The sequence below is a fragment of the Rhinopithecus bieti genome, unplaced genomic scaffold (assembly GCF_001698545.2).
Source record: "Rhinopithecus bieti isolate Rb0 unplaced genomic scaffold, ASM169854v2 scaffold_7673, whole genome shotgun sequence".
Taxonomy (NCBI): Eukaryota; Metazoa; Chordata; class Mammalia; order Primates; family Cercopithecidae; genus Rhinopithecus; species Rhinopithecus bieti.
Window position 1 is genome coordinate 4,245,246 of NW_016806375.1, and position 71,845 is coordinate 4,317,090.

General features: G+C 45.2%; 1 protein-coding gene across 1 annotated transcript; it reads left to right on the forward strand.

Annotated features, from left to right (window-relative positions):
* The first annotated feature begins 25,195 nt into the window (after positions 1-25,195).
* Positions 25,196-50,088, forward strand: SPARC (secreted protein acidic and cysteine rich). The gene is made up of 10 exons (XM_017875730.1): positions 25,196-25,491; positions 36,147-36,216; positions 37,696-37,758; positions 39,133-39,220; positions 40,675-40,796; positions 42,620-42,740; positions 44,956-45,089; positions 45,992-46,140; positions 48,275-48,423; positions 48,912-50,088. The coding sequence occupies exons 2-10, from the start codon at positions 36,160-36,162 to the stop codon at positions 48,938-48,940; spliced, it is 912 nt and encodes a 303-aa protein (XP_017731219.1). The 5' UTR covers positions 25,196-25,491; positions 36,147-36,159; the 3' UTR covers positions 48,941-50,088.
* The last annotated feature ends 21,757 nt before the right edge of the window (positions 50,089-71,845 follow it).

Genomic DNA, 71,845 nt, shown 5'->3' on the forward strand with positions numbered 1-71,845 from the left:
AAAATGGACAAACGGGATACCATCAAAATTAAAACACTTCTGCACAACAAAGGAAACAACCAACAGAGTGAAGAGGAAACCCACAGAATGGGGTAAAACACTTGCAAGCTACCCATCTGACAAGGGATTAATAACCAAAATATATAAGGAGCTCAAACAACCCTACAAGAAAAAATCTAACAGTATGATTTAAAAATTTGTAAAAGAGGCCGGGCGTGGTGGCTCATGCCTATAATCCCAGCACTTCCAAGGCGGGCAGATCATGAGGTCAGGAGTTTGAGACCAGCTTGATCAACATGGTGAAATCCCCATCTCTACCAAAAATACAAAAAAATTAGCCGGGTTTGGTGGCAGGTACCTTTAATCACAGCTACTCGGGAGGCTGAGGCAGGAGAATCACTTGAACATGGGAAGCGGAGGTTGTGGTGAGCCAAGATCGTGCCACTGTACTCCAGCCTGGGTGACAGGGCGAGACTCCATCTCAAAAAAACAAAAAATAAAAAAATAAAAGATCTGAATAGACATTTCTCAAAAGATGACATGCAAATGGCAAACAGGTACATGAAAAGGTGCTCAGCGTCATCAGAGAAATGCAGATCAAAACTATAATGAGATATCATCTCACCCCAGTTAAAATGACTTTCATCCAAAAGACAGACAATAGTAAATTCTGGTGAGGATGTGGAGAAAAGGGAACCCTCATATAGTGTTGAAGGAAACGTAAATTAATACAACCACTATGTAGAACAGTTTGGAGGTGCCTAAAAAAACTAAAACTAGAGCTACCATAAGATCCAGCAATCCTACTCCTAGGTATATACCCAAAAGAAAGGACATTAGTATATGGAAGAGAGATCTGCACTCCCACATTTACTGCAACACTATTCACAAAATCCAAGATTTGGAAGCAACCTAAGTGTCCATCAACAGACATGTGGATATTAAAAAATGTGGTACATATACACAATGGAGTACTATTCATCTATAACAAAGAATGAGATCCTGTCATTTGCAGCAACGCAGATGGAACTGAAGGTCATTATGTTACATGAAACAAGTGAAGCATAGGAAGACAAACTTTGCATGTTATCACTTATTTGTGGGAGCTAAAAATTAAAACAATTGAACTCACTGAGATAGAGAAAGATGGTTACCAGAAGCTGGGAAGGGTAGTGAGGAAATTAGGGGGAAGTGGAGATGGTTACTGGGTTAAAAAAAAAAAAAAAAAAGCCAGAAAGAATGAATAAAACCTAATATCTGCTAGCACAACTGGTGACTATAGTAAAAAACAGTGTCATTGTACATTTGAAAATGGCTAAAAGAGTATAATTGAATTGTTTATAACACAAAGGATAAATGTTTAAGGTGATGGATACGCCAGGTACCCTGATGTGATTATTAGGTATTGCGTACCTATATCAAAATATTTCATGTAACCCATAAATATATACACCTAATATGTACCCACAAAAGTTAACTATTAAACCTTTCCTTTCTACTGTTTTGCTATCCTGGTGATCTTTTGGATGGCAATATAAACATATATACACTTACATACATTTTAAGTAAATTTTAAAACACAAAATATTTTAGAAAGCATACAAACATAACAAAATAAATTTAAATTGATAAAATATGACTACTTTTAAAAATGGGAGTCTGTATAATTTCATTTGGAATTGGGAAACTATTATTAAAGAGTTTGATAGCTGTGATCCTCTTCAGGTCCCAGACTAATAGATGTGTTTTGTTTGGATATCACTTTATTGTTAAACATTCTGAATTTGAATGTCTGTAGACAGGGCTGCTACTCTTCAGTTTACCACAGGCTCTACCTTACCCTTTTTTTCCTTTCCCTTTTATTGATATATAATAATTTCCATATTTGTGAGGTACATGTGGGTGTTTGTTACATGCAAAGAATGTGTAATGATCAACTCAGGGTAACTGGGGTCTCATCACCTTGTGTGTTTATCATTTTTATGTGTTGGTATTATTTCAAGTCCTTTCTTCTAGTTCCTTTGAAATATACATAATATTGTTGCCAAGTATAGAAGTATAGTCACCCCAGCCTGCTATCAAACATTATAACTTGTCTCTTCCATCTAACTCTGTTTGTACCCAGAACCAACCTCAATTTATCCCCGACTCCCCGCCACCCCCAACTCTTCCCAGTCTCTGGTATCTATCTTCTCCATCCTCTTGTGTTAAACTAGGTTGCATTACCAAATCTTAATGAAGTGGCATCATTTGTCTGGGGTAAACACCTGAGGTTTGTTGTCTCAAGCCAAGGAAATTGAGTACATGGACACACACAAGAAGCAGGTTTAGGAGCTGAGATGTAATAGGCAAAAGTAAGAGAAAGGAGAATAGCTCTCCTGTGAAGGAGAGAGGTGCCCCAGTGGGACTTTAGCTGCGCGGAGTGCACCAGATTTTATAGACTGACTTAAGGAGGCAGTGCCTGATTTACATATTGCCCACAGATTAGTTGGATTCGCCAGGAAGCTGTCCACCCGACCTTAATCTTGCTTATTATACAAATGAGTTTGCCACTTGGTGAGCACCATGTTGTTTGCTCCTTACTGCATACGTGGTTGGCAAGGAAAAGGAAAGATGGAGCTGTCATTTTGAACATGCCTAGTCCCCAGATAGACCTTTCCTGCTGGCACAACTGCTGGCATTCACTCGTGCAAGCTTCTAGCTTGTCTTTGTATGTCTGCAGCTCGATTTTATAGGCTGCTCTCTGTTAGAAAAGAAAATGATTTGGGGGGCTGCTTTTCATTAAAAGGGTGAGAGGGTGAGGAGGACTTCCATACCCTCGCTATCTGCTAAAATAATTTATTCTTAACTCCTATATCATTAACATTTGCCTGATCCCTGGAGACACCTTAAATTTCTATCAAATTATACAGAGAGGAAAAAACTTGTCTAAAGCCCAACAAGTATTTGTTAACTTGAAAAAAAACCAAGGTGGCTACGTGCTCCTATAGAGAATAATCTCTAAAGTGAGAATCAAGTACAGGCTGATCATGGTGGAAGTTGAGATCAGATATTGGAGAGTCTTAGAGGTGAGCTGATAATTCTGGCTTTGACCACATGGGGAATGGGAAACCACTGAATGTTGAATTGTAAAGGATTTAGAATTGTTGGGGAGGTTCTAGGAAGTGCCTCCTTAAAACCAAAGGTAAAATAATTTGTTCTAGATGAGATTAGGAGAACTAGGGCAGGTTGAAACAAGGCAGATAAGTATGCCCTATGGTTAGCATTAATGGAGAGAAGCACTGGGTGTGTCTGCCAAGGGAATTTGGGAAAGTCTTCAAGGAAAACTATGGGTTGGATCCATTCTAGCATGTTAGCTGTGTTTTTTTTTTGTTGTTGTTGTTTGTTTGTTTTTTTAGTGGTCATTAGTATTCCAAAAAACATTCATAAGCAAGAATTTAATTGGTTTCTTGGGAGCCCCAAGCAAGCCCCAAGCATGGGCCATTCAACCCAGAGAATGACTCATAGGCCACAAGCTAAATGACCAGGGCCAAGGTTGGGTTTGCTGGGTTCTATGGGGAGGATAAAAGCAGGAGCCACAGAGAATCAGCAGGAAGGTCACACTCCAGGATGCCTGGGCAAGTCAGGAAGTTGCTTAATTGGGTTGAGTGGACAAGAGGTAATAAAATCACTGGTATTTATTGAGGCTTTTTTATGTGCCAGGCATTGTCCTAAACCTTTCATAGGAATTTCGCTTCCTGAATCTTCTCACTACTGTGTAAGTATAGGCACCATTGTGCCCATTCTAAGAAGGAGAAAACTGGGATAGAGAAGTTAAAACCATTTGTTCTTTGAACTGATTCCTGTTGATGGGATGAATTGAAAAGTATAATTGGATATTTAATGTTCTCTCTCCTCAGAGGAAATGAGGAAGTTTGGTATCTTTATTCTAGTATGCACTTTCAGTGAGATAATGAGATAAGAAAGGTAATGTGCTGGTGCCTTTTGTCCCTTGGCATCCATTGATCCTTCCTCCAGTAACAGCACCTGGGTTTCCCTCTGCAGGATCACTCCTCCCGTGCTCAGGGTCTGTGTGTGTCTCGAATGACTTTACCCCCAGCTTCAGGGATAAGAATGTCCTGCAGCCTGAACAGTTCGTGCACTGCATTCTCTGTCCCAGGGATGCAACAGCTGTTCCTCCCAGCTGTTCTAAAACACAGATGGCCTGTGGAGGAAGAGTCAGGACATTTAAATAGGCACGAGATCTGGGAGAAAACAGCTCCTCATTTTTTCCAAAATGTGCTACTAGGCCAGTATCTATTTTTCTGAATAGCTAATGTTCTCTTAGAAATGGTACATTTACTGTAATCCCAGCACTTTGGGAAGCCGAGGTGGGTGGATCACTTGAGGTCAGGAGTTCAAGACCATTCTGGCCAACGTGGTGAAACCCCATCTCTACTAAAAATACAAAAATTAGCTGGGTGTGGTGGCACACGCCTGTAGTCCTAGCTACTTGGGAGGCTGAGGCAGGAGAATAGCTTGAACCTGGGAGGCGAAGGTTGCAGTGAGCCAAGATCGCGCCACTGCACTCCAGCCCGGCAACAGAGTAAGACTTGGTCTCAAAAATAAATAAATAAATAAATAAATAAATAAATAAATAAATAGAAATGGTACATTTATAGCTAGACCATAAGCTCTGTGCACGCAGGGAGCATGTCCAGCTGCATCCCATCACCCAGCACAGTAAATGGTAGGTGTTTCATAAATGATTGTTGGATAATTGAATGAGTCAAACACTTATTCATTATTTACTGAATCACAGCTTGAGAGGGAGGGACCTAGAGGTCTTTTAGCCTAACTTCTCCCGCTTTACAGAAGAAGGAACCAGGGCGAGGTGACTCCTAGCGAGATCATAACTGAGTGAGAATTAAATTCCATGGCTCCCCTCCCCAATCCCTGGGTTGACTTTAGGATACCAGGCTTCCTAAGGTAAAATGCTTAGCATATTTTTGTTGTGAAGATTATTTCAGCATTAAATAACACTGAATCCACATAGCAAGCAAATTGTTTCCTTTTAAAGTCTTTTTCTTGTCACAGTCACAGATTGAACTCCTTGTTCTACTCTTTCCACACTTCTCACTACTGCACTTGACTAGTCGTTTTTTTTTTTTTTTTTTTTTTTTTTTTTTTGAGACAGAGTCTTGCTCTGTCGCCTAGGCTAGAGTGCAGTGGTACGATCTCGGCTCATGGCAACTTCCACCTCCCAGGTTCAAGCGATTCTCTGCCATAGCCTCCCAAGTAGCTGGGATTACAGGCGCCCACCACCACGCCCAGCTAATTTTTGTATTTTCAGTAGAGATGGGGTTTCACCATCTTGGTCAGGCTGGTCTTGAACTCCTGACCTTGTGATCCACCTTCCTCGGCCTCCCAAAGTGGTAGGATTACAGGCGTGAGCCACTGTGCCTGGCCAAGTCTTTTTTTTTAGACAAGGTCTTGCTCTGTCACCTAGGCTGGAGTGCAGTGAATGGCTCATTGCAGCCTCCAACTCCTGAGCTTAAGGGATTCTCCTACCAGAGCCTCCATAGTAGCTGGGACTACAAGTGTGCACCACCAGAGTTGGCTAATTTTATTATTTTTTTACAGAGACAGGGTCTCACTGTGTTGCCCAGGCTGCTCTTGAACTCCTGATATCAAGCAATCCTCCTGCCTTGGCCTCCCAAAGTGCTAGGATGAGAGGGGTGAGCCACCATGCCTGACCTGCACTTGCACTTGACTAGTCAAAAAAAAAAAAAGAAGTAGAAAGAATAAAGTCTTTTCAAGGCTTCTGATCATAACGAGGAGGAAGTCTTAGTTTGGAGCTAATATGTTGCTAACACCTTTCTAGCACTTGCTAATCTTTTCTAGAGTCCTCACAACTAACAGCATTAATTATTTTATTTTATTTTATTTTATTTTATTTTATTTTATTTTATTATTATATTTTGAGATGGAGTCTCTTTCTCTCGCCCAGGCTGGAGTGCGGTGAGTGTGATCTCAGCTCATTGCAGCCTCCACGTCTCAGGTTCCAGGGATTCTCCTATCTTAGCCTCCCAAGTAGCTGGGATTACAGTTGCCCACCACCACGCCCAGCTAACTTTTTGTATTTTTAGTAGAGACGGGGTTTTGCCATGTTAGCCAGGCATGTCTTAAACTCCTGACCTCAAGTGATCCGCCTGCCTCAAGCCTCCCAAAGTGCTAGGGTTACAGGCATAAGCCACCATGGCTGGCCCTAATAGCATTAATTTAATTTGATGTTGTTATATTGTTTTATGAATATTTTCAAGCACACCCCAAAGAGAATAATATAATTAAGCTTCCATGTACCATCAGCTAGCTTGAATTACTATCAACCTTCTCTCAGTTTATTTTACATACCCACCCCATCACATACTTTTCCCAGGAGTAATTCAAAACAAATCTCATATATTATATCATGATACCCATAAAAATTTCAGTATCTGTAAGCTAACAGATAAGGTCTTTCTTTTCAACATAGCCACACCTCCCTCATCTCATCTAACTAAATTAAAGGAATTCCTTAATTAGCCATCTGCGGTGGTGCACACCTGTAGTCCTAGCCATGGAAGACTGAGACAGGAGGATTGCTTGAGCCCAGGAGTTTGAGGTCAGCCTGGGCAATATTACAAGGCAAGGTTTCTAAAAGAAAAAATGGAAGAAAAAAGTAATTCCCTAATATCATTCAATACTCAGTCTGTGTTCAAATTTTCAGTTTTCTGAAAAATGCTTATTTAAATTAGTTGCTTTGAATCAGGCTACAAAGAAGCTCATGCTTTACACTTTATTTTATTTTATTTTTTAATTTGAGACAGAGTTTCACTCTTGTTGCCCAGGCTGGAGTACAATGACACGATCTCGGCTCACTGCAACCTCCGCCTCCCGGGTTCAAGGGATTCTCCTGCCTCAGCCTCCCGAGTAGCTGGGATTACAGGCACCAGCCACCACACCCAGCTAATTTTTGTATTTTTTAGTAGAGGCAGGATTTCATCATGTTGGTCAGGATGGTCTCGAACTCCTGACCTCAGGTGATCCACCCGCCTCGGCCTCCCAAAGTGCTGGGATTACAGGCTTCAGCCACCGCGCCTGGCCTACACTTTATTCTTGTGGCTCATTTAATCTATTAGAGTTCCTCCCTTCACTCCCCACCTTTTGTCATGCCATTCATTTATTGAATAAATCATGTTATTTGTCTTGCAAAATTTATCATACTTTGGTTTGGCTGATTTAATTCTGGTTTTAGACACATTTCTCTATTCCTTTGTATTTCCCATAAACTGGTAGTTATACTCAGTTTAATTTCTTTTGCCATAAGTACTTCCTAGGTCATGGTATACACATTTTATTACATCACAACGTGAAGAACAAGATTTCTCTTTGTCCCACTCTTAGTGATGTTAAGATTATTGAATTCGGATGTGTGGACGATCTGGCTATGATATGTGTCACCTCATTGACCACCAGGGTTGATTTGGCTGCTCTGGCTGGCTAGGCGGGTGTCCCCATCCTTCCTCACCACTCCATGCACATCCCCGCTGAAGCAGAGTGCTAGGTCTGAGAGGATGACCATCCCAGACAGAGCAGGACCGGTCTTCAGTCAAGGGTGTACAAAACAGCTGCACTCCTCTGCTAGAAACTCCAAACAAGCTATCAAGATTATTGAATTGGTTCAAGTACTGTTGTCCTGGCCCATGCATTACATGGTTCCTCATCAACCTCTCATTCCATAATCATTACTTTGACCCATTACTATTAGGGGCTGCAAAATACTGATCTTCAATTTCTAACAATGCTTCCTCAATGTTTTAAGGAAGAACTTCCCCTTGAGAAAGAAAAGTAGCTCAGAGCTGTCCAAAGAATGTGAGCTTTGCAAAATTTATCAGGCTCTGAGAGACATAAGTATGAGACAGTCTTGATACCCACCCCCTTTCACTCCCCTTTTCCAGGGACAATTGTTTAAAGGCATTTTTTTCTTTCTTTCCTTTACCAAAGCTTCCAGACTAGTTGATAAATTACCTAAACTGTTACCATAAGTTGTGCTATGTGACCTTCACCATTAGCTTTATGTTCCTGGAATTTGTGGTGCAAAAGAACATTGTATAGCCAATCAATAGCTTATGTTATTTTAATGTAAATTTAATTATATAAAACGCTTAATAGTTCCAAAGTTAAAGCCATATAACAAAGTAATCAGAGAACTCTGGCTTTTTATCAACAACGTTTTATCTCTCCCTAAGGTAACCGTCTCTATTAATTTTTAGTTTTACCTTTCAATTGCTTCTTTTGGGTATTTGAGTAAATGCACATGTACATGTTTCTATTTTCTCTCCCTTGCCGTCTAAACATTGCTCTGCACTTTGGTTTTATGGTTTGTTCACTTTTACTAATATGCTCTGAAGCTCATTCTATAGCATTATGTAAAAATTATTCATCCCTTTTTACATTTGGTCAGAATGTAATAGCATAATTGTATTATCACTATCAATTACTTTCTCTTTATGACAAGTATATCAGCCAGATTCCTGGCAGAAAACAGATGGCACTTTCAAAATGGGTAATCTGAGAATTTCATCAAGGGACTATTTATAAAGATGTAGGCCCTGTGAATGTAAATCACAAGGACAGTGCAGTCCTCTAGGGGCAGCTGCAGCAAGGTGCCTGAGGGGTAAGGGAGAGTGGGTACTAGAACCAGAGAAAGGGCCAAGGAACGGGAGCTCAGCCCTTGGGTTGAAGAACACAGCCAGTCTGCTGTGATCCTCTAGGGAAGGGGGTGGGGAAAGAAAGCGTCTAACTTCACTCTTGTTTCTCCCTCTTCCCAATCTCCTACTAATGCTCCCCACTAGCCAATCCCACATGGAAACAGAGGCCATGGGAGCTCATAGGCCATAAGTTCAGCACCTCTGCCCTAGAGCAGATGGGGAGGGGCAGAGAGTGGATCTGAGGGGATAAGGTGGACACACCTGGCAAATTATACTCTTTTTTCAGTATTGTGATGTAAAGTTTTCTTTAAGTTAAATTTATTTAGATTTTTTTTAAAAGTTGAAATAAAGTAAATAATTCTGTAGGTGTTATGAGGATATGGCAACAAAGGTGAAGATGGTACCGGATGACTGAAGTCTCAGAAGTCCTGCTCTGGACCACTACTCCTTGTGTTTTAGATATTGGCCTCCCCTCCCTCCTGCCTCCTCCCTGGCTGCCTTTCTTGTGGCCCTCTGAGAGCCTCTGAGAAACATTAGGGAAATGATATTTTTAATTGGAAAGCACAGGAGAGGCCCAGAAGAGTCCCTGGGTGAAGAGGCTGGCGAGCCTCTGAAATGGATCTATACACTCCTGGGCATCCCACAGCACTGGGCCCCACCCAGACCCACTCCCCTGGCTGCCCTCCCATGAGCACGAGGTGGCTTTCTTATTTTTTGGCCAGCTGAGCAGCTGAGGGAAGCTGGATGCTGCCTGTCTTTGGGGCCAAAACTCTGGGCTGGAAACTGAAAAGGACCTTAAGGGGTAGAAAGTCCCAGGCCTGGATTCAGTCCAAGCTGCACTTGGCCCTCATAAGCCAGTCATAGCCTGAGGGGCTAAGAATGATCTCAGAGAGCCAAGCGCAGTGGCTCATACCTGTAATCCCAGCACTTTGGGAGGCTGAGGCGGGTGGATCATGAGGTCAGGAGTTCAAGACCAGCCTGGTCAACATGGTGAAACCCTGTCTCCATTAAAAATACAACAACAACAGCAACAACAACAACAGCAAAGTTAGCTGAGTGTGGTGGCGCTCGCCTGTAGTCCTGGCTACTCGGGAGGCTGAGGCAGGAGAATTGCTTGAACCCAGGAGGTGGAGGTTGTGGTGAGCCAAGACCGTGCCACTGGACTCCAGCCTGGGTGACAGAGCGAGACTCCATCTCAGAGAAAAAAAAAAAAAATTGTCTTGTGTGTTTATTTATGGGCCTATTTTCTTATTGCCTTCTCCCCAGAATGTAAGTGCCATGAAAGCAGGGACCTAGTCTGTCTTTGTTACCACTGTAGCCTTTGTGCCTCACACAATGCTTACATTTGTTTCACAGTGATGATGTTTCCATTATCAAGAACTCACCATATGAATTTTATATTTGTTTTACCATGATTTTAAAAATCAGCCTTAATAGTTACAAAAATTAGAAAGTTTAAGAAAAAACGTCACAGTTAATTTTCAAGAATTTTACTTACTCCCAAAGCGCTTGGATTAACAGGTGCCAGCCAGTGTACCTGTCCTTGCTTTTCTTGATGTTTTCTCTCTCTAGTGGTTTTGCTTCTTTCACAGTCTCTCTTTGCCTTTCCCTCTATGCCTATTTTAAAAATGTAAAATGGGCTGAGCATGGTGGCTCACGCCTGTAATCCCAGCACTTTGGGGGACGAAGATGGGAGGATTGCTTGAGCCCAGGAGTTCAAGAGCAGCCTACGCAACATAGTGAGACCCCCTCCCCCGCATCTCTATAAAAGTAAAAAAATAGCTGGGCCTAGTGGCGCACACCTGTAGTCCCAGCTACACTGGAGGCTGAGGCAGGAGGATCACTTGAGCCTGGGAAGTCAAGGCTGCAGTGAGCCATGATCACACCACTGCTCTCTAGTCTGGGCGACAGAGTGAGACCCTGTATCAAAAAGATAAAAATTAAAATAAAAGTATAAAATAACACATGATCATATTCTCATAAGAAATTAAAGTGCCTGCACAGTGGCCTATAATCCCAGCACTTTGGGAGGTCGCAGCAAGAGGATCACTTGAGCCCAGGAGTCCAAGACCAGCCTGAGCAACATAGAGAGAATCTGTCTCTAATTTAAAAAAAAAAGAAAAGAAAAGAAAAAGAAAAGAAAAGAAAGAAATTCAAGATAGAAGTATAAATAAATAAATACAAAAGTCCCTCCCCTTCACCTCCACTTTCACTCCAATGTATCCCTTCGCCAGAGGCTAACATTACTTCTGGTGTTTTGTGCATGCATGGCTGACCTTGATCTCTGCTGCTAGCCTTTTTTTTCTCTCTCTCTCTCTCTGACTCTGTGCATGAATTCACTGGGTCTCAGTTCCTCTAACTTTTCTTTCTTCTGTTTGTCTGTGTATCTCTTTCTCTGGCCTCTCTCAGTGTCCCTATGTCTCTTTCCCTTTCTGTCTCTTCCTCTGCCTCTCGCTCTCTCTCTTTCTTCATCTCTGTCTCATTCTATATCTGCCTCTCTTATCAGAATATAGTTTTTAATAGTTAAAAACATGACTCTCATAAAAAATGAATAAAATGAATTAAAATGAGCACATATTAATGATTTATTTAACCCATTAATGAGGGAATAAGCAGGATGGTAAAGCTGGTTCAAAGAGAATTCAAAAAGAGATTATACAGCTACTGCATTGAAAGAATGCTGGAAAAGGACTGCTGGGTAATATACAAAACTGGTTAATGCCCTACAAGGCAATTGCACTGTCAGCTCTGGGGTTCTTTTTTTTTTTTTTAATGGACAGAAAGCTGCAAGTTAGTATGTAACTTCAAAGTCAGAGCCCTCATCAATAGTAAGTAGCAAGCCAAATCAAGATAAATCCCCTAGAGAAGATGATCCCTGGATGGACTTGTCAGACCGTGTTCCAGTCTAACATTGAGAGGACATGCAATCGTCCTTTTGCTTTGTTGCTAAGTTGCAGGTAAGTTTTCTTCACATTTGTTTCTGTGTCTCTCTCGTCTCTCTGTTTCTCTGTCTCCCACCTCTGTCTCTCTCTTTTTTTTTTTTTTTTGAGACAGTCTCACTCCATCGCCAGACTGGAGTGCAGTGGCGCAATCTTGACTCACTGTGACCTCCACCACCCAGGTTCAAGCGATTCTCCTGCCTCAGCCTCCTGAGTAGCTGGGGCTATGGGCGTGCTCCACCATGCCCAGCTAATTTTATTTTTTGTATTTTTAGTAAAGATGGGATTTCACCATGTTGGCCAGGATGGTTTCAGTCTCTTGACCTCGTGATCTGCCCACCTCCACCTCCCAAAGTGTGTGAGCCACTGCGCCCGACCATTTTGTTTTTTTTGAGATGGAGTCTCACTCTTTCACTCAGGTTGGAGTACAGTGGTGTGGTCTCGGCTCACTGAAACCTCTGGCCCTCAGGTAAAAGTGATTCTCATGCCTTAGCCTCCCAAGTAGCTGGGATTACAGGCATGTGCCACCATGCCCAGCTAAGTTTTGTATTTTTAATAGAGACGGGGTTTTGACATGTTGGCCTGGCTTGTCTCAAACTCCTGACCTCAGGTGATCCACCCACCTTGGCCTTCCCAAGTGCTAGGATTACAGGCATGAGCCACCATGCGTGGCCTCTGTCTCTCTCTTGATCATGGCAGACTCTCAGTGTCTGTCTCTCCCTTCCACTGTCTGATTCTGTCTGTCTTCATTTGTCTCCTTTCTCTGTCTTGATTTAACAAACTTATTTTAATCACCTTCCCTTAGGGGTTGATCATGAGCCAGGACCTGTACCAGGAGCTACAGGGAGAGGACAGAGCTGAATCCAACATGCGCTTGACACTCTGTTTCTTTGCAGAATTGAAAGGAAATCAAATGGAAGTTCTGAGTGCTGAGAGGAGAGGAGCTGAGGGTGTGGGGACGTGGCAGGGAAAGGGAGAGCCAGCAAGCTGCAGTGGGCTGGAGTGAGCTCCCAGCTTCGGCTGACTGGGCGGAGATGATTTCACACCACAAAAATGTCTGAATCAGGAAAATAACCTAACTTGGGATGGGGCTGGGAAGCGAGCCGTTCACTGGGAGACAGGGGAGCTGGAGAGCTCAGCGTTGGACCAGATGGGGTGGCTGGCTCTGATTTGTCCTGACCCTTGGGTCTCCCTCATTGTTCTGCGATCTTAGGAAAGAAACAATTCTTCTCCCATGGTGCAAGTGACAGGGCAGAGTCCAGCCTCCAGAGAGACAGCAAGATAGACTTAGGGATGCAACCCTGAAGGATCATGAAGTCTCTGCCAGCAAACTCAGGGATTTGAGTAAGGAATTCAGGGGAGAAAGAGAAGCAGGAGACAGAAAGAGGACAAAAACACTGAATTTAATGATCAAAAGGCCTTTAAGTTACATGGCCTAGTGAGTTTCAAGCATTTTATTAGCTGCAGAATCCTTGTTTACAACTAACATAGCAAAACAACAGCTGCCTCTAAGAGTATCTGAACCCCATCATCTTGGTTCTCATCACCCACTGCCTGGAAACTATGATTTAAACCAATAGCCTTATTTTACAAGTGAGCAAAATGGCTGGCCACAGTGTCTCATGTCTGTAATCCAAGCACTTTCAGAGGCTGGGGCAGGTGGATCACTTGAGTTCAGGAGTTTGAGACCAGTCTGGCCAACATGGTGAAACCCCGTCTCTACTACAAATACAGCAATTAACTGGGTGTGATGGCGGGTGCCTGTAATCCCAGCTACCCGGCAAGCTGAGACAGGAGAATCGCTTGAACCCGGGAGGCAGAGGTTCCAGTGAGCCAAGATCACACCGTTGCACTCCAGCCTGGGCAACCAAGTGAGAATCCATCTCAAGAAAAAAAAAAAAAATGAGCAAAGTAAGGCCCACAACGAGAAAAGGATTTGCCCGTATCATTTAATGATTGGGTGAGGAGCCCAGGTCTCTCAAATCCTTGTCCAGTGCTCATTTTGTTTATTTATTTATTTATTTCTGTTGCCCAGGCTAGAGTGCAGTGGCATGATCTCAGCTCACTGCAACCTCCACCTCCAAGGTTCAAGTAATTCTTACGCCTCAGCCTCTTGAGTAGCTGGGGTTACAGGCATGCATCACCACATCTGGCTAATTTTGTATTTTTTGTAGAGACGGGGTTTCACCATGTTGGGCAGGCTGGTCTTGAACACCTGACCTCAGGTGATCCCTCTGCCTTGGCCTCCCAAAGTGCTGGGATTACAGGTGTGAGCCACTGTGCCTGGCAGTTTTGTTTTCTGTTTTTTTTTTTTTTTTTTCTCTTTCAAATAGGGTTTCACTTTGTTGCCCAGGATAGAGTGCAGTGACAGGATCACAGCTCACTGTAGCCTTGACCTCCTTGGGCTCAAGTGATCCTGCCACCTCATCCTCTTGACTAGCTGGAATCTCAGGCACATGCCATACCAGGCTAATTTTTGTATTTTTTGTAGAGCCAGGCTTCCCTGTAAGCTGGTCTTGAAGTCCTGGGCTCAAGTAATCTGCCTGCCTTGGCCTCCCAAAGTGCTGGGATTACAGGCGTGAGCCATAGCACCTGGCCTCTGGTTTTTTCTTTTGGGGAGATGCCAGGCTAATAGATGGAGTCTCTTCCTCCAGCTTCTGGGTGGACATAGGGACTACCAGCTGCCTGCCTGCCCAGAGTGACCAGACTGAAAGCTTCCAGCAAGCAGGCTCGAGTCTTCCGTGGCTTCTGCTTGGATCTTGGAACTGTCCTCCTTCCCACAGAGCCCTGGAGAGCTTACGATGCTCTGGGTCTTTGGATAGATCACCCCTTCTCTCTAGGGTTCATTTTTTCTCACCTGGAGAGCCAGTGGGCTGAAAATAAATCAGTGCATTCCAAACTTTTTTTTTTAATTACTGAAACCCCTTTTGAAAATTAAATCTTACAAAACTATACTTTCAGGGATTATTTCTATAGTTCGTTACCACAAAAGTTTCTCTGAAACATAAATTAAAATTTTATTAAAATTAAAAAATAAAACAAAGAACAAATAAAATTTAAAAGAAATGAAATTTTAGACAAAAGCCCAATACTTCAAACAGACAAAAGCAGTTCTGCTCTGGTTGAAGCAAGGACGGACGAGGGGTCTGAAGATCTGCCTCCTTGGCCTTCCTTCTCTCCTCTTAGGGCTGCTGCGTGGAACTCCCAGAGCGCTACAGAAATGCAGTCGGAAACGGACATGGGAAATCTCGAAGAATCATGACAAGAAGCTCTTGTCTGAGGAAAGGTACAGGAGCCAGGAGTGGGGAGAGGTGACATGAAGCCACAGTGCTGGATCAGCCTCAGATGACAGTGAAGGCCGCCTTGTCTCAGGCAGTGGAGGAGAAGAGACAGGGGTGGGGGAAGAGGAGGGCTGAGCTGCTTAGTTCAGATCGCCCTTCCTCATCAGCCATCTGCCCCAGCCCAGAGACCCCAGAGAACGGAGCCTTCAGGCTGCCTCTCGGGCTGGCTGAGTCATGTAGTGTAGGCTGCCACGTCTCTGGGCTGGCGGGGCCGTAGTTATTCCTGGCCTCACAGCAGCTAAACTGAAGAAAGGTTTGGTTTGTGGGCCACGTCAAGGAACATGTAAGAGCTGCCACGTTGTCAGGGCTGGGTTATTGGGCTTTTCCCCTCCTTCAGAGAAGATTTCCAGGCGTGTGGGGTTTCAGAAGAAAATTGATGCCTGTGTGTGAGTGTTCCCTGGACCTGGACCAGCAGCGGCAATATTACAGACACGGGGGTTGGGGAAGACTGAGCCAATCTGCTGCCGAGCTCCTCCAACCCTTCCCAGAGCAGCAGGGAGCCCTGCACCCTCAAAGTCATGGATACAGAGCCCTGGAAAAGGCTGAAGGGCTATGAAACCAATAATACAAATCTTTAACCTTTGGAGAGTGATTGGCCACATCAACAGCTGAATGTGTTTTCTCAGTGTGGTTTAATAAAAAGAGCAATAGGTCAAAGAGTTAGTTAGCTTGAGTCAAGTCCCAGCTCTGCTATTTATTGGCCGGGAGACCCAGGCCAAGTCACTTTACCTTTCTGAACCTTAGTTTCTTCTTCAAACGAGGGTGTTGGAGCAAATAAACATTCCCCAAAGAGTTTGTTAGGAAACAAAGTTCTGTGGAATGCCTTAAACACTCATGAAAAAGAGGACTCTGTGATAGCTTTCACAGAGTTCAACAGGTTTCTTTTCAGCAGGCATTTTCAGAGCTTTTAAGGTTTCAAGGTGCCTCAGGAATATCCACAAGGAAGGTAGAGAGTGCTGCATTTCGCAAACGCACTTCAACCCAGGGTCCCCCTATCTTTCTGGAGTATATTATAGGACTAATATTTTGTAAAACACACTTTGGAAAATGTTAAATTAGATAATCTACTTATAAGATAGCTGACATTTATGAAGTGCTTTGGACATGCAGCAGTGGGCCAAATGCATTACATATATGATCTCATTTAATCCTCACAAGCACCTCACAAGAACTTTACACTTGAGGAAGCTGAGGCTAGAGGTTAATAACATGCCTCAAGTCTTCCAGAGTTGAATAACTTTGACCCAGGGCCCAAACCCAGAGATCTGACTCAAAAACTAGGCCTCCTAAGCATCCTGTTATATTTACTGACTCCCTAAAATCGATATTCACTTGAATCTTACACTGACTTTGTACCCAGGAGGGTGAAATGTTTTAATCATGCTCATTTTACAGATAAGAACACTCAGGTTTGGAAAGGAAAAGATAACTGCTTAAAGTCAGAGTATAAGCAGGGCCTCAGGACACAGGTCCTACTAAGGGAAGAACCCAAATCAGAATTCAAATGAGTGCTTCTTTCTCCTTGGGTGATGCGATGGTTTGAACATGTACCCCTAAAAGCATGTGTTGAAAACTTAATCCTCAATGCAACAGTGTTGGGAAGTGGGGCCTATCGGGAGATGCTTAGTTCATGAGGGCTCTGCCCTTACAAGTTGATTAACATCAATTAGGGTTTGAGGTTGCAAGTTCTATCTCTTGCTCTCTTTCTCGCTCTCTCTTTGCCCTTCCCCCATGGCATGATACAGCATGAAGACCTTTGCCAGATGCTAACTCCTCAATCTTGGACTTCCCAGCTCCAGAATCATGAGCCATTAAATTTCTGTTTATTATAAATCAGCCAGTTCCAGGTATTCTGTTATAACAACACGAAAACAGACTAAGACCAGTGGGTTTGTGTCAACATGAGAAGGTGCAGCCAACACATTGTTAGCATTTGTCACCTCAGTGGAGAGGGAGCCTCTGTGAGAAGGGGGTGCCTTGGCAAACTCTTACCAGGACCCTGGGTAGAGGCAGTGGGTGCAGTGGAAAGAGTCTTGACTGAGTGTTAAGAGTTTGGGAGCTTTCATTTCACCCCCACAATGGCCAACTATGTCACTTTGGGCAAGTCTGTCTGTCTGCCCAAGCCCAAAATGGGCTTAGTGAATCCTGACTTTTCTACTTTGTAGACTAAATACGCCACTCAATAAGATGAGGGTGATAAAAGTTCTTTGTGGGCTGGACTCGGTGGCTCATGCCTATAATCCCAGCACTTTGGGAGGCTAAGGCAGGCAGATCACTAGGTCAGGAGTTTGAGACCAGCCTGGCCTACATGGTGAAACCCTGTCTCTACTAAAAAATACAAAAAATTAGCTGGGCATGGTGACACACGCCTGTAATCCTAGCTACTCAGGAGGCTGAGGCAGGAGAATTGTTTGAACCCAGGAGGCGGAGGATGCAGTGAGCCAAGATTGTGCGACTATACTCCAGCCTGGGCGACAGAGTGAGACTCCGTCTCAAAAAAAAAAAAAAAAAGTCCTTTGTGAGCTACAAAGCACTAAAGGAGAAACCTTCAACTGCTCAGTGGGTGTGTTGTAAGTGGGGAGGGTGCTGAGATTAAATTTCATCTTCCTCTGTTTGGCCTTGGCCTGGTTGGTGGGTGCTCTGCTTGGGGGACCCAGGGCCAGATGACAATGGGTTCTTTGTGCCCTTCAGACAATGGGAAGGCCTGCCTGGGAAAAGATACAGTAACAAGGCAACAGGCTGAGTCAGCCTCCAATGTGCTTGAACCTTCTTAGCTTGGTAGCCTTGACATTCAGCCAGCCACACAAAGAGTACATTTGAGAGTTCTGATACATAATCCTCATCCCAAAGAGGTCAGCCTGCCCAGTCCCTTCCTCTGGAGATTTGGATCAGGCCAGAGTTGGCTTCAGCCTGGGAGACAGAGGCCCCAGGCCTAGCTGTCCACGCTGTAACCTTGGGCTCTTTAAACCTCGATGTTCCCAGCCACACATCTGGGATTGAATAGGACTAAAGGGCCCTATCAGTTCTAAGCTTTGAAAAAATAGGAGAGATCCAATCTGAGCTCAAAGGATGAATGGGTTTGTGTTTGGGGCCAGTGGGGGAAGGAAGGCAGCCATGGCCAGAAGGGCAGAATGGTCAGTGGAGTGCATGGGGAAGCCATGGAGAGAGAGCTCTGGAGTGGAGCTACCTGTGTGCATTCCTGGCTTTTCCACCATGGGACCTTGACCAAGTGATTTAGTTCTCAGAACTTTTCTTTATTCATCCTTAAAATGGGAATGGTAATTGTACCCACCTATGGTAGACAAAATAATGTCCCTTCCAAAGATGGACATGCCCTAATCCTCAGAACCCATAAATAGGCTATCTTACATGGCAAAGAGGGCTTTGCAGATTGATTTAAGGATTTAAAGTTGGGAAGATTATCTTAGATTATTTAGGTGGGCCCAATGTAATGACAAGGGTTCTTCAAAGATGAAGGCTAGAGGGTCAAAGTCAGGATAAGATGTCAAGGCAGAAGCAGAGTTGGAGTGATGTGCTTAGAAGACAGAGTGAGGGTTCACAAGCCAAGGAATGAAGGTGGCCTCGAGCAGCTGAAAAAGGTAAGAAAACAGGCAGGACACGGTGGCTCACGCCTGTAATCCCAGCACTTTGGGAGGCCAAGGCGGGCAGATCACTTGAGGTCAGGAGCTTGAGACTAGCCTGACCAAAATGGAGAAACCCCGTCTCTACTGAAAATACAAAATTAGCCAGATGTGGTGGCGCATGCCTATAATCTCAGCTACTCGTGAGGCTGAGGTAGGAGAATCGCTTGAACCTGGGAGGTGGAGATGGCAGTGAGGCAAGATCACACCATTGCACTCCAGCCTGGGCAACAAGAGTGAAACTCTGCCTCAAAAAACAAAACAAAACAACAACAAAAAGGTAAGAAAACAGATTCTTTCATTAACAGATTAATCCTTCCTCTGGAAGGAACACAGCCCAATGACACCTTGATTTTAGGACTTCTGACCTCCAGAACTATAAGATAATAAGTGTGTGTTGTTTTTAAGTCACCAAGTTTGTGGTAATTTACTATAGTAATGATAGAAAACAAATATTCTGCATAAGTGTTGTGTTAAATGAGATAATGGACATAAAGAGTTTGGCCCACCGTCTGCTCTGTAATATTGAATATGATTGTCTCTCTTCTCAGTTTAGTAACAATTGCTCCAATGAAACCTGGTCCCTCATGGGCTCTCAAGTTCTCCTATGTAAGTTTTGTTGAGTTTTTTAACCTGAAAGGCCCACTCAGGAGTTATGACCTGGAGATCTGAACTGCTGAGATCCCGATGCTGTTTTTAATGCATGGCCTTAGGAGATGTTTCTTGGCCCTGCTTTTATTTGTTTAACTTTATGCTTGGTTGCTTTCCTTCTTGCCAGAAGCCAAATCCACAGAGCCTTCCTGATCTATTTCCAGAGTTCAGACCTCTTGCTCCCTGTCCAGGTATTCCTGTTCCTGTATCAGAATAGTTTACCTGGCCTCAGTCCAGCTCCCAGAAATGGTTCATCAGGTGGTCCATAGGCTGGTCTCAGAGCTAGTGACAGAGTCTCTGGAGTCAGTGAGCAGAAAGACAAGAAGATTCATGGTGTGGTTAAGAATCTGGTTTTTAGTCAGGGGTCAGGAGACCTGCTTTCGAGCCCCAGCCTCCCTGAGTGATAGAGGCTTCAGTTTCTCCGTATCTACACTATAGGTTCTAATCCCTACCCTAACTCTTTCACAGGACTGAGATAGTGGACAAGAAAGTACGTTGAAATGGCTAAACAGGTGTAAAAAGGGTAGGAATGAATAAGAGGAAAATGGAGGAGAAAAGGACAAGGAAGAACAGGAGGAGAAGGGAAATCTCCCCCAATAGGTAATTCTAGGCACACTTGCAGTTACTTGAAAAAGCCAAGCTCTCCTCACATCAGGGTTTTGGTGCTTTTTCTCCCCTCTCCTGGAGTACTCTTCTCCCAGCCCTTCCCATTGACTCATGCTTCAACATCTTTCTCATCTTGCCTCCTCCAAGAGGCCTATGCTAATGACCCTACCTAAGTCATCCTCCACTGCTTTTCCATTTCATCTTCCTTATTTCTTCCATGAAACTGATCACAACCTGAAATGAGCTCACGGCCTGCCTCCACCTATCGGAATGTAAAGTGCACGAGGGCAGAGGCTTGTCTGTCCTGTTTATTGCTGTATGCCCAGCGCCTGATGCAAAGCGCAACAAAGATTGAATGAATGAATGAGGTAGCTGATGTACTGGGGGTGTAGGGAGCCTGGATGGCAGGCACATGTGGACATTTCCCAGGCAGTCCCTTGAGTTCTAAGGCTGTGGTTGGGGTGCTAGGTCAGGAGGGCAGGATCAGGGTAAAGTGAGAAGTGCCTAGAAAAGCACAGCTGGAGAGTGGTTGGAGGGGGCAGTGGGCAGGCAGCAGGGACCCCAATATACTGACTGTTTGCTTTACAAGATGAAAAGCTGATTCAGCCTAATGTTGGATCAGCAACATACTTGACTCAGGAGAGGGTTGTGTGGTCTGAAGTCCACATATGTCAGAGCTGGAGAGGAACTGAGGGGGAAGTAGTGTGCAGTAGTCAAGCACTTGGGCTCTGGTGTCCCTTAAACCTGGATTTGAATCTCTGATTTACCATATACTTGGTGCATAAGCTTGGGCAAATTATTGATATGAACTTCATTTTCCACATTTATAAAATGGGAATAATAACAGTTCCAGATTTATAAGGGTTAAATCAGACAATATATACAAAGAGTTTAGCTGGTGCTTGGCACATAGTAGGTGTTTAATAAATGCTGGCTCTTATTACTACTATTCTGCTGTCCAACCTATTTTATAAATGAAAAGGTGTAGGGTCAGTTACAGTGGCTCATGCTTGTAACACTAACACATTGGGAGGACAAGGCAGGAGGATTGCTTGAGGCCAGGAGTTCAAGACCAGCCTGGGCAACCTGGCAAGATCTTACCTCTATTAACACAATTAAAAAGAAAGAAAGAAAAAGTGTAGTTCAGAGAGGGGTAGGGATGAGCCCAAAGTCACTCAGTGACTCAATAGCAGAGTGGGGACTCACACCCAGGTCTATCACACCTGGCTGGGTTGTGCTTCTCTCCCTTCCTATATACACTTCCTATAAAGCCCTTGGCAGATGGCAGGAAGACCAGCCTTAGTCCTAGTGGTCTTCCTTTCTAGGTCAGAGTCATCCTTGCTTCAGAGGCTCCTGCTATCCCAGGATGCTTTTTTTTTTTTTTTTTTTTTAATTTTATTTCTTTACTTTTCGAGATGGAGTTTCACTCTTGTTGCCCAGGCTGGACTGCAATGGTGTGATCTCAGCTCACTGCAACCTCTGCCTCCTGAGTTTAAGCAGTTCTCCTGCCTCAGCTTCCCAAGTAGCTGGGATTACAGGCATGAGCCACCACTCCTGGCTAATTTTGTATTTTTAGTAGAGACAGGGTTTCAGTATGTTGGTCAGGCTGGTTGCCGAACTCCTGACCTCAGGTGATCCACCCACCTCCGCCTCCCAAAGTGTTGGGATTACAGGCGTGAGCCACCACACCCAGCCATATGCTCTTATCCCTAGATATAACACCTACCAAGTTTTCCTTTTGGGAGTGATTCTGGCTCAGGGTGTCCCCATAAAGACCTGGAAGTGGCCCTCAGGAGGGATCTCTGTCCCAGAGCTTCAGCCCAGCCCCAACCAGACTTCCAATTCCTGAACCGAAAGCCACATGGGAACACAAGCCAAAAACTGGGAAGACTTCCACTGGCTCATCCTCATCAGAATCATCATTTTAGTTTATGAATAAAAACACAAAGCTTCCGCTAATTTTAGTCCCTATAATGCCTGGGAGCTATAGCAACCAATCCTATAAAAATATACATCAGTCCAGATGGCAAAACAGATCTGGAGAGTCCACCAGCACCCTGTATTCAGCAGTCAAATGCCCTTGGCTTTTGAACCAGGGTGCTCTCACCTGGTTCAAAATAAATAAAAATATTTATATTTTTATATAAATATTAATAATTATAATATAAATAGATATTAATAGTAATATGATCGATAATATATTATATATTAATATAATATATATTAATATAATTATCATATTATAATAATATATATATATATATAATTTATAAATAATATATATATAATAATATAATTATATAAACTTATTATATATAATACAATATTATAGTATGATTATATAATAAATAATAATATACAATATATATATAATGTATATTAATAAATATATATAATATATATTATATATATAATATATGAAATATATAAAATTATTTATTTATTTATTTAATAGAGGCAGAGTCTTTGGCTCTGTCTCCCAGGCTGGAGTGCAGTGGCGCCATCTCGGCTCACTGCAACCTCTGCCTTTTGGGTTCAAGCTATTGTCCTGCCTCAGCCTCCCGTGTAGCTGGGATTACAGGCACGTGCCATGATGTCCAACTAATTTCTTTTGTATTTCTAGTAGAGATGGGGTTTTGCCATGTTGGCCAGGCTGGTCTCGAACTCGTGACCTCAGGTGATTTACCTGCCTCAGCCTCCCAAAGTGCTGGAATTACAGGAGTGAGCCATCATGCCCGGCCTTATTATTATTATTATTATTATTATTATTATTATTATTATTATTACAGACTGCATCTTACTCTGTCACCAAGGCTAGTCTCAGGCTTCTGGCCTTAAGCAATCCTCCTGCTTCAGCCTCAGAGTAGCTGGGACTCCAGGAACATACTACTGCACCTGGCCCTTGGGGGTCATCTGGAGCAGATTCCTTCTTGGGTGTTTGTGGATTTTTCTGCAGAGAAAGTTCATGGCTTCCTTCAGGTTCTCAAAAGGACCAAACACCCTAACTTTTATATTCCACTTTAGTGGTTTGAGGGTCTCTTGGGTGTGGGGCACTGTTCCAGGCTGGAACCCTAGTAAAAGACAACCCCCTCTTTTTTCAGATGGGCAAGTGGAAGTTCATTTATTTGTTGAATAAAATATTGCAAACCAGCTTTGTGTGGGGCACTGGTCAACATGCTTGGCACAAAGCAGTGAATAGACATGTGAAGTCCCTGCTCTCACCAAGCTTCTGTCTAGTGGGGGAAACAAATGGTTTCTGAGAATGACAGGTGATGGGGAGGAAATAAAACAGTGTAAGGCGACGAACTGTGCCTGTGAGAGAGGCAAGTAGATTGAGTGGCCAGGGAGGGCCTCTCTAAGGAGGTGACATTAGAATAGGCACAGGAAAATCAGGTGGAAGAGTGTTTCTGGCAGAGGTATGAGCAAGTGCAAAGATTCTGGGCATGGTGGCTCACACTTGTAATCCCAACACTTTGAGAGGCCAAGGTGGGCGGATCACTTGTGATCAGGAGTTCGAGACCAGTCTGGCCAACATGGTGAAACCCTGTCTCTACTAAAAATACAAAAATTAGCCTGGTGTGGTGGTGCATTTCTGTAATCCCAGTTTCTTGAGAGGCTGAGGCAGCAGAATCACTTGAACCCAGGAGGTGGAGATTGCAGTGAGTTGAGATTGCGCCACTGCACTCCAGACTGGGCAAGAGAGTGAGAGTCTGTCTTAAAAAAAAAAAAAAAAAAAATCCTGGGGTGGGAGAAGCTTTGGGGTAGTTGAGGGACTGGAAGGAAGTTGGTGTGACCAGAGCAGCATGGGCACAGAGGACAGTGGTAGGAGGAGAGAATAGTAAGAGAGACAGGGTCCACAGCACATGGAAGTGTATCATGAGAGTGTTCTCTGCCTTCTCCCTTTCCATGGTATTCAAACCTAACCCATGCTTCAAGATCCACCTCTTTCAGGAATCCACCAATCTGAAGCCCTGGAATAAGCCTTAGAGTCTGTATCACTTGTGTAAGTGGGTGTGTACGTAAGGCACAACCTTTCAGCAAGATCCAAAGCTCCTTGAGTAGTGAGTTATCTCAATTGGTTGATTGTTTACAGTCAGTTACAGATTTAATTCCTTGTTGTACTCATTTTCCCTTCTCAGTTCTGCACTTAACTAGTCTAAAAAAATTAAAAAACAACTTAAGAAACCACAAAGCTAAGCTGGGTGCGGTGGCTCACAGCTGTAATCCTAGCACTTTGGGAGGCCAAGGCATTTGGATTGCCTGAGCTCAGGAGTTCGAGACCAGCCTGGGCAACATGATGAAACCCCATTGCTACTAAAAATACAATAAATTAGCTGGGTGTGGTGGCATGTGCACCTGTAATCTCAGCTACTCTGGAGGCTGAGGCACGAGGATTGCTTGAACCCGGGAGGCAGAAGTTGCAGTGAGCCAAGATCATGCCACCGCACTTCAGCCTGGGCGACAGAGTTAAGACTCTGTCTCAAAAAAACAAAACAAAACCAGAAACCACCAAACTTTTTGAGGACAAGGCCAGGTATGAATTCACATACCTCCCAGAGTGTTAGGCACAAAGTCAACAAGCTGTGCCTGTTAGGCACAAACAGGCACAGCCAAGACCTGTTTCACTGAGCAGTTCATATACAACAGGAGTGACCCAAGTTGAAACGTAGAATCAGCCCACTCATACCACTTTTTGCCAGGTGATCACAGGCAAGTTACTTAGCCTCTGTGTTTCCTTATTATTAAAATGGTCATAATTACAATGTCTAAGATAAGGGGTTGCTGGGAAGATTATTAAGTCCTCAGTAAACCTTGGCTATTGTTACTCCTATGATTATCATCAATATCATCAGTTACCTTATCTGTTCAATATTGGTGGCACAGGCCCACCAGTTAGATGTCTAATCCCTTACATGCCTATCAGTGGTACAAGTGGAGTTTGAGTGGGATTTTTTTTTTAAGACCAGTTCCAAATCATCAAGGATGATACCACTAGTAGCAGCTTGTCTTGTCTGTACAGTGGCAAGTCCTGGCCTTGCCTTTGTGGCAAATACAAACCCCTTGAATTGCTTCGCCCTTCTCAGCATTGCCTAATATTAGGGAGTACTCCTGTAAAGCTCACTGTTTAGAAGATCAAGACACTTGCGCCTGGTTCTGCCCCTGGGGGCCATTGGGTAATTCCTTGCACTCTCCAGGCCTCACTTGCCCTCTGAACAAGAAAGAGGCTGTTCTGGGTGATCCCTCCAGGCCTGTCCAGCCCTGGCACTCTGTGAGTCCGTTTAGGCAGGAGCCCCGGAACAGATGAGGCAGGCAGGGTTGGGGCGTTTGGTCAGGACAGCCCACCGCAAAAAGAGGAGGAAAGAAATGAAAGACAGAGACAGCTTTGGCTGTGGGAGAAGGAGGAGGTCGGGGGAAGGAGGAGACAGGAGGAGGAGGGACCGCGGGGTGGAGGGGAGATAGACCCAGCCCAGAGCTCTGAGTGGTTTCCTGTTGCCTGTCTCTAAACCCCTCCACATTCCTGCAGACCTTCAGACTGCCCAGAGAGTGCGCTCTGCCTGCCGCCTGCCTGCCTGCCACTGAGGTATGTGTGACCCCCGCCCAGCCTTTCCCTTCTATAGTTGCACCAACCCCGACACCCTAGTTCACGCCGTCAGCTCGTGTGCAAGGGAGGGAAGCTCTGCTGAGGATGCACCTCTCCTCCCGGCTCCATCACGGCTCCCCTTAAGAGCATGGTCCTCGGTCCTGTCTGCCCGTTGCTTTTCAGGAGGTAGACTCACTGTGTAACTTTGTCTTCCCTTATAGGTTTACAGAAAATAATCTCACTATGTCTTCGGGGGAGTATTTCTCACTCTCTGTTTCTCCCTGTGTCTGCCTCTCTGGTTTCGGAGGCTGCCTGCCTGTCCTCTTTGCTCCCTTTGCAAATGTGGCAGCTTCCTCCTTTCCTGGGAATCTGATCCCATCGCAGCTGCCACAGGGACCTGGCCAGCAACCAGCGTCTGTCCTCCTGTTCCTTATTCCAGGAGAAGAAACCTCCTAGACTTGGATGTTGGTCAGGGGCTCTGTTTTCCAAAAGGGACTTTGCACGAACAATCATTTGATCTCCGAAAGGCAAAGGGGGAGGCTTCACTATTAATCCCCACCTCTGGGAAGCCTTCTGTTTTCCTCTGATTCTCCTCACTCCCAAACACCACCTTCCGACCCCCCACATACACAAACTCCAGTGCCATTCTGCCAATTCTGCTAGGTGTTGCCCCTGTCCTGAGTTCCCTGGGATGGTAAACACAGGCAGTAGCCCTTAGTTTATCTAGATCTGAAGAACCCAGACATCAGATATCCTCAAGCAAGACGTGGGTGTAATGGGAGGTGGAGTGTGCTGGGGGAGATGTTCTCAGAAGGGGAAAGGGGGAAGGGAAGAGGGAGAGATTTCCAGGGTCCCCTTCCGTACTCCACCCAAGACTGGTGTCCAGCCTGTCAGGGTGTCAGGGCTTCGTCAGACAAACCCACTACCTTTCTTCACTGCCACTGGCTCCACGAACTGGCTGTCATGTGGACTTCCTTAGGGAAAGGGACTCCAAGGACTCCAAGGGCAAGGGGGCACTGGGTTGAGTTATGTGTTCCAGGAATCCCAGTCTGCCCAAAAGGGAACAGAGAGGCATGCATTTTCCTCAGGAAAGGACAGCATTTTTTTCATTAGAGAAAATGTTTTCGCTAATAATGCTTTAGAGTTAAATTTCTGTATGCCCCACGTGCTGGTGGTTTAGTGAGAAGCAAAGCAGAAGTAGGACACAAGCTTCAGGCATGCATTTTATGTGTGACCTTAGGTAAGTGTGTCCCCTGGATTTAGCTTCCCCATCTGTAAAGAAAGAAGGCTGAAACTGAAGGCTCTTTGAGGTGCTTTGTGTCCTCTAAAATATTCAAAGGAAGATTTCTTAACCAGGGTCTATGGAGTGGTCTTTGAATGGGCCTCAAGCCATCTGTAAGCCCCTAAAAATTGTATGCACTGTGTGTGTGTGTGTGTGTGTGTGTGTGTGTGTGTGTGTGTGTGTGTGTGAAAGAGAGAGAGAGGAGAGAGAGAGAGAGAATGAATATGGGTGCTCACAACTTTCAGCTTTAAGATATTCTCAAATGGATTAGAGGGCATGACATGGGGATGGAGTGAGGACTGGTAACAAACGTGTGTATTTGCTGGAGGGTGAAGCCTTTTGAAAAGGGAGTGGTTGAGGAAAGAGAGAGTTAACTCGCAGCTATCAGCTGCCACATCGACAAAGCCTAGAGCAAAGAGGGGGAGGGAGGGGAAGAAGGGGGTTGCCTGGAGAAGAAATCAACTTTTGAAACTTTCTCCAAGTCCCACCCACCAGAAGGCTCTTCTCGCCTGACTCACTCTCCGAGGAATGCGAGTTGCCACGGTAACCTTTTTTTCAGGGTCTCTGCCTGCTGGCTGGGAGGGGACACTCAGAACATCAGTCTGAACGTACCCCACCCCCAAATTCAAGGACTGCAGCAAATTTTAGGCCCTGCCCTTGTGATCTCTCAGGATTCCGGGGAAGCCTTGGGCCGTGATAATCTCCTTGCAAGGGTGTTTGAAGACTTGGGTTTTAGCTCTGGCTGTGCCCTGAAGGTACCATTTGGCCTTGAACTAATACTTCTTTCTGGGCCCCATTCCCTCTACAGTTAAAGAACAGTAACAGCAGCCACCTCTAGAGGGTAGATAGTGTGTGGAAGAAATGGGATAATGCTCAGGGAAGCACAAATTGTGGCGTTCCCTCATAATGCAAAGGGTTTCAGAACTGATGGATTAATGGCATCCAAAGACCTGGTGAAATCATTCTCAGCTTTTTTTTTTTCTTTTTTTTTCCTGGCAGCTCCATTATCTTGGGATTCATGTAGAACTTCCCTTTACTAGAAGTGCTGACAGGAAAAAGTTTAAAATCATAATATTGTTTACCTTCATTTTGATTTGGGGACCTTCTTGTGTATTTCCCAAGACTGTTGTGCCCTCTATGTAGGAAAAGCACTGGCCAAGGGTGCAAAAAAAAAGAAAAAAAAAGAAGTGTGTTCTGACTCACAGTGCCTGACATCGGGAAAGACACTTCCTCTCTTGAGGCTGCAGTGTCCCAATCTGTTAAATAGAGGTTCTAAGCTAGATGATCTTCCAGGCACCCTTCTAACTCTGAAGTCCTGTAAACCTAAATCCCAGATACAGCATTTACTTGAAGGAATAGTTGGCCTACATTTCTAACACCCCCTTACTGCACCCCTAGTTGAAAAGAAAACAAGAAAGGATGGGCTAGGGGATCTTGGGTTACATAACCATCATGCTGTATTCCTTATCCATCTGTAGAGATTTGTCAACCAATAGTGTGACTGGGGTTTGCTATTCATGAGAACAGCTTTCCTTGCTGAAAACAAGCTATAAATAAGAAAGAATGGTGAAGGAAAGGAAAGGGCTGAGGATGTGAGGTAAACAGTAGAATATTTGGCTTTCAAAGTCATTTAGGTAGGTAGATAAATATGCAGAGATAAACAGGGACAGGTACAAACCCATAGGGCTGAAGAGCATAAACATTGATTTCATCAACAGGCACCCACTGGCTCAGCTAAAAATAAGTGCCTCATTACAGGAGCAGACACAGAAAGTCATTCACTCACACACTTCTTCCTGGATGACTGACTTATAAACAAGTTCCTATCTTGAATACCTTAACGAATGTGAAAATTCTGATCCTCGCCTATTACAGGCTGAAACACACAGATGCTCAGTCAGGCTCTATGTAACTTACACAGACATGCCATCAGGTGTACAAACACACACCGCAACTTGTAGTCACACATGGATGGATGGATGTGCACAGTCAAACATAATATGGATCATGACAATGAGACAGAAGTGTAACCTACATGCATCACCTACATATATCACTGTGTCTCAGAGAGAGAAAAACTGAGGCCCAGGAAGAGAAAATAATTCACTGGAGATCACATAGCAAGCTGGAGTCTGAGCCAGACTTCCAGGTGTTTGGACCATTTAGATGTTCACCTTGCCTTCCCCCAATCCCCATTTGTTCAGTTTGGAAACATAGTCATGCACACAAGTCCCATAGATACTAAGTGGTGAGCAGTACTTTGTCTCTCCCCTTGGCTGGCCTGCAGTGCCTATTCCAGCCCACATGGCTTTGTCATTAGGCCCAAAGGCCCTGTGCGATGTGCCTGTAGGCGGCTGACCCCTTGCTTCTAGCTGGCTCCCTCCCAAACGTCAGTCTCAAAGGAAAGAAGAGAAAACCGGCCTTGAGCTTTCAGCAACCCTGAGGACCTTGTTTCTACAGCACAGAACCTGATGCTTCCCTCTCTCCTTCCCTCCCTCCCTCCCAACCCCAATCCTGAACCCAGGGACAGCTGGACTCTGCAAGGCCAGGGCCAGCAAGTAGTGACTTGACAGAATTATTTAGAAAAACAGCCTCTCCTCAGCTGGCAGCTTAGACAGGAAATCATCTCTGCTCTCACCCATCAAGCTAAGAGGTTGTTGTCTGCAAGGAAAACATGAACATAGACAACAATTGTTTTCAGAGCTGGTTTCTTTCAGAAACTTGGTATTAACTTCTCTCATTTGGGGATCCCCCTGGGTCATCTTGTGTTAGTCATGGCATTAGGATTTCAGACCTATCAGATTAAAAAAGCAAAGCAAAGTAAACATCTGGATGTTTTTGACAATCTGGAAGTTTGGCTCAGACACCAGCTTGCCATGTGACCTCCAGTGAGGTATTTTCCTTCTCTAAGCCTCAATTTCTCTATCTCTACAATAAGGGACATCACATAGAGGTTTCATGTGGCCTGACAACATCACTAATCCATCGGTAGTGGCTGTCAGAAGAACTGTGTTCAGGATTCTGATGCCTCTCTAGGCTTTAGGGGAAGAGGTCAGGCGATTGATTAGTAATGTCTGCCACATGTGCAGGAGAGGTAGGTGGAGGCCACGTGTTTGCCACATGTGCCACATATTTGCTATCTTTGGGATCTCAGAGGCCTTTCCAGATGCAACAGCCTGGACACTTTGACGTTATTTCTCCCCCTTTCATTTGTGGTCACCATGATGCAACAGCGGTCCCCTAGAGGGAGCCAAGGAGGAAGCCCGAAGATCCACCCCAGCCTCTGCTAGCCACAGTGAAACGTGGCATCTCAGATGTCTTTATGGAATCTCAGGCTGATTCTGGCCCCAAACTCTGGAGCATCTCTGAGCTGCCCCAGAAGCTCTCCAGTCCTAAATTTTAGCTACCACACGTTAAAAGTTTCCTTTAGCTTCTTCTCTTCCAACAGGAAATAGAAGTGGAAGCAGGGAGTCAAGGGGCAAGTGGAGAGAGGTAATGCTCTAAAAAGCTTTTGCCTAAATTGTTCCAGAAAATCAGAGCTGAAAAGAACCTAAGGGACCACCTTGCCCAAGGGTTCCACACTGTGTTCCTAGGAGAAACTACAGATGTTCCAAGGTATCTTAGGGAATGTCCCTGTATGTAGGACTCCTAGTCCTCAGTTCCACTCCATTTTTAGCTGCTTTTCTTTTTTGTAGATTTTTTTGAGAGGGAGTTTCACTCTTGTTGCCGAGGCCGGAGTACAGTGGCCAATGGCGCAATCTTGGCTCACTGGAACTTCCGCCTCCCGGGTTCAAGTGATTCTCCTGCTTCAGCCTCCCAAATAGCTGGGATTACAGGTGCCCGCCACCACGCCCAGCTAAGTTTTTTGTATTTTTAGTAGAGATGGGGTTTCATCATGTTGGCCAGGCTAGTCTCGAACTCCTGACCTCAGGTGATCCACCCGCCTCGGCCTCCCAAAGTGCTGGGATTACAGGCGTGAGCCACCGCACCCAGCCTGCTCTTGTTTTTTAATTTCACACTTATTGATTAAATAGATAATAGTCATTCATATGTTTCAACACATGCTAAAAGATTTCAGCTGTTTGAAATATCGGACTCTGAAGAAGATTTCATTGAAATAAAGGATTTTCTGGCTTACATAATTTTGAGCACTGACCTTAAACAGACAAACTGGGAGTGTTAGTTCTGGAGGGTAGAGGAGACTCCCCTAAGTTCGCACAGTGAGCTGGGAGACATGCTGACTTGCTCTCAGCTCTCCTGACTTCCACGTCATGAGGCCACCTCTGAGCTGCTATGTCTGTTCCCGGGGGTATGAGCTGGAGCGCCATTGTAGCTGCATGTGGCCACCTCTCTGGCCTGCCTGGCTCGGTCCCCACGTCAGCAGAGCCCAAGCTCCTTCTGAGTCCCAACTCCCTGGAGGGCCTGGCTCCTGGCTTCCTTTATTATCCTCTAGACTTGTTTTCCTCACTTTGGGCTTGTTTACCAGCAACATGTGTTTTTGAAGCCCTTGTTTCCAAGCCAAATAGTGAGAGTGAGATGCTTGGCTGGTATCAGCTGCCCGAGTAAGAGGCCAGCCCTGGGCCTGGTCTTCGTCACTGTATCCTCTGGAGGCTGGACTTACGTAGACCAACAGGGGCAATATGTCCTTTGTTCCACCCAAACACCCCTTTCTCCCTGGGCTTATAAAGCACTGGAATTTTGCAGTGAATTCTTTCGGGGGATGGAGATTCTGGGATCCTCGGACTTTAAGATGTTCTTCCCAACGACTACATTGCTTACCTCTTTATTTGGATTCTCTTGTGCAAATCACCCATGAGCCTTTCAAGACTGGTATGTTGTTGTTTCCATTTTACACATTGGGGAACAAATTGAGGCCCCAAGAGGTAGAGTTGATTTCTAAAGGTCATACAATTGCTAAGTAGCAGAGCCAGGATTTGAACCTATATATTCTGACTCTAGAGCCCATGAGCTTACCTTTATGCTGTACTGCCTCATAGTTTATTACCACTCTGTCTACCATGGTAGCCACTAGCCACTTTATATTTAAGTTGATTAAAATAGATGGGCATGGTGGCTCATGCCTGTAATCCCACCTCTTTGGGAGGCTGAGGCGGGCAGATCGCTTGAGGTCAGGAGTTTGAGATCAGCCTGGGCAACATAGTGAAACCCCATCTCTATCAAAAAAATAGAAAAATTAGCTGGGTATAGTCACATGTGCCTCTGGTCTCAGCTACTCGGGAGGTTGAAGTGGGAGAATCGCTTGAGCCTGGGAGGCAGAGCTTGCAATGAGCTGAAACTGCACCAACTGCACTCCAGTCTGGGTGACAGAGGGACACCCTGTCTCAAAAAAACACAAAAAACAAAAAAGATGTTTTCCACTATTCTCTATTGCAGTATTTCAACAAGGTCTGGGTTAAGTAAGATTTTTAGGACTGGCCTCAGTCCTTTTGTATAAAATTTTAAAATAAAAAAATTGGTTAAAATGAAATACAATTTAAAACTCAGTTCTTCATTTGCACTGGCAACATTTCAAGCATTCAATAACCACTTGTAACCAGTAGCTATCATAGTGGACCATGTAGATATAGAATGTGTTCATCATCTTGGGAAGTCCTGTTGGGTTGCATTACTCCATAAGTTCTTTCCACTGAAATAAGATTTAAAGATGGCAACTCAGTTTCTTTGCTTCACATTCTAAGAGTATCATTCTGAGACCCACAGTGCATGATTCTATGATTCTGAGGTATCCCCCCTATTCTAACGTTCGGTGGCTTTTTAGCATCCAAGGAGGCCCTTTATGTTTTGAGGGACAAACCTGGGGGCTGGCTGTACTTTTCCATCCTCAGAGTCTTTCCAGAGAGAGAAGTGACCTCAGCTTCAGGTCCTGCTGGCAGCCAAGGATGGATTTTCAGCAGTCTCCAGAGCAAATAAAGGCAAAAGGAAGGGACTCAATGTACGGAACAGGAGGCAGTGAGTGGCGGCTGGGAGGGGGCTAAGACTGTCTGCATTTGATGGCCACCAAGCCAAGGGAAATATGCCTCCTCTTCCTCCCCTGGCCCTGGGCATTTTCCTTCCCAGGAACTCAGGCCAGTTCAAGACCCAACTGAGCCCCATTCAGGTGACCACCTGGGAGTGAGTAACTGCCAAGGGAAATAGTGTGCAGAGGTAGAGACATGCCAGCGGTGGGGTAGGGTTGTATGGGTCCTCATCCTAGTCCTGCCACTCACTCACTGCTACCGGCTGTTGGCAGGTTTCTCCTTTCCTCTAGGCCTTGGTCTTCTCATCTGTACTGTTGGGCAGAAAGATGTAGCTTGAGTCCCTAGTCGGATGCTGGATTATGAAAACACCCTGAAAATGATAAACGTATGCATCATCACAGACTAAAGAAATACAAAGGAGGGTGTTTTCATTTAATATTGGTCATTTATATGAAGGAAATTTAAATTTTCACCAGGCACACTACACCTAGGTTTGATTGGCAAAGGATCACAGCTGGTAAGTTCTGAATACTGGGGTTTGACACTGTGTTCTGACCTTGCTGGGGTGACTGTTATACTCCATTAGCTTTGCAGGATGGACGCAGGCCTCTTTGGTCAGTGGTGGTTTAGAGAGCCTCAGAGAGGTATCCCGTGGGAAGCAGGGAGTATGGCTGTGCATCTGGAATAGTTCAGCCACTTCCCTTCCCTCCCATCTCATCATCTGGGGGAAAAGCGCTCTGGGACTGGTGGTGTAGCACTGCGTACTGGGCAGGACCCAAATTTTGTGTTTGTTTTTACAGTTTTCTTCCAAAACTTTGAGGGAGTATTCCAAGATTTTGCATTCTGTTCTTAACAGTCTCTCTGTATTGCTCCCCCACTCCCACTTGTCTGAGCATAATTCCTGTTAGGCTCACCCCAACTCCATGAGTGAGAACGCTTGCCTATTTGGAGAGGGCCTGAATGTTGCATGACTTTGGACAAGTGCTTCCTCCCTCTCAACCTCAGACTCCCCATTAGGACAGTGGGACTAAGAACCCTTCCATGACTGACTGCCTCCTTCCCAGCATTGTCAGAAGGCTCTAGGAGATAGTGTTACGTGACAGTGCTTTAGAAACTATGAAGCAGCACTGTAAGACTTAGAGTTATTTTTCTTTTCTGGCTGCAACAGCAGGGATGAGGGTGGCAAGGGAGGGTGAGTGTGCAGCTGGAAAAGGAATTCAGGAAGATGGGGAGGCAGGATAGATGGAAGAACTGCCCAGTGAAACCTTCCCCAGGTCACAGGGAAGCATGGTTACACTGCTCATATGCAGGACACAGACTCAGGGAAAGGTCTGTCTTCCTGTCTTTCTAATCTGAAGCTTACTACATTTCCAGTCCTAGCTGGGCTATTTCTTCAATAACATGACTTCCCTGTCATTGTAGCTCAGACAGGGTGCCTTTTTTTTGTTTTGTTTTAGCTGCCATTTCACTTTGATCCTTTGACTTCAAACTATCTCAGAAAGTCCTTCCTTGATGTTTTCTTTTCTGTTCCATTTGTCCCAAGCCACATGCAGGAGTTATTTATCTTGTGTCTTCCAAAAGGGGAAGCAAGAAGGGAGATTTTTCCACTTAAGCCTGGGGAACAAGTGAACAACTGTGTGAGGGGAGGAACATTCCACAAACTGCCTCCAAAGGGAAGACTAGACTCCTCTGAAAGTTGGGGTCATTGTGAAGCAATACCAAACCCCCAGATCCTTTAAATTTCTGTTAGTTTTATTTCATTCACTCCATGCAATAGGGGGTGAGGTTTTGTGTCTCTTTAAGTCCAAGAAAGGACCATTATGAAGTCGGCTCTTCCTCTGCCTGTTTCTGCTTCCCAAATGCTATAGTACAAGTGAAGCCAAATGATCCCAGAGGAGATGATATGTGTCAAGATCAGAATGTTCTTGGGGTGTTTTAAGAGCCTTTTAAGGACCGAGGCTGCCACTTCAAAGTTCACGTATTTTACCCCTTTCAGTTGATAGATGGGGGAACCAAGGTCTAGAGAGACCAAAAGACTTAACCAGTACATCAAGATACTATTGTGGTAGAACAAGAACCCCTGGCATTTAATTTCAAGCTCAGTGTTCTTCTCCACGATGCCAGGTTACCTCCCACCACCATTTGGTCAGTTGAAAAGTCTTGGAAGAATTAAGGGATGATGAGCCTGACAGGGAGGTTTTGGGAGAAAAAAGAGGGATGACATGGCCATTGCTGCTCCTGACTGGAAGACTATTTGTGGGTAGAGAGAGCAGGTTTGTTCTTTGTGGCTGCAGGGGAGGCAGGGTAGACAGATCAGAAGGTTTGAGGGAGGCAGATTTAGATCAGTAAAAGAAAGAACTTTCTAAAGTCACTTGAGAATGAAAAGCCATTTAGTTAGCTCAAGAAATGAAGTGTCTCCACCACAGAGCCTCTGTTAGGAATGGCATTTTGGTTTTGAATCCTCAGAGGAGATGCTGCTCCAACATCTCTTATAGCCATGAGAGTATTAGAGTCTAGAGCTTGCCATTTAGAGAATGAGGCCTTAACAGTTACCAGAACGGGGGTATTTTCAAGATCTGAACACATCCCCTCTGCAACACATGGAAGCATCTGGATGGTTTCCTTACAGGACTAAAGAACTGCTGTCCCTTCTGGGTAGAATGGAGAAAAATGTGGCCACCCTCAAGTTTCCATGGGTTACATTCCAAGGCTATTGTTCTTTGTTTTAGAATGTGGATCTCATTATCTCAAACTGGCAAGAACTTGCTGCCTATTAACTTCTCCCATTGCAGAGGGAGTAGGAAGGAGGGGGAGGAGGCGACAGAGGAGGAGGAGGAGAGATTGGGTTTAGGGAAAAAAATAATTTTAGAATATCAGGGATTGAAGGGACCTTGAAGATGGTCTGGTTTGGCATTGCCCAAACTTAGCTAATTAGCCCATCACCTTAGTTGAATCACTTTTTAAAAACTTTAATAAATGTATTATGAAAGCAGATTTTATATCATTACCATAAATGGAAAACTCTGTGTACCTTTGTCATAAATAGAAGGAAACTGTAAAAACAAACACATTAAAAAAAACAAAAACAACAACTTTATTCAGTTCCAGCTGGATATAATTTCCTGTGGAAGCTCTGAGCTGGAGGCCTGTTCTCTCTGTTAAAAAAGGAGATAGATGAATATAAAGGAGGTGTTCAAGATATCTTAGCACCAAACTGAGAGTTTCTTCTCATATAAGCAGAATTGAAAGAATATTAAATGGAACCAACTTCCTCTCATGTTTTTCACTATCATTTAACTTGTACCATCTAACATTATCTTGCACATATCAGGAATTCAGAAATCTCCATAAGGAAGTCTCACCCTCACTGAACTCTCAATCTCTCCTCCCCACAGGGTTCCCGGCACCATGAGGGCCTGGATCTTCTTTCTCCTTTGCCTGGCTGGGAGGGCCTTGGCAGCCCCTGTAAGTACCTAAATATCATATCTCCTTATTTTCATTCCTACCACTAGCTCCAGGGGTTCTGAGCCTGCCAGCCCTGGATGCTGAAAGGGAACAGGGACTTCCCCATTTCAAGTTAGTTGTCTTTTTTTTTTTAAGATTTGTTTTTCTTAAGTTAGTAAGTTCAGGAGAAAAACTGGGATGGGTGATGTTTCAGAGAAGAGAGAGTTCCATGTAATGTTAGATAAACTTCTTAGTAGTCAGAGCCTCCCAGCAATGAACTAGGATTGCTTTAGAAGGAAATGACCTCTTTGTCATATGAGGAATTCAAGCAGGCAGGAGACGGGATGTGGGGGATTGCTGGTAGGGGTGGTGTTAGAAGAGATTCAAGCTATAGAGAGAGGAACGTGTTGGCTTCTGAAACAGTGAGGGTTGTTTGATTGTAAGCAACAGTTCAATCTAACTAAATTGGTGGAGGAGGGGAAGATACAGAGGTAGATTATAATATTAAAGGCCTTGGGGAGGACTGGAAAAGGGCAAATCTAGGCTTTGGGAGTTAAGAACTAATGGACAGTCTCTGAGATGTTGCTATCTGAATGAATCAACTCCAGCAATTTTCACATCTTGAGAGAATGTGCCAAGAAGATTTTTAAAAATTCAAAAAATGAGAGCCAATCTGGCTGAGCTTGGGTCCTGAGGCAACTTCTTGGCCAGGGGAGGGTGGGGCCCCTTGATTGACTGACAACTTCTCCAAGTATTGCATGCAAAGGACAGGAGTAGTTATCCACAGCCCATCTGGAAGCCTTCACCAGGAGAGGAGGAAGAAACAGGACAGGCAAAAAGTGCAATTTCTTTCAACCTGTGATCCCCTCATCCTCTCTTCACTAAGAAGTGGTAGTGATGGCAGACCCTGGCAATCTTGATCAGGCTGGTAGATGGAGGCAAAAGTTTCTCAAAGTTGGCTTTAAGTTTTGAAGCAGCCCCAGCCACCTAGGGGCCTCAAAGTTGTGTGTTTTCTTGCTTTCTCCTACTCCAAGTTGAAATGGCAAGAAACATTGCCTAATAATAATAATAATAATAATAATAATAATAATAATATCAGACTGTGAGGAAGATGATGACATCTGTTAAAATTCACAGTGTCATCCCCTCTGGATGTCAATTTTCCTATCTGTAAAGTGAGGGAATTGGTCTGAATCAGTGATTTTCAGACTTTATAAGAATCAAAGCAGCAGAAATACTTTTCCAAGCTAAATCTTAGGTAGACACCTTGGATGTAAAATACATAAAATGAGAGCTGCTTGAGTGTTCCACGGTGCTAACATGACTGGCTCCTTCTTTGTCCTGTCCCTCACCCATGGCAGTCTGTGAGACACAACTTTGGGGATCTCCAGTGAGCTGCTCTCCAAGCTCCCCTAGCCTGTATCTCAGGCCACAGGCACTTTGGAGGTGCAGCTGGCCTTATTCCTGACCCCTCTGAACCCTACTTTCTCTTTCCAACAGCAGCAAGAAGCCCTGCCTGATGAGACAGAGGTGGTGGAAGAAACTGTGGCAGAGGTGACCGAGGTATGTGGGCAGTGACTACAGCCCCTTAGCCCCTCTCTACCTGTATCTGTGCCCTGAGAAATTAGGGCAGGTGCTGTGGGTCTCAATGCTAGAGTGGGGCATTCATCTCCGTGTACACACATAGCATAGATGCAAACCCTAAGTATCCTCCACATCCTGAAACACTCCTGAATGCTTCCCAAACCTTCAACGGAACCCTACGTTTGGGGGCCAGGACCTTAAACTTTTTGTTTTTTAAGCTGTAGAACAACTGTTCTTCCATGTTTACCCACAGTTTCCCCAAACATAAAACAGGAGGCCGGGTGCGGTGGCTCACACCTATAATCTCAGCACTTTGGGAGGCTGAGGCAGGCGAATCACAAGGTCAAGAGTTCGAGACCAGCCTGGCAAACATGGTGAAACCCCATCTCTACTAAAAATACAAAAAAGTAGCTGGGCGTGGTGGCGGGCGCCTGTAATCCCAGCTACTCAGGAGGCTGAGGTAGGAGAATCGCTTGAACCCGCGAGGCGGAGGTTGCAGTAAGCCAAGATCTCGCCACTGTACTGTAGCCTGGGCGACAGCGCAAGACTCAGTCTCAAAAAATATATAAAAAAAATAAAAACCACACATACACACACACACAGAGTAAAGGGGAGATGCTTGGGTGTGACTGGCAGGGGTGGAGGCTTGACACCCTCTTGTGAACATAAGTCTCAGTCAATTTAGAAAGTTTATTTTGCCAAGGTTAAGGATGAGCCCATGACACAGCCCCAGGAAGTTCTGAGACATGTGCCCAAGGTGGTCGGGAGTACGGTTTGCTTCTATACATTTTAGGGAGACATGAGACATCAATCAATATGTCTAAGTTGTACATTGGTTCAGTTCGCTAAGGCAAGACAACTTGAGAAGTAAGGGCTTCCAGGTTAGAAGAAGAAAAGAGACAAATGGTTGCATTCTTTTGAGTCTTTGATCAGCCTTCCCCTGAATACACAATTTAATCTGGCTCAGTGAATTTGCATTTTTACATAAACAATAGGGGAGAGGAAGCAATCAGATAAGCATTTGTCTCAGGTGAGCCTCAGAGGGATGACTGCATAGAATAGGAGGCGGGTTTGTCCTATGCAGTTCCCAACTTGACTTTTCCCCTTAGCTTAGTGATTTTGGGGTCCAAGATATATTTTCCTTTCACGCTTTCTTTCCCTAACACCCCTGGTGGCCTCTAAGGCAGCTCAACAGAATCCCAGGCATACTGCAAAACACAACAGGCCTATAGATTAAATCTGGATTCCCAACCCTGCATTTGTGCTTTCTGTGACCTGGAACCCTTCAGCTACCCTTATGCGTCTGGGATGGGAGTGGGGACCATTTTACCCATTCTTCTCTCTCAATTCCAGGTATCTGTGGGAGCTAATCCTGTCCAGGTGGAAGTAGGAGAATTTGATGACGGTGCAGAGGAAACTGAAGAGGAGGTGGTGGCTGAAAGTACGTCCCTTCCCTGTGACTTGGCACATCCAAGCTGCCCTTGGCTGCCTGGGTCTGGGGCATGAGGACAGCCTACATGAGGCTCCTTCCAGCAAAAATGCAGGGTGGGGTCCTCAGTGGGCTATGGAGGAAACACGGCTTTGACTTAATGACTGGGAAACTGTGACACTCAGTCCCCTGGGATCCCGTTAAGATCGGTTTCCAGGCCATGCATGTGTGTGGTAGGAAGGAGAGTTCTCCAGCTGAAAATGGCCTTCTCCCCTCATAGCTCTTTGCCCTGAGTCCAAAGCTGAGTTTCCCAGTCCCACGGAGGTTGCTGATCACATCTGGTTGCCAAAATCCCCCATTGCTTCTGTCTCAGCCCGTGCCCCACAGAGGAATAGATCTGAGAGAAGAGATCAGGAACTTGCACACTCATAAGCTCATTCTATTTCACACAACCCAAGGAAATGAGGTCCTGAGGAAATGCAACCTGACATAAACCATACCATGCTATCCATGTGTTAGTGCCCTGGGAGAGAAATGACCTAGGGGCTCTGGCTGCAGCCCTAGGTGCAAGGCATTTGTACCCAAGGGGTTAAGAGCATGGACTTTGGAAGCAGTCCAACCAAGCTTTGAACCTAGGTTTCTCCACAGCAGCTTGCTTAGCATCTCGGAGCCTCATAAACATATAGGGCTGATGAAGACATCTCATATAGGGCTGATGAAGACAGCAGAACCTCCTCCCAGGGCTGTCAGAAGGTTTACAGACAAGCTGAGTAGGCATCCACTAAAGGATTATTAAAACACCCAAAATAAAGCATCGCTAGGTAAAGGCCACATTATTAAGCTCTCATCCTGAGGGGATAGTTAATGATATTCGATCTAGCTGGGCACACGGTTTCTGTTGGAACAGAGGGAAGTCTACTGAGTCATGTTCCTTCCCGCCTCCACGCCCACCTCATCCGGTGTTTACCAGGCTCTATTGTCTAGCATGGACCTTGGGGCTTTTCTCCCTTTTCGTTTATAGCTGCTTAAGTCTGTTTTGTTGGGCCTCACCGCTCCCTGGCTCAGTGTCAACAGCTGACTTTCTAAGCCATTCTAGAAAGCCTATTCTGGAATCCAGAAATGCCTCACTGCGATTGTTCAGTGGAGACCCAGGAACACAATGGTTGCTTCAATCTTCAGGAAGGCCATATGGCATCTAGTGTTTTTGGGTCCCAGACTGAGCCTCCAGCCGCTCAAAAGTGCCTGACCTCTATCTCGAGCTAAACCTCTAATCCCCAGCTGAACCAACTGCTCCCCTAAATGCTGACTGCAAGGCTCAGTGTAAGAGCAGGCAGGACTCAGGGCTGCCCAAAGTCCAGAGTGGGGGCCACTGCCAAGGACTGTCAGCCCTGAGATCTGTCCAGGTAGGATGGGGGTAGATGTGCTAGTCCAGGTGATGCTGATTCCCTTGTTTTTCTGCCCTACAGACCCCTGCCAGAACCACCACTGCAAACACGGCAAGGTGTGCGAGCTGGATGAGAACAATACCCCCATGTGTGTGTGCCAGGACCCCACCAGCTGCCCGGCCCCCATTGGCGAGTTTGAGAAGGTGAGGGCTGAGAGACAGGGGCGGGGGTAGGGATTGGGCACTTCGGAATACAGGATGTCTGCTCAGGAAACTGTTGGCTTGGTGGTTCTATGGGGGCAGCGCCAGTCTCAGAAGTCCCCTTACTAGACCTAGTCCCAGCAGGAAAGAGGGGATGAGTCAGAGTGCTCTGCCTGGCACTGGATCTTTCCAGCAACCAGCAAGACTTTAATAGCACCAACAGATTCCAAGTCCTATGCCAGACTCTTAGAGCTAAGAGTATAAGAGCATCAGCAAAGAATCAGGTCCAAATATATGGGTTCTGGGGCCAAACCGAAGGTTGACTTCAAACCTCATCTCCATCACTTGTTAGCTGTGAGATTTCAGCTAAGTTGCCGGACCTTTTCAGGTCTCAGTTTTCTCACGTCCAAAGAGAGGATAAAAATAGTCCTTAATTCATAGAACTGTTGTGGAGATGTGTCAGAAAATGCTTGGTACATAACGAGTATCCAATAAATGCTACTTATTTTTAAATTATTTCTCAAATATGTCCCTTCTCTCCAGTAGGACCCATCCCTCCATCCATCCATCCATCCATCCATCCATCCATCCATCCATCCCTCCGTCCAAGTAAATATTTTTTGAGTGCCTACTCCTGCCCACCATCATGCTGGTGGCAGTCTATCTCATGGCAGCAAATCTGGGGCCAGCATTGTTCCTACAGCCTCCATCTGGCTTCTCCATCTTCAGTTTCTCCAGGGACTACATAGCCTCTGGGTTCCACATTTTAATATCATTGTTAACATTTTCCTCCTCACCCTCCCCACTCCCAATGCCCAGTCACCAGTGCCCATCAGTTCTCCCTCTGCAGTGAAATATAAGCTATACTGAGTAAGTACAGTCAGGATGTTCAACACAGGCTCCCCTCCTCCTAACACAGCTACTTACGGCCACTGCCCTCGTCCAGCCCTCAACATCTCTGCTTGGCCACTCCTATGTTCAAAGATTGACTAGGACTCCAATGGCTCAGCATACAGTTGTACTCACAGCTAAGGTTTAGTACAACAACATATTCAGGATATACAGCTGGGTCATAAGGGAAAAAGACACAGGCAGAGTCAGGAGGAATCTGAGTGAAGACTGACTTACTCCCATGAGGGGTCATCAGAGTGCATTCTTACCCCAGCTACAAAGATGCAGCCACATGTGAGTGATGTTTCTGTCCAGGGAAGCTCATTAGAGAGCACCCAAAGTTTTAATTGGAGGCTGGTCACATAGGTACCCTTTGCCTAGCATGCACCAGAATTTCACTCTTCCAGAAGGAAAGCAGATGTTCAGCATGAATCAGATTGTTTGTACAAACAGTCCAGGCATAGTGAGCCACTCTTATCAGTTAGGGAAATATTTACAGCAGTGCAGGGAACTGTTTCCCAGCTAAGTTCCCAGACACCAGCCACAGGCTGACCTTACAAGCAGGCCTTTCTAAGGATAACAGTTCCAGGCCTGCTATGTTAACTCTTCTTTGAACACTCTTGTTTCTCTCCCATTCCCGTCTTTAACTTTCTTCAAATATCTTCCAGGATTTTTTTTCTCCTGTGTCTTAGACCTGACTCAGTCATGCCTCTGCTCAAAGACCATCGATGGCTCTCAGCCTGGGCTGAACATTGACCTGGGAACCCAAAGAGTGGATTTGTGTCCCAGCCCTACCACAACTCACTGTATGACCTCGGGCTAATGACATTCCTTACTTAACCCTCGCTGTCCCCATCTCTGAAATGGGCAAGGATAGTGGTATCAGCTAAGGGCTTTGGGAATGAAGGAGGGGGTGCTCTGTGCTTTGCCAACAGGTGTGCAGCAATGACAACAAGACCTTCGACTCTTCCTGCCACTTCTTTGCCACAAAGTGCACCCTGGAGGGCACCAAGAAAGGCCACAAGCTCCACCTGGACTACATCGGGCCTTGCAAATGTGAGTGTCCTTGGGCCATTCCAGACTCCCGTCTTGGGGAGAGAGCTCTGAGCTGGCACTGATGCTGGCTCTGCCACCCCCATGCTCGGCGATCTTGGGCAAATCTCTTTCCCTTTCTGAGTCTCAGCATCCCCATTTATAAAATGAGGTAATCATCTATGAGTCGGCTCCTCCCAACTCTGAGGTCAGGGTACTTTCTGGGGAAGGACTGAGCGACTATGGAAGGTCAGCATCAGGGAGGGTTTCTGGAGTCTCTCACTAGCATCTGAGACAACCACATTTCATTTCTCTAACGAGGAAGAAGTTCTTCTCTAAGACTAACTTGCATCTTGCTTCAACACTGTAAAGCAAAAATGATGTTTGACCTGGGCCTACAAAATATTTTGAAAATATCTAAATTTGAATGCTTTAAAATAAGGGTTATGCCTGTCAGTTTGCTTTGGGCTCTGTTACTCGGTACTGTCATATCATCACCTTTTACTCCATTACATTCCTATCTGCCCTCTGAAGAGAGAGGATAAGCACCCTCTTCCAGAAACCTGGGAGCCCATTGTCTGGGGAAGGATGCCAGGGTACGGTCTGATCTTTGGTTAGTGACCCCAGCTACAGACTCAGTGGGGCCAAGTCCCTTGTTCAGCATCCTCCCTGTCTTGGGAGACCTCCAAGACCACACCTGCTCCCACTCCAAGGCAACATCCACACTGTGGGTCTTGTATATTCTGGCCCAATGGCAATGAGGACAGCCACTCACCTCCCTCAGGTGCACAGGGTGCAGAAAAGTATGTAGGGGAAACAAAGTTCTCCTCGTGGGGCCCCGGCTATGAAATTGAGAAGGTACAGAGTAGAGAAGCAGGGTTGGGGAAGAAGCGTGGGTAGGAAGTCCCTGGGCAGTGAGACTAGAGTGCCTGTCTTAAGGAGCCTTTACAAAGTGACTTTGCTTTCCCTGAGGCATGTTGCCCACTCACTCCGACTCCTAAGGTTTTTATCACCAGATGTTCTCTCCCAGCCCCCAGCTAATAATGAAGGTGGCCTTACAGAGGGGACTTTCCATGGTCCAGTGATGAGGGAAGAGCAGACACTAAGCCCCCAGGCGACCACACTGCCCTGGCTGCTGGATGGGGCTCTGACAATGTGGCCTTGAGCAAGTCCCTTCTCTCCATGCTGACCTCTAACAAGTCCAGTACAAAGTGTGAACTTGGGTCAGGCGCAGTGGCTCATGCCTGTAATCCCAGCACTTTGGGAGGCCGAGGCGGGCAGATCACGAGGTCAGGAGATCGAGACCATCCTGGCTAACATGGTGAAACCCTGTCTCTACTAAAAATACAAAAAAATTAGCTGGGCATGATGGCGGACACCTGTAGTCCCAGCTACTCGGGAGGCTGAGACAGGAGAATGGCGTGAACCCGGGAGGCGGAGCTTACAGTGAGCTGAGATCACGCCGCTGCATTCTAACCTGGGCAACAGAGTCAGACTCCGTCTCAAAAAAAAAAAATTAGCTGAGTATGGTGGCACATGCGTGTAGTCCCAGCTACTCAGGAGACTGAGGAGGGAGGATTGGTGGAGCCCAGGAGGCCGAGGCTGCAGTGAGCTGTGATTGTGCCACTGCACTCCAGCCTGGGCAACAGAGTGAGACGCTGTCTCAAAAAAAAAGAAAAGAAAAGAAAAATAAAAGTGTGGACTTGGATGAAATCTTCGGGTCTGCATTTGTGATTCTAAGTTCCAAAGACCAGGTTGGAATCATTTCTAAGAAGATTCTGGTGGTTACACATTCCTGATTCCTCTACTCCCTACTCCCTGCCAAGCTGGGCCTGTGGATATGTGATCCCTCAGCCTCCCAGCTTCAAACACCTGCCAATGGTTGACATGAACAACATAAGCTGTCTCAGCTAGAATCACACCCAAAGCCCAGCACCCAGTAAGGTGCAGGAGCCATCAGGAGCCATCCGTTTCCCTGATCTGAGGAGATCAGGCTGAGAAAGCAGCAGCCAGGCCTTTGCACAATGCATTTTTAGAGCATTCTTCCCATACATAATCTCCTCTGCTCTTTGTCCTGTGAAGAAACTGTGGCCCAGAAAGGTTGAGCCACGGTGCCAAGGCCACCAATGCAGGTGGTGTGTGTGGGGGCCCTGGGGTGGGGAGCAGGCCCAGGCAGCTGGTTGGCTCTTGGCAGGGAGAATCAGGGTCTGCACTGACCACCCCTATGTTTGGAACCTAGACATCCCCCCTTGCCTGGACTCTGAGCTGACCGAATTCCCCCTGCGCATGCGGGACTGGCTCAAGAACGTCCTGGTCACCCTGTATGAGAGGGATGAAGACAACAACCTTCTGACTGAGAAGCAGAAGCTGCGGGTAAGTGGTCTCTCTGGCCCTGCTGGCCCTGTGCTGGCGAAGATCCAGTCCCATTCCTAGAACTGGGCCCCCAACTGCAGGGTGGCATCCTGCTCTGAAGCGTGCATTCACCCCTGAACACCAGGACACATACTTCTCCTCCCAGAGACCTGCTCCCTTTGCTTAACTTAGCATTAAACAAAAGAGACACAAACAGCCCTGTTCCTTTTTCCTTTGGAGGCTGTGGATCTTAAACTTTAAAGAGCATATTACGTACCGCAGGATGCTGATAAAATGCAGATTCCTTGGTCCCACCTCAGGCCACTGAAACAGTGTCTCTAAAAAGCAAGGCCTAAGAAGCTGCATTCTAAGTACTCCCTAGGTGATTTATGTTTATTTTATTTTTTTGAGGCGAAGTCTCACTCTGTTGCGAGGCTGGAGTGCAGTGGTGCGATCTCGGCTCACTGTAACCTCCACCTCCCGGGTTCAAGCGATTCTCCTGCCTCAGCCTCTCAAGTAGCTGGGACTACAGGCATGCCACCACGCCCGGCTAATTTTTGTATTTTTAGTAGAGACAGAGTTTCACTATGTTGGCCAGGCTGGTCTCAAAACTCCTGACCTCAGGTGATCTGCCTGCCTCAGCCTCCCAAAGTGCTGGGATTACAGGCGTGAGCCAGTGTGCCCGGACTTCTCCAGGTGATTTTGATGTGGGTAGCTATACAGCGAATTCTTTGAGATCATCCCAGGCTTCTGGTTTTGTGAATGAGATGCTGGTACCCATCTATGATACCTCCTTCCCCTCATTGTGAGCTTTGGTCTAGCTAGTCTCTGCCTGCTCTGGCCTTCTGGCAGGGGTGGGAGGGCCCGACTGGTCCAGACAATCTCCGTGGACCTCTTGTCACACACGGTCTCTACTCCCTCAGGTGAAGAAGATCCATGAGAATGAGAAGCGCCTGGAGGCAGGAGACCATCCCGTGGAGCTGCTGGCCCGGGACTTTGAGAAGAACTACAACATGTACATCTTTCCTGTGCACTGGCAGTTCGGCCAGCTGGACCAGCACCCCATTGATGGGTAAGACCCCAGACCCTAGAGTGGACAGAGCCATGGCTGAAGGCTGGCAGGTGCACTAGCTAGGGCCAGAAAGCCTCTCAGCAGCCTATGCTGCTCCCAGCCCCGGCATCCACAGTTTGCCTGGGGATTGGAGCAGAAGGATGAGGCGTCTGGAGAAAAGATGGGGACTTGGGAGAAAGAAGCCAATAAGACACTCTCATGCCGAGGTGCAAGTCAGTAGGAGCTTAAAATAGCTCCATAATCCTGCAAGTACTAGGCGTGGATATCTGGATGATGAAGGAGTGTGAGTTAGGAAGGAGTACCAGGCTCCAAGGGGTGGCAGGGGACAAGGTGGGGTCAGCCATATACTCCCTGTCCTTCAGCAGAACATCCAGGGGCAGTGCAGCCACCTGGTACTGTCTAAGCCCTGTCCTAAGGCCCAGCCCCAACAGGGCGCAACTGACCCTGGAAGTTATCCAAAAAATTCCTTCTATTTTGCAAGCCCCCAGTTTGAGGACTCTTGTGCCTTGTCCAAATGAGTTATGAGGCACTGTGCAACTGCACTGCAGAAAAAGCAGGCAGCTGGTCAGTTAGCAAATGCTTACTGAGTGTGCATTTTGTGCCCTGCACTATTCTAGGCAGGGGACTGAACAGCAATCAGAGCTGGCATGGTCCTTTCCCTTATGGACTCATACTCTGTTCATAACCCTGTCACTACCTTCTGAACTTTTCTTGTGGTGATGAAGTGAGAGCCCCTGCTCAGCCTCAGATAGAGCAAGCCACACCTGCACCTTCCCAGAGTTGTTTTCACTTTGTCCTTGGGTTGTGGAAGCAGAGCATCACACACAGGAGAAAGGAAGGGTGCCCTACTCACATACCCAGGAACCTCCTCTCTAGGATTTTCACCCCTTGCTCTTTATCCAGCCCGTGTGCCTGAAGTCCGCCAACCCTGCCAGTGATCCCGAGGGCTGGGGTCTCCTGAGCTCTGGGAATCTCCCGGCCACTTCTCTCCCAGGCTCTTGCCATGGCTGGGATCCAACTGAGTCACTCACTATGGCAGGGAGGGGAAAAGTCAAGGGGGAACATCTGGAGCTCAGGCAAAGCAACTGGATCCCACTGCAACAGAGGGCCTGGAGGGAGGCTTCCAGATGGGGTGCAAGGACTGCACATCTGGGAAACGGCTCCAGCCTGGGCAAGGGGACCCACTTCTTCCTCCTCCCATCCCAGGGCTGTAGGTGACCTTGCCTGCATCCCTGCCCCTCCCTGGGCCTCGGTTTTCCACCAGTACAATGAAGGGGAGGAGAAGGTTCCTATCAGTTCAAACATTGTGTGATTTCTTTGGTGAGCTGGGTGGGGCTGGGAGGTCTAGAGGTTAAGAAGACAACTAGAGTCACGTTGTTCCCTGGAGATCCTTGGCAGGGAGAGTGTTTTAGGGAGAAGTAGTTGGGAGCTCTGGGGAACAAAGAAAAAAATTATAAACATGCTCTGGAGCCTAAGGCCAGCAGGGAGAATAGGGAGGGAGGACAGTGGGAGAGACATCCAAAGGACCTCCCTCTCAGACATTACGGGATACACAAGTAAAGCTCTATGAACATGGTTAGAGCTCCCATTAACCCTCACTGCCAATCCCAGTCCCTTTCCACATTCCTTCCCAGATGGCAGCACTGTCACCAGATCGGTGTGTCTTTTTAGACCCTTTACTAGGCATTTATAGTTACATAAATGTGTGTCCATAGACAATATACAGGGTTGTGTCATGCCAGATTTTGATCTACCCATAGCAGAAGTGCTGAATTTTGATTTTAAGTTTCTGTGCCCCCAGTTCTCAGCCAATTGGGAAACAATCAAACACACCAAAAAGACCTTGTTTTTGAGCCCATGAAACCGTAGTGCTGGAAGGGCTGTTAGTAATTACGGCTAACTCCTCCTCTTTGCTGGAAGGAGAAACTGAGGTTCCGAATGGGGCACTGCTGTTCTCTGAGTCTCAGAGCAGTCAGTGGCAGAGCTAAGGGTACACCTGGGATTCTGGCTTTTTGTCCTGCTTTAAATATCCTTTCCTCCACGCTCTGGGGCAGGCTAACTCCCCGGTTGCCTCCCTAGGCTGGGTGTGGAGCTTTTCCATGCCTCAGGCCCTCTCCTGCCTTCTTCCCTGCAGGTACCTCTCCCACACTGAGCTGGCCCCACTGCGCGCTCCCCTCATCCCCATGGAGCACTGCACCACCCGCTTTTTCGAGACCTGTGACCTGGACAATGACAAGTATATCGCCCTGGATGAGTGGGCCGGCTGCTTCGGCATCAAGCAGAGTGAGTGTCTGAACAAAGGAGCAAGGGGCATGGGCAGAAGCACTGCTCCCAGGGTTCTGGGTTGTCATCCTCACACTCTCTGCTCTCTTGGTCTGTCTGTTGTCTGTCCTCTCTGCCTGTCTCTGCTCTGTCTGCCTATTTGACTCCGGTTTGTTGGGCATCTTCCTGATCCTTCTCTGTCCATCCGACTGTCTCTCTCTCTTTTCCTTCCTCCAGCGTTAGCACTCACCCTGTGCTAAACACTATTTTGGGAACTGGCAGGCACACAGAGAGGAAACAGGAAGTGTAACTTGGCAGCGTGTGTAAGAGACAGGGAAAGGCCAGAGACAGGGAGAGCAATGTTCCTCCATCACTGACTTCCTGGGTGACCTTGGACGGCCACCTAGACCCCTGTCCCTGGGGATGGGTGGGAGTCCACCAACTCCTTGGGAAGTGCGTCATCATCGACACAGCCTTATTTTTAACCCTGCTCTTTTCTTGCTTTGCAGAGGATATCGACAAGGATCTTGTGATCTAAATCCACTGCTTCCGCAGTACCGGATTCTCTCTCTGTAACCCTCCCCTTCCTGTTTCCCCCAATGTTTAAAATGTTTGGATGGTTTGTTGTTCTGCCTGGGGACAAGGTGCTAACATAGATTTAAGTGAATACTTTAACGGTGCTAAAAATGAAAATTCTAACCCAAGACATGACATTCTTAGCTGTAACTTAACTATTAAGGCCTTTTCCACACTCATTAATAGTCCCATTTTTCTCTTGCCATTTGTAGCTTTGCCCATTGTCTTATTGGCATGTGGGTGGACATGGATCTGCTGGGCTCTGCCTTAAACACACATTGCAGCTTCAACTTTTCTCTCTAGTATTGTGTTTGAAACTAATACTCACCGAGTCAGACTTTGTGTTCATTTCATTTCAGGGTACTGGCTGCCTGTGGGCTTCCCCAGGTGGCCTGGAGGTGGGCAAAGGGAAGTAACAGACACACGATGTTGTCAAGGATGGTTTTGGGACTAGAGGCTCAGTGGTGGGAGAGGTCCCTGCAGAACCCACCAACCAGAACGTGGTTTGCCTGAGGCTGTCACTGAGAGAAAGATTCTGGGGCTGTGTTATGAAAATACAGACATTCTCACATAAGCCCAGTTCATCACCATTTCCTCCTTTACCTTTCAGTGCAGTTTCTTTTCACACTAGGCTTTGGTTCAAACTTTTGGGAGCATGGACTGTCAGTTCTCTGGGAAGTGGTCAGCGCATCCTGCAGGGCTTATCCTCCTCTGTCTTTTGGAGAATCAGGGCTCTTCTCAGGGGCTCCGGGGACTGCCAGGCTGTTTCAGCCAGGAAGGCCAAAATCAAGAGTGAGATGTAGAAAGCTGTAAAATAGAAAAAGTGGAGTTGGTGAATTGGTTGTTCTTTTCCCGCATTTGGATGACTGTCATAAGGTTTTTAGCATGTTCCTCCTTTTCTTCATTCTCCCTTTTTTTCTTCTATTAATCAAGAGAAACTTCAAAGTTAATGGGATGGTCGGATCTCACAGGCTGAGAACTCGTTCACCTCCAAGCATTTCATGAAAAAGCTGCTTCTTATTAATCATACAAACTCTCACCATGGTGTGAAGAGTTTCACGAATCTTTCAAAATAAAAAGTAATGACTTAGAAACTGCCTTCCTGGGTGATTTGCATGTGTCTTAGTCTTAGTCACCTTATTATCCTGACACACAAACACATGAGCATACATGTCTACACACGACTACAAAAATACAAATCTTTGCAAACACATTATTATGCTTTTGCACACACACACCTGTACACACACACCGGCATGTTTACACACAGGGAGTGTATGGTTCCTGTAAGCACTAACTTAGCTGTTTTCATTTAATGACCTGTGGTTTAACCCTTTTTATCACTACCACCATTATCAGCACCATACTGAGCAGCTATGTCCTTTTATTAATCATGGTCGTTCATTCATTCATTCATTCATTCGCAAAATATTTATGATGTACCTACGGTGTACCAGGTCCCATGCCAAGCACTGGAGACACAGTTATGGCAAAGTAGACAAAACATTTGTTCTTTTGGAGCTTAGAGTCCAGAGGAATACATTAAATAATGACACAACCAAATATAAATTGCAAGATGTCACAGGTGCAATAAAGGGAGAGTAGGAGAGACCATGAGTGTGTGTAACAGGAGGACACAGCATTATTCTAGTGCTGTACTATTCCGTACGGCAGCCACTACCCACGTATAACTTTTTAAGATTTAAATTTAAATTAATTAACATTCAAAATGCAGCTCCCCAATCACACCAGCAACATTTCAAGTGCTTGAGAGCCGTGCATGATCAGTGGTTACCCAATTGAGCAGGTCAGATGTAGAATATTTTCATCATCACAGAAAGTTCTATTGGACAGTGCTCTTCTAGATCATCATTAAGACTACAGAGCACTTTTCAAAGCTCATGCATGTTCATATTTTGTGTCATGTGTCATATTTTGAGCTGGTGTTTTGAGACTCCCCTTAGAGAAACAGACCCAAAAAATGTTCTCAATTGCAATGGGCCACATACCTAGATCTCCAGATGTCATTTCCCCTCTCTTAAGTTATGTTAAGATTACTAAAATAATAAAAGCTCCTAAAAAATCAAACTGTATTCTGGTATTCTCTTCTACACAATGGGAGGGAGAGCAGTAGGAGAGATTTGTCCATTTGGTCCTGGCCATTTGAGGAATGCAAGCCCAGCACTAGTCTCATAATCTCTAGGAATCTGTGGAGAGATGGATTAAAGTAAATTTCAGCATTGGCTCATTCAGTCATTTGGCAACATTCATCAGGTACCTGCAATGTGTTAGGGGGTCTTATGAGTAGGCAGCGTGCATGATCCTTGCTCCCCTGGAGCTTTCTAACATTCTAGCAGGCAGACCATACATAAGCTTGCAATACTGTTTCTGATAAAAACATGTGCTGTAAAGGAAATAAATGGAAAATGACTTGGACCGACTGCTCCTTCAGGTAGGTGGGAGATGTAACATTTGCCCTATGAACTGAATGATGCAGTCTGTCCTCTTGGTCAGCCCGGGACAGATCATACATGGAATACACGTTACTATCACAGTAGCTCTGCCAACAACTTACTGACATTCAGGGAGCTTGGGTGACTTGGTCACGTGATGAGGCACTGAAAAAGGGAGAGAACTGGAACGCAGAGCTTCCTCCCTCATATCTGATGTTTCCCTATAGGGAGTGCCACAGTTTTCAAAAAAATGTCAGCATCAAAGAGCCATGCTGTATGAATCAGCTCAGGGTCCTGGGAGGACAGGGTAGGGCTGCATGCCCTGCTGGCTTCAGCAAAATTAATTAGCTGAGTTAACAGGGACCCTCAGAATCCAGAACCCTTAAGGGCAGAGCTTCTATAACTTCCTTCTATCAGTCCTTCTCTCCACTTCAAATCAATTTTTTTAAAAAACAAAAATTTTAATATCTAAAATAAATTGTATTATTACCTTAGATGAAAAATTAGTATCATTTACCAAAGAGATAAACCTTAAAGATAAATATGGTAAAAAATACACATATAATGAAAAAACAATGTTATGCAGTTATAAATGTGCCTCATGCTTCTTAAATAATGCTCCGTTTCTTGTTAAAAGAAGAAATCTTAGAGATGTTCTCCTTGATAGAAAGACCAAAGGAGAATTGAACTGTAAGCAAATCAATGTTAATGCCAAATTCGTAACTCTCCTAAAATCGTCTCCTAAACTGAAGTGGTGAGCATCCCTTCCTTCAGGCACTGACTCTTCATGGGAAGGTGTGGATCCTTTGGAGATAATCCTGGTCCCCTGTACCATTCATTGAGGAGGAGTTAGCCAGGCTTTTGATGCAATTGGAGGCACCCAAGTCAAAGGGGTCAGAGAATGGAAGCAGCCCTCCCTCCCACTCCTGCTGCAGAACTGGATGGAGTCTCATTTAGTCCAGTGATCCAACACTCTGAACTTACTTCCGCATCGGTAAAAATCCTGACGATAATGATCCTTGCCTCACAGGTTGTTGTGTCCTAGCATAGAAAAAGCCAATAAATAATCATTATAGTCACCATAATAATTATCATCATCATCGTTAACTACCACTCCCAACTTAAATGTGAGGGATCTGCTCTTTCCTCACTGCCTAGACTGATCCTTTATCCATGAGTCGTAATATTTCTTTCTTCCAGACCACACTCCCTCTGTGAAGGGACTCAGGGACTGTCTCAGTCCTGTTAGGCTGTACTGGGCTGGCTGGGGTCTGCATTGGTTTTGGCTACAGGACTGCAAGGGTTAAACACTTCCAACTGGAAACAGAAAAACAAAGGTACTCTAGGGATGCAAAGGAGTCCTGGACAGGGTGATAGGAATCTAATTTTCAGGACAGATGTGTGAACCTGGACAAGTGCCTACCCCTCTTGGGGTTCAGTCTTCTCTTCTAAATATTGGCAGGTGGGGCGCTGGGTGAGATGGTCCTATCTTCAGAGACTCTGATCTTCCCTTCTCTCCTTCTGAATAGGCTGTCCTAGGGATGGGCAAACCTGGACTCTCCCAGCTCTTACAACCTGGTTTCCAGGTGGTCCCCCAGAGCCAGCAGGACCTGGTTGCCTCCTGGCTGAGCCATTAGCTGGTGAGGCGGCTGAGGAGGGTTAGGGCGCCCCCTGCTGGGGCTGAGAAGAAAAGCTCCTAGGCCTATGCAATGCATCTTAACATCCAAACTATTAGAACCCACAGAGGACATCTAGTCCAACCCTCTCATTTCCCAGATGGGGAAACAGTTTCAGAGGTTCAGAGACGCAGAGGATACTCCCTCAAGTAGGATTGCCAGATAAAACAAAAGACTCCTAGTTAAATTTGAATTTCAAATAAACAACAAATCATTTTTTAGTACACATATGTCCCATGCAACACTTAGGACATACTTCTACTAAAAAATTGTTTGTTGGAAATCTGAAATTTGAATTTAAGCAGGCATTCTATTTCTTTGCTAGATCTGCCAACCGTACCTCCAAGTCCACCCACTGAGTTAATGTCTGAGCTCGGACTGCATCCTGGACATAGGTCAGGGCTTCTCCATCATGCCTGACCAATGTCTTTTGGTTGCAGCTCTGCCCAGTACTCAGCAGGGGCATAGGAAAGGCTTGTTGAATCCTTCTGGGAGACAGCAAATGGAAGGACATCTGAATCCTCACTTTGATGATCACCAGGAGTGTTTCAGACAGGAGGCGGGTCCTCCTCTGCCCCAACCTCTACTACCCTTAAAAACCCACCAGCAAGGTTTTAATGATGGAGATTCCTAACATCCCTGCCCAGTCTGGTTTACTAGGTTAGGGAGGGGCCTGGACATCTGTATTTTTAGAAAATTCCCCAGGGGATTCTCATGCATAGCAAAGACCCCTTGGATGAGCTATAAGGAAGAACTACTTGGATGGGATACATTGAAAATGGCACATATCAGTAATTGTCAATATTCACTATGTCTGAAAACCACTAGCCAGGCACAGTGGCTCATGCCTGTAATCCCTGAATTTTGGGAGGCGGAGGCAGATGGATCACCTGAGGTCAGGAGTTTGAGACCAGCCTGGCCAACATGGTGAAACTCCATCTCTACTAAAAATACAAAAAATTAGCTGGGGTGTGGTGGCACGTGTCTGTAATCCCAGCTACTCAGGAGGCTGAGGCAGGAGAATCTTTTGAATCCAGGAGGTGGAGGTTGTAGTGAGCCAAGATCACGCCACTGCACTCCAGCCTGGGCAACAAGAACAAAATTCCGTCTCAAAAAAAAAAAAAAAAAAAAAAAAAAATCCCTGTGGGTAAGGGAAGGGGAGTGAGGAAGGAATGTAAAATCTGCAAAACTGCATATTCCCAGCTCTACTTCCAGGAATTCCGATTCAGTAGGTCCAGACTGGGACCTTTTGGTAAGCACACATATGTATTTGTAATGTGTTCTGTTTCTTAATAAATGAAAATAAAACAGAAGCAAAAATGGACAAATGGTAAGGCTTTTAGAAACAGATATTAAGTACATGAATAATCAGTATTCTATTCACTATAATTCAAATATTTCACTAAAAATACTTTTAAAACTTAGGTAGATTTTAGGGGATTGTAATTCAGATGGTCAGAAAGCCATACTTTAAGAAATACTGGCTTGGAGGTAAGAGAGTGAAGAGAGTCACCCACTTCTAAACACATATTTGGTGCCCCCCATTCCCAAGAGCTGGGAGAGTTGAGGAAGGTTCTGGGAGGAGATGGGCATGACCTGGTCTTGAAGAGTGGGTGAGATTCAGAGAAGTACAGGAAATTATGACCACCAGGAAGCAAGCAATCTGTGCAACCAGGAACGTAAGTGCCAGGAGACTCAGGTTATGTCTTGGTCACAGCTGGTGCCCTGTGAATGACCTCTGGAGTCTGCTATCACTATACCCTCAGTCAGTACACTGCAGGCAGAGTGGCCTCCTTTCTGTTCCTGAAACAGGCCAAAGTCTGTCCTGCCTCCAGGCCTTTGCACTCGCTGTCCCCTCTGGAACTGCACTCTTTTCCCAGCTTTAGTCCTGCCTTTTCTGCACCCTCAGCTTCTCAGTTCAGATGCCTCCTTCTCAGAAAGGCTTTGCTGTCTCTCCCTCTCACTCCCATCTCTCCTTCATATCAATGACCACAAGCTGTAATTATTTTCTTGTTTATTTGCTTTTGTTGTCTGACCACCTTTCACCCCCTCCCACTCTGCCCCACCAAAGTACAAAACGTAAGTTCCATGATTACAGAGACCTGGTCTCTTCTGCTCATTGCTGTGTCTCCAGGTCTGAGCACTTGAAACATACTAAATGCTCAGCAAGATGTGTTAAGAAAATGAATTAACAAATGAGAGGTTGGGAAGGCCACAGTAGAAAAAGCCCTGGAACCTAGGAACAGGACAGATAGACACTGAAGTCTGAGAAACCGAAAAGCTTTCAGAAGAACCCTGATGGGGCACAAGAATGGGCATCCGTTTTCTGAATCCGAGAGCACATGGATTTCTTAGAAGTCTGTTTTCATTAGATCAGAGGTCCCAGAGTTACTAGACTCCATACCTCCTTTTAATAATAAATGGAGATATAGATAATGCAATAGACCTCAAGTCATAGAGCCATTCATTGTGATCCTTAATTCAAGACTCACTGTCTTTGGTCAGTCTTTGCATGACTCTCTTTTGCTTTTATCTATCAGTCGATCAATCTATCTATCTACTATTTATCTATCAATCATCTATTTACCTATCATCTATATCTATCATCTATCGTCTATTTATCATCTATATATCAATCTATCATCTAGCCATTATCCATCTATCTGTCTATCTATCTATCTATCTATCTATCTATCTATCTATCTTTCTATCATCTATCAAATAATATATTGAACACCCATGAGCCTGCCTCCCCACCTGAGAACTGGAACAGTGGCGACACCTGTGTTCATTCTCTATCCTGTCTCTCTCTGTGTCTACCAGGTGAACTGACCACTCTCCTGAATTTTGTGTTTATCCTTCCCTTATGGTTTTCTTTTGTTTTGATGGAGTTTTGTTCTTACTGCCCAAGCTGGAGTGCAATGGCACAATCTCGGCTCACCGCAACCTCTACCTCCTGGGTTCAGGAGATTCTCTTGCCTCAGCCTCCCAAGTAGCTGGGATTACAGGCAAGTGCCACCACACCCAGCTAATTTTATATTTTTAGTCGAGATGGGGTTTCTTCATGTTGGTCAGGCTGGGTCTTGAACTCCTGACCTCAGGTGATCCAGCTGCCTCGGCCTCCCAAAGTGCTGGGATTACAGGTATGAGCCACTGCGCCTGGCCTATCCTTCCCTTATGTTTAAAAATTAATGTCATTCCCACATCATCTAGTGATTAGGAAAAAATAATAAATAAATAAATATCACAGAAACATAAGCAAAAACACACCCATACACACACTCATATATATCTAAGCAATATGGTGTATCATTTTAGATAATTTTAAATTTTATAACAAGTGCTTTGTCTTTACATTGATAAAATAATTATAAATAATGTCCTGAGCCCTGCCCTTTTCATTCAACGTTGCATTATGAGTTCAGGCTTATCCATATTGCTGTATATAGCATATTGCATTCATCTGCACTGCTGTATAAGGTTTTGTTCTGTTTGTACCACAATTTATTTATTCTCCTATTTATGAGTGGTTGGGTTTCCTTCTATCATGAATAACTGCTACACATGCATTATGAGTTTCTCTGGGGCCTATCTTGTAAATATATAGCTAGGAGTGGAAGGAATCGTGGGGTTATAGGAATGCAGTCAGGGTCTAATCAGAAAAAACAGAAACCACTCTATGGATTTTCAGATACTTTTAATTTTGAAGTACTAACAGAGTCACAAGAAGTTGCAAAAATAGTACAGAAAAGTACATGTACCTTTCCCCCATTTTCTCCCAATAATAACATCTTAGATAGCTATAATACAGTATCAAAACCAGGTCACAATCCACAGACCTTATTCAGATTTCACCAGGGTTACATGCATTTGTTTGAGTATGTACATAGTTCTATGCACACATAAAACTTTATTACATGTAGATTTGTATAACCACTACCACAATCAAGATACAGAATTGTCCCATCACCACAAAGATCCCTCTGGCTGCCCCTTTTTAGGTACACTGATTTCCTTCTCCAACCCCACCCCGTCTTTAACCCTTGGCAACCACTAATCTGTTCTTCACCTCAATAATTTTGTCATTTCTAGAAGGTTATATAAGTGGAATTATACAGTATGTAACCATGTGAGACTGGCTTTTTTAGTTGGTAAAATTCTCTTGTGGTTCCACAAAGTTGTGGTCCTTCTCCAACCCCACCCCTGTCTTTAACCCTTGGCAACCACTAATCTGTTCTTCACCTCAATAATTTTGTCATTTCTAGAAGGTTATATAAGTGGAATCATATAGTATGTAACCATGTGAGACTGGCTTTTTTAGTTGGTAAAACTCTCTTGTGGTCCCACAAAATTGTGGTCCTTCTCCAACCCCACCCCTGTCTTTAACCCTTGGCAACCACTAATCTGCTCTTCACTTCAATAATTTTGTCATTTCTAGAAGGTTATATAAGTGGAATCATATAGTATGTAACCATGTGGGACTGGCTTTTTCAGTTGGTAAAATTCTCTTGTGGTCCAACAAAGTTGTTGCATGTATCAATAGTTTTTTCCTATTTATTGCTGAGTAGTATGGTAATCAATAGCTGAGAAGCCTCACAGGAGGGAGTGAGGCAACCCATAAATTAATAATAGCAGGAAGCTGTTACTACCCCTCCCTAGAACTAGAGAAATAAAGGGTTAGTGTCACCAGAACCCAGGGCCAGGGTCACCTGGTACAAGTTAGAATCATGACTGGCTTTCCTGTGGGAACTGGACCCATGGGAGAGCTGTGGCCACCACAGGGGATGCTACCTGAGAGGAGTGGGGGAGGGTGCTGGTTGAGAAACACCTTGGCTTCTCCCTTCCTTCCACCTTCCATTCTCTCTCTTTTATTGACTGAGCCCAACTGGAAGCAAGATGACATGGCTGCCAAGATCCTGCTGGAAAACTGAGCACATAAGGGCATAGCAAAGAGTGGATCTGAGGGCAAACAGACCAAGGACCTGCACAGCAGCCTATGTGAGTGTTTGATTTTACAAGATAATGCCACACTGTTTTTCTAAGTGAGTGTCCTAATGTATACCCTTGTAAGCAATTTGTAAGAGATCCCGTGGATCCGTATGTTTTACAATACTTGGATTGTCTAGCTATTAAAATTTTGCCATTTTAGTGGACATAAAAGCTTATCTTATTGGGTCTTGATTTACATTTCACATGAGGCTGAACATCTCCATATGTTTGCTGGCCATGCGCATTTCTTCTTTTATAAAATGCCTTTTCATTTGTCTATTTCTTTCTGCTTTATTCTTCTTTCTTGTTGATTTGCAAGACTTCTTTATATATTCTTGGTAATAAACCTTTGCCAGTTGTAAATGTTGCAAATATCTCCTCCAGGCATGCAGATTGTTTTTCCACTTTAAATGAATACAAATATTTCCTACTACTCTGCAATAAAATTCATAGACAGGATAAGTTAAATTTAACAAATCAATATGACACCTTAACTGTAAAATAAAAGGAGAAATGCAAGTAGTTATCATAAAACATAACTTTGGCTGGGCGCGGTGGCTCACACCTATGATCCCAGAACCTTGGGAGGCTGAGGCAGGCGGATCACCCGAGGTCAGGGGTTTGAGACAAACCTGGCCAACATGGGGAAACCTCATCTCTACTAAAAATAAAAAAAATTAGCCGGGCGTGACAGCAGGGGCCTGTAATCCCAGCTACTCAGGATGCTGAGGGAGGAGAATTGCTTGAAACCAGGAGGCAGAGGTTGCAGTGAGCCACAGTTGTGCCACTGCACTCCAGCCTGGGTGACAGAGCAAGACTCTGTCCAAAAATAAAAATAAATAAATAAATAAAAATAAAACAAAACTTTTCAGTACGTAAATGTTGAGGCATGCTCTCTTTAGAAGATATAATGAAACTGTCAGATGTGTATGCCTACTTACAAGAATAAAGTTTAGATTTAAGAGAATAGATAGAGCAGAAGTCATTCCCATCTAGGAAGTACAGAGAAAAAAAGAACAGAGGTATGGATTAAAGAACAGAATGACTTATTCATGTATACTAACAGAGGAAGGATAATAAGGTTAACTGAGAAGGGAATGGCACAACAAAAGAAATTGCAAAGTGTGGAATAAGAGATGAGGAGAGGTGTGAGTCTTGCAAATGAGTTGGGCCTTGTGTATAAGTGTAGGGTCAAAATCTTGAGCTTTAGTGACACTTGAGGACATGCAGCCACTCATACTGTTGTGGAGGCCCATAGCAACTCCCCACATGTCCAAGATACACTTGGCCTCTGATTCTTAAAAAGACTTGGACACCATATCTTTTAGGAGGTGATGGGGACCACAAGATGATTGAGGAAAAAGAAAAGAAAATTACACTATAAGGGGCATAGCAAATTTATGTGGTAGATATCTGGGGACAGTATCAGTCAGGCAGAAAAAAACCAGGCAACCAAAAGATACATAAATAAGTTAAGAACATAATTTTTCACAATATAGCTTTCTTATTATTGTGCTACCCAAAATTTAAAAACATAAAACATGGCAATAATATATATTTTAAACAGCCTTTATAAATGAAATAAAATGTCTGTATTTCATATATCTTTGTGCTAATTTAGTAATATTTAGTTCTCCATCTCTTAAAGGTAGTCTCAGAGCTCCTTGGTTACATATTTGCAAAGAGTTATGGCTACAAATGCAGATGGACACAAGGGGGTTGAAAAGGTGATTCCCACACAAGTGGAACTGGTGACATGATTTTGTGAGATGGTGAACAACTCTTGTCTCTGGACCAAGCTAAGTTCAAGCATCCCTTGATTTACAGGGTCTTTGCAATTCGATATATCTTAAATGCAAAACAACAACAAAAACAAGCCAGGTGTGGTGGCGCCGGCCTGTAGTCCCAGGTGCATGGGAGGCTGAGGTGGGTGGATCTCTTGGGCCCAGGAGTTGGAGGCTGCTGTGAGCTATTATCATGCCACTGCACTCCAGCCTGGGCAAGAGAGACCATCTCTGTTGCACAGCAAAGCAACACAAAACGGCACAAACCCAAATCACTTTGTTAATGTTTGTAAAGGGGAGTTAGTTCCAAGCTCAGGTCGTCTGTTTATTGGAAAGCCATGCAGGAGGTGAGACAATTCATCACTGTGCACAACTGTCTCATCCACTGCAGGATGTCGAGCTCTCCAGCCCCTGCCCCACCGACGGCCGGTTAGAACACTTTATTGGAAGCCTACCGAGCGCTACCGGCAGAGACCAGCAGGGGGAAGCCTGGCTCAGGGAATGAAAACTCCTGGGCCCCATACTTCCCAGCCTGGAGGAACAGCAGCCCGAGCTAAAAGGTTCTCAGGACATTGAAGGAGTGAGCTTCATTTCACCACCCACGCCCACGCCACCACTATGCAGGTGGGGAAACTGAGTCTCAGAAAAGAGAAGCAATTTGTCATTTGCTCAATATCTACTTTTAGTGGCACAGCCAGAAAAGAAGTCCAATAGGCAGAAGCCCAAAAACCTAGAATGTCATCCTCCCTGTGCACTGACAGTTTCATACCCCCAGTTCTCAGCCACTGGACAGACGAACAGGAGGCAGAACCCTCTCTGCCCTGAGTCTGGCTGTTGAGCTTAGAAGAGAAGGCAGTGTGCAAAAGTCAAAAGAGACAAGTCAGGAGACCTGGTCTGGTTCCAGTCCCAAAGTAATTGGATGATTACACGATCCCAGCCAAGCAACTTCCATCTCAATTTTCTTTTTGCAATGAAAGTAATACACATGTGATAAAAATCTACCAAACAAAAACTTCAAACTGCATACGGGTGTAAAATGAAGTAAATTAACTATGAATATTTCTTGCATATCTTTCTGGAAATATATATATATTAAACTATAAAAATAAAATAATACATAAGCATATACATATACTTTTTGTTGCATCAGTGGGATAACACAACACATTTTATGTGCTTTTATTTATTTGTTTATTTTGTTTTTTTGAGACATGGTCTCACTCTTTCACCCAGGCTGGAGTGCAGTGGTACAAACACGGGCTTACTGAATCCTTGACTTCCTGGGCTCAGGTGATCCTCGTAGCTCAGCCTCCTAAGTAGCTAAGACTACAGGTGTGTGCCATGCCCAACTAGTTTTTTTTTTTTTTTTTTTTTGTAGCGATGGGATCTCACTGTGTTGCCCACTCTGGTCTTGAACTCCTAGGCTCAAACAATCCACCCACCTTGGCCCCACAAAATCCTGGGATTACAGGAGTGAGCTACCTTGCCCAGCCATGCTTTGTTTTTAATTTTAAATATCACTCATAGGCCGGGCATGGTGGCTCACGCATGTAATCCCAGCATGTTGGGAGGCCTAGGTGGTCAGGCCTCCCACTTGAGGTCAGGAGTTGACGACTAGCCTGGCCAGTATGGTGAAACCCCTATCTCCACTAAAAATACAAAAAATAGGCTGGGCATGGTGGCTCACGCCTGTAATCCTAGCACTTTGGGAGGCCAAGTGGGGATGGATCACCTGAGTCCAGGAGTTGGAGACCAGCCTGGCCAACATGGTGAAACCCCGTCTCTACTAAAAATACAAAAAATTAGCTGAGCGTGGTGGCAGGTGCCTGTAATCCCAGCTACTTGGGAGGCTGAGGCAGAAGAATTGCTTGAACCAGGGAGGGGGAGATTGCAGTGAGCTGAGATGGTGCCATTGCACTCCAGCCTGGGCAACAAGAGCAAAACTCCATCTCACACACACACACACAAATACAAAAATTAGCTGGGCCTGGTGGCAGGCACCTGTAATCCCAACCACTTTGGGAGGCTGAGGCAGGAGAATCACTTGAACCTGGGAGGCAGAGGTTGCAGTGAGCCAAGATCACGCCACTGCACTCCAGCCTGGGCGATAGAGTGAGACTCCATCTCAATCAATCAATCAGTCAATCAATGTCACTCATAATTTTTCCATAGTAATGAGATATATTTTCTCCTTCCTTCCAGTGGCTGCGTGGTATTTTGTAATACCAATGTAGCAGTTTAATGCCGCACTTACTGATAAGCACACCCTGTACTGTCTCTTGAGGTGTCTTGCACTGACAAAGCACACTACAGAGGACAACCTGGTACATACATCTCTGTACACATGTACAAGGATTTCTGTGGGATAAAGTTCCAGAAGTGGAATTGCTGGGCCAAATAATGTATGTGTGTCTAAAACATTGACAAATATTGCCAAAATTTCCTTCAAAATGTGTCACTTTTAACTTCCTCTGGCATAGGAGAAGGCCATCTCGTCTCCTGGTCAGCACTGGAAAGTACTCATCCTCGGCGCCTTGGTCTTTTCATCCATGAAATAAGAGGCTTCGCTGGGCGCAGTGGCTCAGGTCTGTTATTCCAGAACTTTGGGAGGCTGAGGTGGGAGGATTGCTTGAACCCAGGAGTTTGAGACCAACCTGAGCAACATAGTGAGACACTGTCCCTACAAAAAATTTTAAAAAATTAACTGAGCATGGTGGCGTGCACCTGAAGTCCCAGCTATGTGGGAGGCTGAGCTGAGAGGATTTCTTGAGCCTCACAGGAGGAGGCTGCAGTGAGCCAAGATTGTGCCACTGCAGTCCAGCTTGGGCAACAGAGTGAAACCCTGTCTTAATAAATAAATAAATAAATAAGAAATAAGAGTGTTAGATTGGATGATACTGAAACTTCTTTGCATCTGTAACGTTACATCTGCAACTCTTTCCTCTAAGTTGTCCAGCTTGAGGAGTAGAATTGGGGCCATGAACTGAAGTAGCTCATTTCTTCTCTTCTCCACTTTCTTCCCTTCCACATTCTTCTTTCTCCCTGTTTAGTCCTAGGAGAGTGGAAAAGGCATAAGGCCACCCTCCTCAGGCCAGGAAACCTGGTTCTAGAGGCAACCCTGGGTCCGAACTGATGTGGGAACCCACCTAAGTCTTTCCTTCCCATCCCATCCGTTTTCCCACCTGGTTTAGCAACTGCCTTCCCTCCTAAGGCTCCAACTTCAGAAGATGTTGAGATAACATCTTATGAAGTCTTTTGCCAAAAGCATGCCTTTTTCTGCCCCTGGAAGGGATTAGTTTCACTTGTTCTGAAGAAGAGTCTCTGCAGGTACTTGTTACCCCTGCCAAGAAACCTGAGAGGCCCCAAATTCCTCAGCGCCTGGATCCCAGATTTGCTTAATCTGATGCTGCTTGCTTCCAAGGGGCGCTGAGATGGTGGAGTTACAAGCTGCTTAAAGGCTTACAGAGTGTCAGCTTGAAGGGAGGAGAGAGTGAGCGAGCGTCTGCCTCTACTTGGCTTGGCCTCTCAAATGAAAGAGCTTGGGAGAAGGGAGTGTTTACAGAGATCAATAAAAACACCCTGGAGGGGCCAGCGCTCCCCTTGGGCTTTTCCAAGATGATTTAGGATTAACATCATCAAAGCCCCTAGGGAAGACTCTTTCCACCCCAAAGTCTCTTAACACTGGATTCTCAGATCCTGAAAGCACACAGGGCTTGGGAAGAACTATAGGGACTGCTCCACCTTGCACAGCTCTGGAGGTCTTCATTTATATTGATTACAAAGTGAATGGTGCACCAAAGAGGCACAAAGTGGGCCAGGTCCAGGTGGCTCACACCTGTAATCCCAGCACTTTGGGAGGCTGAGGCAGGCGGATCACCTGAGGTCAGGAGTTTGAGACCAGCCAACATGGAGAAACCCTGTCTCTACTGAAAATACAAAAATTAGCTGGGCGTGGTGGCACATGCTTGTAATCCTAGCTACTTGGGAGCCTGAGGCAGGAGAATTGCTTGAACCTGGGGGCGGAGGTTGCAGTGAGCTGAGATCACACCACTTCCCACGAGCCTGGGTGAAAGAAAAAAACCCCCCCAAAAAAGAGGTACAAAGTGGTGCTGGTGATAATGCTACAGCAGCTAGCATGATCATTTTAAAATGTAAAATTAACAAAACCAAAACAAAAACCACCAATGACTTTTTGTTACACTCAAAACAAAATCCCTAAAGATTCAACCCTATTTTTCTCTCCAATCTCATATCCTGCAGTAACTAAGTTCCAGACACATTGACCTTATTTCTGGTCTTCAAATGTACCCAGTGGCCTAGCTGGTTCCTGCCTCAGGGCCTTTGAGCAAGCTACCTTTAGCTCTTCCCAAGGCTGGCTGCTTCTTGTTAGGAAGTGTTCTCCTAAAACACCACTTTCTCAGGGAGGGAGCCTCTAACCATTCAGTCTAGAATGGTCAGTCGATGTCTCCAAGGTTTCTCTGTAAAATGGCAGTGGTAATCCTCATCTTACCTTCCTCCCTGGGCTCTTTCTATTCATTCCCACCTTACAGTTTAAGTTCCATCTGCAAGGAACTTGTGCACTTCCATTTTCTCTTTTTTGTTTTTTTGAGACGGAGTCTCATTCATGTGGTGGTCCAGGCTGGAGCGCAGTGATGCCATCTCGACTCACTGCAACCACTGCCTTCCAGGTTTAAGTCATTCTCCTACCTCAGCTTCTCGAGTAGCTGGGATTACAGGCGCCCCCCACCACACCCAGCTAATTTTTGTATTTTTAGTAGAGACAGGATTTCAATGTGTTGGCCAAGCTGGTCTCAAACTCCTGACCTCAAGTGATCCGCCCGCTTTGGCCTCCCAAAGTGGTGGGATTACAGGCCTGAGCCACCGCCCCAGGCCATTGTGCACCTTTTGAATACATTGTTCGTTTCCCTAGCACATTATTTCCAAACCACTTACTTCACTCATGCTTATATCCACAGAACCAGCACCATGCCTGGCACTTCAGAGATGCTCAAAAATATTTGTTGGACACTGAATCAAGTCAGGGCAGTCTGGATATCCTGCAAATTGTAAAGTGCCCTACCTCAATGAAAGCCACCCCAAATAGCAGAGAAACTGAGGGTGAGTCAGGAGGAAACTCATGTCTCCTAGCTTCATGGGTAGTTCTTTAAAAACAGAGAACTGCCTCATAAATTGTGAGCCCAGCAGCAATAACTCAATGAAACCCCTTCACACAAGAAAACTGAGGTTCTCCCAAAAGGGAAGATGACACGGCACATGAGTCGTTGAGTTGATTAAGAAGTCAGTTCTCACTCCTGCTAGGCCAGTGCATCCCAGTGTCTGCCGAACAGAAAATGAATAGAGGACCAGGCACTTAACGCCTATAATCCCAGCACTTTAGGAGTCCAGGGCGGGCAGATCGCTTGAGCCTAGGAGTTTGAGACCAGCCTGGGCAACCTAGTGAGATTCCATCTCTAAAAAAAAAAAGATTAGCCAAGCTTGGTGGCACATGCCTATTGTCCCAGCTACTCTGGAGGCAGAGGTGGGAGGATTGTTTGAGCCAGGGAGACAGAGGTTGCAGTGAGCTGTGATGGTGCCACTGCATTCCAGCCTAAGCGAAGAGGGAAATCCTGACCAAAAAAGAGAAAAAGAAAATAAAATCTTACGTACCTTGGGTGACAATGTATAGAAAAACGTAAGATTTACGTAAGAGCAGAGGAGATAATCTACTTCCATCTGTCCCTCAGAAGTTGCCACATGCCTGGAATTTCCAGCCATTATCCTTTCATGAATCCTGGGTGTGCTGTCCACGGAGGACTCCTATGAAAAAGAACTTTAGCAACATCTCATCCCTTAGAAGAGGTTGTTTCTCCAATAAGCCATCTGAAAAAGTAAAGAATGGGGTCCTGAAGGGGAAGGGCGTTTCGGGCGATGGTGGTGTTTGTTAGAAAGAGGGAAGTTTAGGGGTCTGGGCTCATGGGTGGGACAGTGGGAGGGAGGTGCAACAGCCATGGCAACCTCTGCCAATCTCATTTTGCCCCAGGCCAGCCTCAAACTTGAACCACAGAGAACTGTTCAAATGCCAACTAACAAACACAAGCAGCAACAGAGAGCCGTGTGTGCTGGGGATAACCAGTCCCACGGGTTTGGGTGTAGCGGTGGTTTGGGTGTAGCGGAAAGCAATGCTTGGGTTTGGGAACAGATGGCTTTTAGGAAGCTGAGGAGGAGAGAGAGGGCCACCCCCTACCTCCCTGTGCCACCCGGCCCACAACTCCTGCAGCCGGGGTTCATTAGCCACAGGAATACTTGGCATCAGAGGCACCTCCTGGGGGGCTAGACCACACAATGTGAGCCCCCGTCCTTTCATCTTGCCTGCCTGAAGGGTGGGGTCGGGTGGACCCAGGGGGCTGCCTCTAGTGCTTGGACAGCTGGGATGGGCAGAAAATGAGCAAGTTCAGCAAGACTCTGATATTCTAGCTAACACACAGAGAGCTGTCCACACCCTGTTCCTGCAGTCAGCAACTGAAAATACCTACAAGAAACCCAATGCAACAAATAATGTCACCAGTAGAATAGGACCAGATATTCCCTGGTTCTGTTGGCAAGGTTGGTTCCATTCATCCTCTGCTGCTTCAGGGATGGAAATGAAGCCCAGGAACTGTTGCCTGAGCTTAGTTTGAAGGGTGCTGAATAGGCCTCCAAAGTGCATGTAATTTTGCCTTCCTCTCTCCTTATTCAAAGCCTATCTGCTTCTAAAGGCTCCGCTAAAGTCCTTTCCGGTCCACAGCAACTTTCTCCCGTCTGAGCCCCAGTGGCTGTTTTCCTCACCTGCATGTTACATAGGCTACTCTGTGTCACCACTGATTACGACATGTCTCCCCAACTCATCCTCAAGCTCCTTGAAGTCGGGGGAATCATGGTGCCTCTTTTATACCTGAGCACAGTGCTGAGCACACAGTAGGAGGCCCTGATCCAAGTCTGGAGCTGGATGGAAACTAAGTCCCTTCTTGTTACAGATGAAGAATCCAAGACCCAGAGGGCATCAGGTGCTTGCACAAGGGAGAGCTCAGCAGGGCTGGAGGTATTTGTTGAACAAAGATTGGAGGATAATGGCATTCCAGCTTGGTATGTCCACACTGGCAGGCATGGACGCAGGAATCTCAACTGATGAGTCTGTTACGTCCTTAAACGTTCAGATAATTTGCTTTTTAAGAAATCAGCTGGCAGGGTGCCGTGGCTCATGCCAGTCATCCCAGCACTTTGGGAGGTTGAGGCGGGTGGATCACCTGAGTTTGGGAGGTTGAGACCAGCCTGACCAACATGGAGAAAACTGTCTCTACTAAAAATACGAAATTAGCTGGGCGTGGTGGTGCATGCCTGTAATCCCAGCTACTCGGGAGGCTGAGGCAGGAGAATCGCTTGAACCCAGGAAGCAGAGGTTGTGGTGAGCCGAGATGGCACCATTGCACTCCAGCCTGGGCAACAACAGTGAAACTCCGTCTCAAAAATAAAAATAAAAAAGCAATCAAATCAAATCCTGTTTTAGCTATTGGGGATATTGTGGTTAAAGTAATTATATAGCACATCTTTTCTTAAAAGTGAATGATCAGTCAGGATTCTCTGGTTGTGAGCATCAGAAATTGACTTCAAGTCATTTAGCAGAAAAAATAATTACTAAAAGGATGTGGGGTTGCTTGCAAAATGGAAGAAAGAATTGGATCTTCCTTCCAAGAACTGGAAGGAAGGCAGGATCTGAAAGAGATATTTGTACACTCATGTTCATAGGATCACTGTTTACAATAGCCAAAGTGTGGAAGCAACCTGTCTCCATTGGCAGGTGAATGGATAAATGACATGTGTTACACATATACAGTGGAATATTATTACACAGGCTTGGAAACGGCTAGGAGCTGGGCAACTCTGGAGATCCAGGTAGAGGAACCCTTCAATAGAGTCACCAAAGACACAGGTGGGATCAACTTCAGTCATCTTGTCCCTTTGTACCTTTGTAACGTTCAAAGTCCTTAGATAGAAAGGCCCAGCCTGGGTCATGGACCCACCTCTTGACCAGAACTGGCAAAGTACGTTGACTGACAATTCTACCAAGATCACAGGCACTAGGAAGACAAGCAGTTCATCAAAAGGAAATCAAGGTGCTATTACCAGAGTGGGGGGAAGGTGGGGAACAATACACACCTGCTGGTCCCACACTTTAGTTTATTGGTTTAGAACAGGGATTAGAAAATTATAGCCTATTGCCTATTTTTGCAAAAGTTTTATTGGAATACTGCTACACCCATTTGGTTATACAGAGTGTCTGTGGCTGCTTTCACACTACAATGGCAGAGTTGAGAAGCTATGACAGAGACTATGGTGGTCAAAGGCTTTAGAAACAGAGAGTAAATATCTAATATTTTAGGGAGAAGTTTGCTGGCCGCTGGTTTAGAAACCTGTGCCACCTCCATTAGTCCCTCGTGGCCTGATATTGAACAAGTCTCTTTATTCGTTTTTTAATTTTAGTTGTATTCACATCCACGCATGCCTAGATGGGGTCTTTATTCAGAAGATTTTATTTAGTCACTTGTAAAATGGTGAGTTTGAGCTGTGCGTTCTTCCCAGCTTTCCAGCTAACTTAATTTAGCCCGGTTGTTCTATAATTAAGCTAGTACAAGTAGTTAAAAAAAAAAATAGTCTTTATACCCATTAGGATAGCTATTATTGGGTGGCAATTAACAAGTATTAACAAGGATGTGAAAAAATTAGACCACATTTGCATTGTTAATAGGAAGGTAAAATGATGCAGCCACTATGAAAAACAACATGGCAGTTCCTCAAACAATTTAACATGGAATTGCCATATGATCCTGCAATTCCACTTCTGGGTACATGCACGAAAGAATTAAAAGCAGGATCTGAAAGAGATATTTGTACACTCATGTTCATAGGATCACGGTTTACAATAGCCAAAATGTGGAAGTAAACCTGTCTCCATTGGCAGGTGAATGGATAAATGAAATGTGTTACACATATACAGTGGAATATTATTCTGCCTTAAAAAGGAAGAAAATTCTGACACATGCTACCTCATGGATGGACCTTGAAGGCATTAGGCTAAATGAAAGAAGTCAGTCACAAAAAGACAAATACTATATGACTCCACTTCTATGAGGTGCCTAGAGAAGTTGAATTCATGGATGTAGAAAGTAGAATGGTGGTTACTAGGGGCTAGGAAGAGGGAGCAAAAGATAGTTGCCTAATGGGTATAGAGTTTCAGTTCTGCAAAGCAACGAAGTTCTAGACATCTGTTTCACAACAACTATTAAACTGAAAAAATTTTAAGTGTGGTAAAATATACAAAACTGCTACGTATATTTTACTACAATTTACAAAAATTTTAAGTCTTTTTTTTAAGAGATGAAGTCTTGCTATGTTGCTCAGGCTAGAGTCCAGTGGTTATTCACAGGCATGATCATAACATACTACAATCTTGAACCCCTGGACTCAAGCAATCCTCCTGCCTCAGCCTCCCAAGTAGCTGGAACTGCAGGCATGCACCACTTTGTCTGGCTTGGAAAAGCCTTTAAAGCTATTATGTGAATTATCAAATTATGGAAGCTCCATGAGGTCAGGGAGTTTTGTCTGTTTGTGCACTGCTGTATTTCCATCCCCTAGACTGGTGCCTGGCAATGGAGTAGGTGCTCATTACATTTAAATAGTAAGTGAATCCTGGCCACTTTGCAATGATGTTTCACAACTCTTGTAAGTGTGAGGGTGACATCGTACTCACTGTTTGAAGGTCAAGCCAAACCCCAGAGGGACCTTATGGGATTTGCCCGTTCCCCTACTTCCTGCTACCAGCTGAAGGGCCCCAGCTCATGCCAGGGCAGAGGAGCCAACAGTGCGTAGGCTGTGACAACTGAGAACCAATCAACACCAGACCTCACCGACATTCTTATAGATAACAAATAAATAGCCATATCATAAAACACTCTTAGTTAATGATATAATTTGGCTCTGTGTCCCCACCCAGATCTCATGTCAAATTGTAATCCCCAGTGTTGAGAGAGGGGCCTGGTGGGAAGTGATTGGATCATGGGGGCAGCCTTCCCCCTTGCTGTTCTTGTGATAAAGATCTGGTTGTTTCAAAGTGTGCAGCACCTACCCCTTTGCCCTCTCTCTCTCCTGCTGGCCATCTGAATACGTGCCTGCTTCTCCTTTGCCTTCTGTTATGATTGTAAGTTTCCGGAGGCCTCCCCAGAAACAGAAGCACAGAACTGTGAGCCAATTAAATCTTTTTTCTTTATAAATTACCCTGTCTCAGGTATGTCTTTATAGCAGTGTGAGAATGAACTAATACTGTTAATTTGTTCTGTCAGACACAAATACATCGAATGAGATCTGAAATTAGGACAAAAACAAACAAACAAACAGAAAAACCATGTTCAAGAGGAACAATCCTTTTTTTTTTTTTCTGAGACAGATTCTCACTCTGTTGACCAGGCTATATAGGGCAGTGGCCTGATCTCTGCTCATTGCAAACTCCGCCTCCCAGGTTCAAGCAATTCTCCTGTCTCAGCCTCCTGAGTAGCTGGGATTACAGGCATGTGCCACCACACCCGACTAATTTTTTGTATTTTTAGTAGAGACGGGGTTTCACCATGTTGGCCAGACTGGTCTCGAACTCCTGACCTCAAGTGATCTGCCTGCCTTGGCCTCCCAAAGTGCTGGGATTACAGGCACGAGCCACCACATCCAGTCACAATACTTCTTATTTCTGTTATAATAACTCTTTTTTGACTACATTGGGTCCATTTCCTTCTCTTTTACAAGACACTCAAATCTGGGGTGAGGGGAGCTGTGATTTTCCTTTGCCCTTTCTTCTGCATTCTTGCATAATAGTGGGAGCTCCTCAAATGACAGTATTTTAGAGCTAGAAGAGCTCTTATTTCAAACTTCCACTCTGGGAAGTTTCAAACATATGCAAAGGTAGAGAAGATGGCATCAGGAGTCCACATGCCCAGCTCCTAGCTCCAGCAGTAATCAATTCACATCAAATTTTGTTTCATCTCTGCTCATCCCCCTCCAATCTTTTTTATTCTTCTAATTCAGAAACACAAGTAGGCCTCCTATCTTTTTTAAAAAATAGTTAATGTAAACTTTTAATTGAAGAAAATATACATATAGAAAAATGCACAAATCATAAGTGTGTAATTCAATGAATTTTCAAAAATTGAGCACATCAGTGTAACCTACACCCAGTTTAAGAAACAGAACATAACTAGCTCTCCAGAACCTCTCTCATGTCTCCTGGAAGGGCTCTTATTAATTAATTTGTGGTCCAATATTTTCATTTTGCAGTGGAGAAAACTAAGACCCAATGGGGGAAAATAACTGTTCCAAGAGGACAAAGTTCAAGGCCCTGCTGCTACTTTAGAAGCAGACCTGGAAGTGCAATGACTCCCCCACAGCACACATCCTTCTGAAAGGCACTTGAAGTCAAGGTACGAGCTAGCCCTGCCACTCCTGGCCATTCCCAAGGTTCTGTACTGACCTTGCCCTTGAGCACACAATCCTGAGAAGCCTCACGTGATTGTGCTAGAAGGGCCCTTAGAGATCTGATCATCTTATGGTTTAAAAAAAAAAAAAAAAAAAAAAAAAAACAGAAAAAGAAAAAACCCCATAAAACATTATTGTTAAAATTCCCTAAAGTAGTAGTTTGTTATTGCAAAACAACATGCTAAAAATAGGAAAACATACTAAGTAAATGTAGAGCATTCCCTTGCCTGGATTGTGACTTAGACAAGGGTACAAGTGGCTACATGGTAGATGGGCTTTACCTGTGTGTATGTGTGTAGGAGTGTGTGTATATATTTTTTAAAACAGCTGGAAGAGAGAGCTGCTTCATTTCCTTTTCTCATCCTTGGCTTTCTCTCAAAGTCACTGTTCTGCTGCCAAAGCCTGCAGGAAA

What these genes read in the sequence shown, in the direction of transcription:
- SPARC (XM_017875730.1), top strand. Translation starts at nt 36,160, where the DNA reads ATGAGGGCCTGGATCTTCTTTCTCCTTTGCCTGGCTGGGAGGGCCTTG. An exon ending in CTACATCGGGCCTTGCAAAT is followed by an intron (nt 42,741 to 44,955) that starts GTGAGTGTCCTT and finishes TTTGGAACCTAG; the next exon opens with ACATCCCCCCTTGCCTGGAC. An exon ending in CTGCTTCGGCATCAAGCAGA is followed by an intron (nt 48,424 to 48,911) that starts GTGAGTGTCTGA and finishes CTTGCTTTGCAG; the next exon opens with AGGATATCGACAAGGATCTT.